The following is a 72,089-nucleotide window of genomic DNA, read 5'->3' on the forward strand; positions in this document are numbered from 1 at the left end:
TCCTTTTATGCTTTGTACAAACAAGGGTTTACCTTTTTGTTTAATAATGAAGTTGGTTCTATTGATGCTTTCTTTAATAATGTTCTTTATTTTAAAGCATTACCTTGTGATGGTGTGTATGAAGCTGTGTCTGTTGTAGATAACTCAGGAAATAATGTTTTGTGTATTGATTCTACTAATAATAATAACTTGGATAAAGCATCATTATGGCATTGTCGTCTTGGACATATAAGAAAGAAACGCATAGGCCAACTCCAAAAGGATGGAGTCTTGGAGTCGTTTGACCTAAAGTCAAATGATAGTTGTGAATCATGCTTACTTGGAAAAATGACAAAGTCACCCTTCACAGGCTCGTGTGAAAGGGGTGAAGGTTTGTTGGACCTTATACACACGGATGTGTGTGGACCATTCAAACATGCCACAAGGGATGCTAATCGTTATTATTTGACTTTTACTGATGATTACAGTAGATATGGATATGTCTACTTAATCAAGCATAAGTCAGAGACTTTCGAGAAGTTTAAGGAATTTAAACAGGAAGTCGAGAATCAATTGGGCAGGAACATTAAGATGCTTCGATCCGATCGGGGTGGTGAGTATCTTAATTCAGAGTTCCTCGACTATCTAAGGGAATGTGGGATTGTCTCACAATTGACACCTCCCAGGACACCGCAGTTGAATGGTGTGGCTGAGAGGCGTAATCGAACCTATTTGGACATGGTTCGTTCCATGATGAGTCGAGCTTCGCTACCAATCTCATTCTGGGGGTATGCCTTAGAGACTGCCGCCCATATCCTTAATCTAGTCCCTACAAAGAAAGTTGCCAAAACTCCTCACGAGATGTGGACTGGTAAAGTACCTAAACTAGACCACATCAAGATTTGGGGTTGCGAGGCTTTCGTGAGACTCGAGACTCATGATAAGCTCGAACCCCGAAGCGAGAGGTGTATTTTCATCGGCTACCCACAGCAATCCTTTGGTTACCTCTTCTACAGACCTAGTGACAATGTGGTCTTTGTAGCAAGAAGAGGAGTCTTTCGAGAAAGAGAGTTTATAAGCCAAGGAGATAGTGGGAGGCAAATTGATCTTGAAGAAATTCAAGAGTCAAGTGGTGACGGAACTTCAAACTCTAGCCCTCAACTTGAGGAGGAAACTCCTGTTGAGCCAATTGACGAATCTGTACCTCTGAGACGTTCCACGAGAGTTAGGAGTGCACCTGAGCATTACTATGGATTCCATATTACTGCAGAAGGTGAGACACTTATTAGTGATGGGACACTAGTAAGTCAAGATGACCCTAACAGCTACGAGGAAGCCATGGCAGGCCCCGAGTCTGCTAAATGGAAAGAGGCTATGGATAGCGAGATACAATCCATGTATGACAATCAAGTTTGGAACTTGGTTGAGAATGTACCAGGTAGAAAGACTGTAGGGTGCAAATGGGTCTTCAAGAAGAAGACCGACATGGATGGTAAAGTACACACTTATAAGTCTAGACTGGTTGCAAAGGGCTTCTCTCAAATTCCTGGAGTGGATTATGATGAGACCTTTTCTCCGGTAGCCAAGATTAAGTCTATTCGGGTTCTGTTAGCCATAGCCGCATTTCATGACTATGAAATTTGGCAAATGGATGTCAAAACCGCTTTCCTTAATGGAAAGTTGGCTGAAGATGTTTACATGAGTCAGCCAGAGGGTCTTGTCATCAACGAGTACCCTAATAGAGTGTGTAAGCTTGAGAAGTCCATTTATGGATTAAAGCAAGCACCTCGCAGATGGAATCTTTGCTTTGATGAAAAGTTCAAGGAATTTGGCTTTTCTAGGAGTGAAGATGAATCTTGTGTGTATGTCAAGGCTAGTGGGAGTATAGTTAGCTTTTTGGTATTGTATGTGGATGACATACTACTCATAGCAAACGACATTCCAACCCTGCAGGAAGTAAAGTCCTGGCTTGGAAAGTGTTTCGCTATGAAGGACCTTGGTGAAGCTGCCTATATTTTAAGGATAAGGATCTTGAGAGATCGGAGTAAAAGACTAATTGGACTTAGTCAAAGTACCTACTTGGATAAGGTGCTGAAGAGATTCAGCATGCAGGACTCCAAGAAAGGAGAATTGTCCATCCAGAGTAACGCCAAACTGAGTAAGACACAAAGCCCTAGTACTGAGGCTGAGATAGCACAAATGAGTCGAATACCTTATGCTTCGGCTGTAGGATCGATCATGTATGCTATGACGTGTACTCGACCTGATGTAGCTTTTGCCGTGAGCATGGTTAGCAGGTTTCAGGGGAACCCTGGCAAGGCACACTGGACTGCGGTAAAGAATATTCTCAAGTACCTACGAAGGACTAAGGACCGGGTCCTTACCCTCGGTGGGAGTGATGACTTGAGAGTTGTAGGGTATAGTGATGCTAGCTTCCAGACTGATAGGGATAATTTCCGCTCTCAGTCGGGCTGGGTCTTTACCCTAAATGGAGGAGCAATTTCTTGGAAGAGTTCCAAGCAAGAGACAGTGGCAGATTCTACTTGTGAATCAGAGTATATTGCAGCTAGCGAGGCGGCAAAGGAGGCGTTATGGCTGAGGAACTTCATTGGAAACCTTGGAGTTCTACCAGCTATTAAAGAGCCAATGGAAATTTTCTGTGATAGTGAAAGTGCTGTTGCCTTAGCCAAGGAACCAAGGGATCACGGGAGATCCAGACACATCGACAGAAAATACCATTTCATCAGACATCGGATCGAAGAAGGACTCCTCGTGGCAAAGAGGGTATCATCATATGAGAATCCGGCAGATCCCCTCACGAAGGGACTGACTCGGGTTAAGCATCTCCAGCATGCTCGGAGCATAGGGCTGAAGGATGATATTAGATTTAGTAGTTAGATAACCTCGAAATTTGTAAAGTGTAATTGACATCTGATGATGAATAAAAGTGTTTTATTTATGAGTAAAGTGTTGCTATCTCTTGTCGATCATTTACTATATTTCTTTTGCATGTTTTGACTTCCAGAATAGTTTTTGTTTGGTATAACATATTATTCAAACCTCCACAGTCGGTCATATGTCGGAAGTAGATATGAATCAAGACTGTCATGTTTGGTTGTAGAGGTCTTGGACAAGGCTACAACAATCATGAGTGCTCAAAAGTTCTGAGCATTGGACTCAACCCACGCTCACTGGAATCACTTCATGGAATTCTATCTCGAGTGATCGTGAGACGGTAATATCGTATAAGTCTTCAAACCTAGAGATATGATTTGTTACATACAAGTTGGTTATGCATTGATTGTACGAAAAACGCATTGGTAACTCGATGTTATAAATCGCGCTCTTGTGTATAATTCAATGAGTGGTTGAACAAACATATGAGTCGAAGTTTATCTGTTCCTTCTTGGATTAGAAGCTGATATCTGGGCCCCTCGATGACTTTGTTTTGACCTATGTACCGGGCCCGGTCATAACTAAATTGATGTGTTCAATGAAGTTCTTTGTCAAACAAATCGGAATTGGGAAACAAACTGTTGGACAATAAGTAAGACATTGTTCCGTGTATTTATCCAACTGATATCTAGAACAGAGGATTATATGATCACTTATCTTAAATGGCGTACCATCATCTTCTCAGTTCCGAGAAACCTTGTAAAGAGCTACGATTGCCGATCGGTTCCTGAAGTCATACTTGCAGTAATAGTTATTAGACTTATCCAAGTGGGAGACTGTTGGATAAGGTGTCTAAGTCCATAACTATTTCTGGTATGTACTTGACCCGACCCGGCATGGTCCATTTGGGTTGCATGGCACCGTGCAATTGGATAGACTAAATGAGAGAAATAACAATTGGAGATTATTAATATATTATAAGTTCTAATATATTAATAATATTATTTGATTAGTTTGATCAAGAATTAATTTAGAATTAATTATGTGATCAAAAGATAACTAATTAAATATATGGGTTGATTATGTAAATCATCCATATCTTGTATAGTGGGCTAAGAGGCTCCATGGACTATCAAGTTGGGTTCCACCCATAGGATGCTCCATGGATGCTCCATGGGAGTTACAAACCCATGGGTCATGGAAATGAAGAGTCATGACACATTAGGGTTTAACCCAGATGTGTCAACACTATATAAGAAACATGTTCTCCACCTAAAATCGGCTAGACTAAGAAACAAGAGGACTTGGCCGTTTTTGAGAAGTGTGTGTTCTCTCATAAGTTCTTCCAAGAGCATTTGGTGTTGTGTGAAGCATTTGAGGCATCACACTTGGGGTGCTAGGATCACAAGGTTTCAAGGAACACAAGCAACAACAAGGTAAGTTATTCTATCTATACTTTAAGTTAAAATTCTTCCCCATGTATGCTAGATAGGAATATAACCTTGGAATTCAACTTTGCATGATAATTAGACAAACATAGATCCAAGGTTATTAGGGTTGCATGTACACTTAGGAAGTGTTAGAATGCTCAAAACCCATCAAAAATATCATAACAACTATCAAATATATCAGAGTATAAACATCCCAGGCTGAACAAATGGTGTGTGCACTGCAATCTTCCCGAGCTCCTCTTTTAAAAACTGAGTACCTGAAACCAAAACTGAAACTGTAAGCACGAAGCTTAGTGAGCTCCCCCAAACTACCACATACCATACAATAACATATAAACACATATTGGGCCTTGCCTACTACATCGGAACGAAGTCCGGAACTGACTGGGACCCCGTCCCCTGCATCGGACCGAAGTCCGGAACTAACTGCATCAGACCAAAGTCTGGAACTAATTGCATTGGACCGAATTCTGGAACTGACTGGGACCCCGTCCCCTGCATCAGACCGAAGTCCGGAACTAACTGCATCGGACCGAAGTCCGACACTGACTGGGACCCTATCCCCTGCATCGCACTGAAGTCCGAAAACTGACTGAACATAGCATATCGTAAACATATCAACTAGCCTGATTACATATAGTGCATACTACATCGGAGCAGAGTCTGGAACACATAACACAAAACATGCCTGAATCACAAAGACATCAAGCACTCTAACTACTGCATCGGACTGAGGTCAGGAACTAATTGAACATAGCATAACATAATCATAGCATATAATATAAACACATATACTGCTTACTGCATCGGACCATAGTCCGGAACACATAACTCATCTGTATCACAAAGACACCAAGCATAATGAACTACTGCATCGGATTGGAGTTCGGAACTAGTGCTCACTAAACGGGCCAGCATTGTGGCCGTAGACCCGTTCCTACTGGAAGGAGACTCTCCTCACACTGCTAAAGTCCCGTAGACACAATCCCACATTGCTGAACTCCTGCAGACTCAACCTTAGCTGCTGGATGATAAATTCCCGAACTGTCAACACCAAAATAACACCCCATTAATAATTAGATTCTAACACATAACTATAAATACATGCTTTGGATGATTACTACATTACCCCTAGCTTGGCTTACCCATGCCCAAGGCCCAATTCCATAGGTCCAAAGTCAACTAGGGATCAAAGCCCAACATATGGCCCAATTTTCCAAATTGGGCCCGATCCTTCATATGGGCCATACCCTAGAGCCCAACTAATTACTCTAGTCCATCTGATTATTCTTGGATGGCCCACACCAAGCCCATGTAAATTTAGGGTTTCACATAAAATGATAATTAGGGTTAAGTGTTTCTCACTTAACCCATTAAGGGCTTAACCCACTAAGGACTTAATCCATTAAGGAATTAATCCATTAAGGACTTAAGCCATTAAGTCCATTATTACTTAGATTAATTTCTGCCAATGATTATTATTTAATATTTCACTTATTAAATAATTCTCGTGTGTGTGCTGATAATCTCTCAAATATTAGTATTTTCTCAATTTGCCCATTAAGGACTTAGTCCATTAAGTCCTTTAATCTACTAGATAAATGGCATGGAATAGTTTGGACTTAATTCACAATCCAATCCCAATAGCCCACATGTGGCCCAATTAGTCTAAGGCCTAATACTCATAATTAGGGGTTTCCACCCAAAAATGGCCCAATAGGCCCAAAACCAATCTCTAAGCCCATTAGGATTTGCTAGCCGGGCACCACCCACTACCACCTCGGGTAGTGGTGGTCGATGGCAGCTCACGGCGACAGCCACCACCTTACGGTGGTGGTTATTATTATTTTTATTATTCAATTTGATAATTACAATTATAGGGCTTTAATCCAAAATACACACACTCACTAACACACACACCCAACCACACCATGGTGGCCAGCAGTGGCGCTTGGCGGCAGCCACCACCTCACGGTGGTGGCGATGGCCCTTTCTCAATTTTCCGGCCAACGGAGCTACATACATCACACACTAAAACACAACATGATAGCACACACCTAAACACATAGAAGCACACGCACACAGCCACCTTCCACGGTGGCTGGTGGCGACAGGAAGGCGGTGAATAGAGGCTGCATTGGCTCATCGTCTTTAACAGCCCCCCAACATCAGGGGTGGTGGCAAGGGTTTGAAACCTTTGACTGGAGAACGACAACACTGCAACAGCGGTTGCCTGACCTCTACAACTGAATCACGAAGGAGCATCAACCCATTGTCTTCGTCGGTAGCTAGGCAGCGGTGGCAGCTCCATCGTCTACTTCCGGTCTCTCAAACAGATGCGTCACCCACACGACACACACACATCGCCGACTAAAGGAATACGGCCATGGTGGTGGCACTCCGATCGTGAGGTGGCGGCAACAAAGTCTCTAACGGCCGGAGATGGAGATTACTACCTGTTTTCCCTTCTTTACTGGTTGAATGGCGACATCAATTGATTCACGCTGGCAGCAAGAGTTGGGAGTGTTTCTTCACCGGCAGCAAGACCCCGATGGCATAACGATAGTGAGGTGGCAGGCGTCGGCGTTTTAGGCTTCATCTGGTCGGAGCGCAAGGGAGGAGTGGAGGGGTGGCGACCGACACTTCTCTAGGGTTATGGTTCACAAATGATTCATCAGATTATATATACCCGGTCCTTATTACAACTTTCCCATGATTACAATCCTGGTCCCTCCTTCCTTCTTTTCATTCAAAATAAGTTCATATTTTACTCTTTTAACCCTGCCTTGCGAAATCTTTACAAACTGAATCCAAAAAGTTACATTTAAGCCCTAATCCCATAAATTTCTTTCATAATAGATCCCTGCATTACCAATAAACCCTTCATCCCTCAAATCTTTTCAGTTTAATCTTGAACTTACTCTTTGAACCCCCGACTTCTAAAATTCTTCACAAATTAGTCTCGGACTCACATTTACTAATTTATTTAAATAAACGGGGCGTTACACCGACCCTACTCATCTCTGAGTCTTGCGACTCTATTGGCATATCACCAACAATCCCTCGGAGCTAACTCGATTTCCCTACTAAGGGATGCTCCACTAAAATTCGTTAATCCTGGCCTTTTGGCCCATATTCTATGTCAATTGATCATACATTAACCCAACACGACAAGATAATTGGAAAAAGCACAAACACTATCCGCTACGAAGCATGGTACTCAAACGATGACATCACATCTCGCTGCGCTGTCGGTCATGGTACCCAAACCATGACATCACCTCTCGATCTGCTGCTGATCATGGTACTCGAACCATGACATCACCTCTTAATCTGCTGCTGATCCTGATACTCGAACCATGAGATCACCTCTCGTTCTACTACTTAGAATGTTTGAAATACTCCCTGTATCGATTATAGGTCCTCTCCTTTTAATAGTACGGGCCCATACTACTTGCCACATCTACCCATACTCTCTAAACGAACCATCCCAAATTCCCTGGGTAGCTGCTCAACCCTCTCAATCACCAATCCCTATACGCGTACTCATTTCCCAGCAAAATGCTCTACTCTGCTAGCGTACTCATCTAACTGAGGCCACTTCCTAGGCTCTTCCTAGGTTCTCACACTTCTCCGCCATCAGTTGCTGAGAAACTCCCTATGATGCCAGTCATCTACCTCCTGAATATCATCACATTCACTTGGTATCTGACTCCCATCATCGGGAGTTCCACAAAGCACGAAGCAAGCAACATTCGAGTGTTGAATAAACACATATAATCGGGTCTAGGTGATAACTCCCTAGCTCTACTCATACTCAAATGATATCACTAAACTTTGCAACTCTACCCCCGCGGGTATCTAGCTACTCTCTCGATTGGCTTCACAATTGCTCATCTAGATATCTCTATTAGATTACTCCTCTACCCAAATCCCTCTCTACATAAGATTCCTACTGGATACTCTTACTCAACACATACTTGAAAGTGCATCACAGATGACAGCAACTTCTAGGCTAAGGCATCACAAATCAGGCCACTCTAGTCCTAAAATATGAAATACCTAGCCTATCTCTAGCATGCATAATATCTCACAACATATTTCATAACACAAAAGCAATGGTATTTTGGGAAATCACCGGTCGGGTCCTCGCTGATTGTACACACTGCTCCTTCCCGCTTTCTCTTAGAAACTCTTGCTAATTTTAGAAATATCATTTATTTTGAAAATTTTCTCATTTCCTCAGTTTGAGTCCAAATATACCCGACCGCACATCCGAATCCCTCAAACCAAGGCTCTGATACCAACTTGTAACACCGTAAATTTCAAAACAATTTTTCTTTTGAAAACATATAATTCTCAATACATATTTCACAAAACGTCATCTATTAAAATTACAAAACATAGCTCCAAGTTCAATAACACGGTAATCCAGGATCCTCCTAACTCTTTCTCTGGAGTGTACAATCAAGCCGGTGCTATCCCACGATCCTGAGAAGAAAACCTGAAACACATAACACATAACACGACAAGCACGAAGCTTAGTGAGTTCCCTAAAATACCACATACAATACATATTAGCCACTCGAGGCTATACCTCCGTTTAACCCTCTGGTCAATGTGTCTCAGTGGGACCCTCCACTCCCATAACTCTATGGACCCTCTGTTGCTAACTATGTGGACCTTCCGGTCCTAACTCTGTAAACTTTGAAACATACATAGCATAAATCACATAGAAATAATGCAGTGTATCAAATCATATAAATAGCATACAAAATACTCTATCACATAACTCTAATTACCACTCTAGGTAAAGTATAGTGAGAATACTCACCTCGGATGAAGAACAGCTCCTACAATCATTGTTGCTATGCACCGGACTCTAACTCTGTGCCAAACCCACAATAAATCTCAATTAGGAGCTAAATCCAACCTCTCACTTATTGGGTCTAAAGATAGACCACCTAACAACCCATTAATGCCCTAACCCTATTGGGCCCACCAAAGCCTAATAATAAATGGGCCCTCACACGGCCCAATTCCCAACCAAAAAGGCAAGTCCAAACCGAAGGCCCAAAGCACATACATACACTTCTATAGTCCAAGACTCTATTACATGATGTCCAAACTCCCGGCCCAACACTTAAGGCCCAACACAATGCTTAGCCCAAAAACCCCCAGAATAAGTTATGTGGGGCGTACCCCCTTGGTACGCTCAGCGTACCCAAACACTGAAGAAACTGATCGGGGACCTCAACCCAGTATGCGGGGCGTACTGGAATTACGCGGTGCGTACCTTCAAACTCGTTTAATCCTTTTTTTTGCCTTAACTCGTTAAGACCTTAGCTCAACTCTTGGATCTAGACTTCCTAACATCTTTTACTCCATAAAGTTAACAACCTTAAGCCTTTTCCTGGCTAATAAGGTCACAACACATAAAAACTCTTACTTTCTTAACCCAAAATTCTCATAACTCATGCATAAATAGATTCACACGATCAAGGCCTTATTTTTATGGTTCTCCACCACTAGAAACACTTAAAAGGTCACGTTATTAAGCTATGGAGTGAAATAAGTCATAAAGCCTCAAGCCTGGGACCAAAAACCCTATAATGGACCCTAATATGCACAAAACAAAAAGAGAGGGAAAGCTTGGAGCTTTATACCTTCAAATGGTACTCTAGCCCAAAGAAAGCTCAGATCCACAGCCTGTTCTTCAACTTCACTCCCTTCCATGCTCCTTCTTAACTCTCAAAATTCCACAAGAACACAAACAAGCTCATCATGGCCACAACAAGCTTCAAGAACAGATATTAGGGTTTGAGAGGGTTTAATAACTGAGGAAGGTGACCAGAAATGAGACCATCTCTTTATTTTTATAGGGACACTTCACTTAATTAGGGTTTCCTTATGTGCCTGGTACGCCCAGCGTACTTGGTGGCTCTTGCTTAAGAAACATGTGCATCTGTACGCTAAGCATACGCATACGTACGCCCAACATACTTCGCTGCCAAAATCCTCACTTAAGGACCTATCTTGCCAACTCTCCCAAACTTCCATAGCATCTTTGAAATGACTCGAATTCCAAAAATCCTCATACCTACGAAAAGGTAATGAGATGCCCTACGTTTCTAGCAACTCGCCTCAACCCGAGATCTCCTAGCCCCCGACTCGTGGCCCATGAACCTTAATTATGGATAATCCGAAACTAGATGTTACACAATGGCTTTCGAGTGCTATAAGGCCTCAGTGGCCCATTAGCATTGCTAGTAAGGTCCAAATTAATTAAATGTTAAATGGGCCAACATGTCCTTCGTATACCCATCAGCCATAAATAATACGTAGGATTAGCAGGACTTGTAATCCTCTTCTCCTCGTTTATTCGGCTTACCTTTAATTCAGTAAGCATATACAGGTCATTAATAAATGGTAATCAAATTCATGTTGGATTCAGTGAGTAATAACGGGCGGAACCTTTATGGGTCGTTTGTAGTCTGTAGTTATAATCAAAGTATCCTGGAGGGAGAGCGAGAGTTTGTGTATAGATCTATACGGGGGTGACTCCCCCACACCTCAGTTGTTCACTACAGTTAGACTCGGCCAGTCTAGTGTAAAAAAATCATAAGATCAATTCCGGCGTTCGTTAGAATGCCAATACAGACGAACTAGTCATTATCATGCATTGTTATAACGACTCACATAAACAAATCCAATACTATCCGAGTAATCAAGGAAAAATAATAATCATTCGTTGTGACGGTATAACAATTTGAAACAATTATATTTTCTGATCGGAAAACATCGGGTTTATCAAGGAAATCAACACCATTCATTTGTAATTTTTAATAACTATAATGCAAAACTTCTCATTTATACACGCTTTGAAATCATCCATGCATAAACCTATGGATCTTCACACTTTGGTATAAACAATTGTCTTTTTCAGAAAATATCGGATTTTCTGGGTTTTATAAACTACACAAAACATTTTCATAGCAACCATGCTTATGAACTCACCAACATTCCATATGTTGACGTTTTTCAAAATAACTTGTATTCTCAGGTAACAGGTAAGCTGAGGAGTAATACCAAGTATGTTAGGGTATTATGCTTTTGAAAACTATCAAACAATTTATGCTATGGATATGTAATGTGATATGTGTATTTTTATATATATTTTTATGCACTTTATCTTAATATTTTGGCCTTATTTATTATATTTTAGAACTAAAGAGTACTCATAATGCTTTGAATTATGTTTTGCAGCTATTTGTTGTCCATAAAGGACAAGAGAAAAGACTGAAGCGGAAACCGGGCTTAGAAGCTAAAAGAAAGAAAATGGGGGCTGAGGACGCGGTTACGCCCCGCGTACCTTAAGGTTACGCCCCGCGTACCTGCTTGCACCGGATATACATGATCGCGTAGTTATCTTGAGTACGCGCCGCGTAATCCCTAGTACGCCCAGCGTACTTAGGTCGGCCACAAAGATTATAAATGTCGATTTTTAGCCAACCAGGAGGGGGGATTCGACTTCTAACCTAATTTAGTCGACAATTAACTTCTGTTAAGCCGTTTTGAGGGTCTAGAAGGCGGCCGGAAGGCCGTTAAGCTAACGGGAGCAGAGATCTGAAGGATTAGAGAGCAGATACATGTCGGTAATCATATGGATTGCTAACATGACCATGTTTAGCACTTCCTTATGGTACTTTCTGTATTTAGTTTCTGATTAGGGTGTAAAAACCTTTTACTTTGTGTTTATGATTGAATGAAGTTTTGATTCTTAGACTAATTGTTTTGTTAAATAATTTATTTGTGTTTAATTTATCTTGCCAAGCTTGTTCAAAGATCCTCATGTGTTAATGATGATTATTTGCTGTTAATTGTTAAGTGAATTAAGTTGTATGAAAACCTGCTTGATTTGCTTGTCTCTTATGATTTTTGATGACCATTGAGATTATAAGACTAGAAATAACGAATGTGAAACTAGGATTAACATGGGAATAAATAAGTTAATGTGTGAGCCTTGTTTGATGACCATCAACAAGAGGTTAATTAAATGTTTAAATTAACTAAGTTTACAAGTCTTGCTTGATACGAACTGAACACTAGGAAGCATGTTAGTTTAACCAATTGATCACTGTTTGAATTAACTTGTTTGCTAAAGGATTAGTTATAGTGAACATGAATCTAATCAATTTAGGAATCGGTGAACATGAATAAATGAATTTGTGCATGCAATTGTTTATGTTTTCAAGGTGGAATTTGTCTAAACCAAAGTACCTAAAGAGATTTGTTTTTCCTGTTAGTTTATCGAGAATGGTTAATTAATTATTAGTTTGAGATTTACTAAATTATTTCTTTTATTCTTTTCGTGTGACCTGTAACCTATAATCAAATATATTAAATTAATCCACCGTTCCCTGTGATCGACACCCGACTTACCTAAGCTATACTGTAATCTGACTAGGTACACTGCCTATAAGTGCATAGTTAGTCTAAGTCTGTTAGGTTATAAATATTAAAATTAATGGGTACTTTCGTGCACATCAAGTTTTTGGCGCCATTGCCGGGGAACGGCTTGTCATTAATTTATTTTATTTGATTATTCGTTATTTGTTTTTAGTTAGTTCTCAATTTTTTTTTAGTTTGATTTTCGATGATATCTTTTCACTTGTTAGGAAGGTTCTTGTTTATTTTTGCAGGAATTTGGGATTGTACACATTGCTTGACTTTACTTTTTGCATGGGTTTCGAGAATGAAAGCGATTAGGGAATTCTTGACCTGCTTAGCCTACTACTTTATTGATTTGTCCAACTCAATCCATGAGGCGTAGTATAGCAAGGCGTATTATGGTGGTTAAGTGGAAGACCGAGCTCTTGCTGTTCTTGACTAGTAAGGTCACTTCTTGTTCCGCTTCTAGTTAATGGTGCAAGGAAAACAAGGGAAATATTCTAACGGGTCCCGAAAGTGGGTGTTTTCGCAAACCAATTCTTGCATGCAAAGGTTTTTGATCAACCATTGTTGTTTGATCTTGACAAAGATAAGTGATTATGGCATCTCAATTTTTTTTTTATCACTCATCGTGAAGTCATCATTAGCTTAAGAAATAAAAAAGGAAAAAAATTAAATAAGTTTTAAGTTCCTAGATGAAATGATTAAAAAAAGAAAAGGAAATTCAATTAAAAGAAGAAAGGGAAATTTTCATTTAAAATTACGCCCCGCGTAAGTTTAATTACGCAATGCGTAATATGCCCCGGATCGCGAATGAACATTTCAGGGGGTTGAGTTACGCCCCGCGTAACACGGCGACCAGGTATATCTTTTGACCTGTTGACTTCTTCTTTATTTTTTTCCCTCTTCTCCTTTCTCGCACGAACTGTAACGGCGACTCTCTCCAAAGACTCCCGATTCTGCTTCGTTCTTGTTAAATTCGACACACGGGTAAGTATTTCGGATACTCAATAGCTTGGATTTGTGTTTAATTCGAAGGAATAAGATGCATTCGGTTTTTGCTTGAAATCTAGGGTTTATACATTTTTCGAATTAGGGCCGATTTTGCAAATGTATGTGTTGATTAGGGCTGGAATGTACCGATTTCGGTTAATACATTAAACCCTCGAGCTTAATTTTGTCTAATTTCCATCCCAGCCCCACCGATTCGAGTTTGGGGTCGTACGCAATGCGTACCCCCGTGACCACGAGTTCTTGATTCTGGCTCGAATTTTTGACTATTATACATGTTTCCCTGTTAAATGTTTTCATAGAAATTGGTTCATATTTTTAGGGAGGTCCCGAGTTCTCTCCTACGATCTTGTTGACCAAGCAATGTTTAAAAAATTGACTGCAATGTTGCCCTTACTGCGTTATTTGGATATGGGAATAAGAAAACGAACAGGGGGCAGTTTCATGTGCCTGGATGTCCGCCCCATATAAATTCCATGTCCAAGTATCAATTTTTTTTTTGTTATTTTGGTTTAAAAAATATTAATGCTGCCATATTTTGTGGGTTTTGTGTTTTTGTGTTAATATGTGCAGATTATGGCTCGAAGGGCACAAAGAACCAATCCTCCCGAGGATGTGACTGATCATCGTTTTTTACAATTTCCGCAAACACTGAGCGATGCTACCCGGGCGCGTTATGTCACCAACTTGAGCCTGGTTCTCACAAAGGAGATTGATATTGCACCCTCATTCGACTGGGAGTTGGCTACCAGGACTGGACTTGCTGCATTAATCCAGGAATTTTTGCAATACACACACTCGGACGCGAGTGGTGTGGAATTGTTTGTGTGTCAGGGATGGGCGCGTTTGTTCAGGATCCAGGAGCCGGTGTATCGAGAGTTTTTGCTGGAGTTCTATGCTACAGTTTCCTATGATCCTAGGAAGCCACTCAATGACAGGACAACCTTTGCTTTCAGACTAGGAGGAGTGAGCCGGGAATGCAGCGTGATACAGCTTGCTACTCGGGTGGGTATTTACACAGCCGATGAGACAAGGAGTGTCCACTTCCCGACATTTCTTGCTGACTGTCTCACGGAGCGGCCGGAGGACTACAATGAGAACACTTTTTGGGCCGAGATTACGGGAGGAATTTATAACCCATCTATCGCTCGAGGGGGGATGATTCGGTCTACTACATACCGAATGTTGCACCGATTGATTTCTATGTCTCTCACGCATCACAAGAATAGTGAGAGAGTGCCTTTCGACGGACCTGTATTTCCTATGGGCACTAGTTACTCCAGGGAGGCACCTGAACCTTCCAGTTGCTTTAGCTGCATACTTAGGACGGAGGGCCAAGGGACTTCGGGGAGATAGCCCGATATGCGGAGGGCATTTTATCACACGTTTAGCTCGATCATATCAGTTGATGACACGTGAGATCACGAGATCGATGGTGTTTCACAACATGAGGCCGATGAGTCTTCAGCTATTGGAGTCGATGCGCGTATTAGAGCGGGGTGGAGATGGTGCTTTGAGGGTTCGAGCAGATGATGTGGCGGATGAGGAGGGTGCCGACGAGCCACAGCCGAGACGGGTCCCGCGGCGTAGACCTGCTCCTCGGGGAGCGCAGCAGGGACCTGAGCCGGAGATTGATATGCGCTACTTAGCTCAGGGCATTGATCGTCTTGACTTGAGGGTCCAGAACCTTAGCGAGTATGTTGCACATGTGGACGCGCAACAGCGATGGCAAGGGAATACGTTGAATGCATTCTTTGCCCATCAGGGATTTCAGTATTCGGTTTCCTTTCCACCACCATTCCAGTCACGATTTGACGGGGCCGGTACTTCTAGGACACAGCCACATGATGATGGAGATGACGAGTGATCCTTTTTATTTTATTTATTTGTTTGTTTTGTGTTAATTTTTAGTTTAAGTTTAGTTTTTAGTATTTGGTATGTAATTAAACTTTGATTTAGTTTGTTTTTGCTTTTGTTTTCCATGTTGATGCTCTATGGTTGTTTAGATTTATGCAGAATATTCGCCCTTAGGAAGCTGGCAGTAAGTTCAGCAGCTAGGTCCGACTGTTGCTAGAGAGCCATGTGAGAGTTCGAAGATTATAGTCAAGACCCACAATTTGTCATAAGTGTGGGGTGCATATTTATTAGAGTTATATTTCGTCGCGAGGAAGAAGTATCATCCCGGCGACATGGTTGACACTTTCCTATGGTGTGGGGGATTTTTCATCGCGAGAAGAGAATGTCATTCTTGACGAGAAGACGTGGTCGACACTTTCCCATGTCATGGTTACTATACATTGCATCTAATTGCAATATTTTGTTCCACATTTTCAAAGATGGCGGTCTTGATTTTATTTTTCGGCAAATTCAGAAGCAGCAGTTCCAGTTTTCAGTTTTTCAGCAGTATTTGAAGCAACATGTAGCAGCCCCATTCGATCTCGCCGCAACTACCCAGGGGAGTCTGTTCCTTTTTCTCCCTTTTTATGTTCTTAATTTGTTTTAGTATACAATGAGGGCATTGTATGAAATAAGAGTGGGGTAGGGGGTCGGTAAAAGTAAATTATAAAAATGAAATAATAGTTGGAAATTGCTAGATTTAGGGAAATTTAAAAAATTTAAACGAAAAACTTGAAATAATAGTTTAATTTAGAAAAATCTAGTGATAATTTAAAATTTTGCTAATATTGTATGAGATGATCCGATGAGAACTCAAATGTTTAGTTGAGCCAATATACGTTATAGTGCATTTGTGGCTTCCCTTATTTTAGTGAAATCATGGAACAAAAACATAACCCCGCTCGGTTTGAGGGATGCAATATGTTTAGCAGCCTAAACCTGAAATGTATCCAGGAAAATTATTATCTTTAACCAATAAAGGTTGAGGTTGAGCGCCTCTGCTTAAGCATGTAGGTTTTGAGTGAAAAAAGAGAGGTACATGTAAAAAAAAAAGAGAGAATTACGAAAAAGTTTGAAGAATTTTGGAGCAAATAAAGTGAAGATCAAAAGATCAAAATTCTGAAGAAATCCAAAAGTTGAAGATACCAAGAAATCAAATCAAATAAGGTGGTGAATTCAAAGAAATCAAAGATCAAATTGTTCAAGCAAGTGAAGAATTCAAAGAAAGCTCCATAGTGGTATCATAAATTGTAATTCTAGATTATGTATGCTTAGGTTGCTCAACTAAAAATACCTTGAGGTTAGGAGGTTTTCCGAGGATGGATTCGGAGGGTTGCATAAAATGAGCATTGTTCGGAAAAAGTGGGCAAGTGTTTATGAAGATTGTGAGTATTTAAAGTATGGGGGGTACTTAGGAAAATTTTAGACACAAATGCATGCGTTGAGGTCTTGGCATAATGGCTGAGTTTTAAATGGATTGTTTAGTGCGATATTGGTAAAATAAAAGTGAACTTGCTTGGGGGCAAGCAAAGGCTAAGTGTGGGGTATTTTGATATGTGTATTTTTATATATATTTTTATGCACTTTATCTTAATATTTTGGCCTTATTTATTATATTTTAGAACTAAAGAGTACTCATAATGCTTTGAATTATGTTTTGCAGCTATTTGTTGTCAATAAAGCACAAGAGAAAAGACTGAAGCGGAAACCAGGCTTAGAAGCTAAAAGAAAGAAAATGGGGGCTGAGGACGCGGTTACGCCCCGCGTACCTGCTTGCACCGGATATACATGATCGCGTAGTTATCTTGAGTACGCGCCGCGTAATCCCTAGTACGCCCAGCGTACTTAGGTCGGCCACAAAGATTATAAATGTCGATTTTTAGCCAACCAGGAGGGGGGATTCGACTTCTAACCTAATTTAGTCGACAATTAACTTCTGTTAAGCCGTTTTGAGGGTCTAGAAGGCGGCCGGAAGGCCGTTAAGCTAACGGGAGCAGAGATCTGAAGGATTAGAGAGCAGATACATGTCGGTAATCATATGGATTGCTAACGTGACCATGTTTAGCACTTCCTTATGGTACTTTCTGTATTTAGTTTCTGATTAGGGTGTAAAAACCTTTTACTTTGTGTTTATGATTGAATGAAGTTTTGATTCTTAGACTAATTGTTATGTTAAATAATTTATTTGTGTTTAATTTATCTTGCCAAGCTTGTTCAAAGATCCTCATGTGTTAATGATGATTATTTGTTGTTAATTGTTAAGTGAATTAAGTTGTATGAAAACCTGCTTGATTTGCTTGTCTCTTATGATTTTTGATGACCATTGAGATTATAAGACTAGAAATAACGAATGTGAAACTAGGATTAACATGGGAATAAATAAGTTAATGTGTGAGCCTTGTTTGATGACCATCAACAAGAGGTTAATTAAATGTTTGAATTAACTAAGTTTACAAGTCTTGCTTGATACGAACTGAACACTAGGAAGCATGTTAGTTTAACCAATTGATCACTGTTTGAATTAACTTGTTTGCTAAAGGATTAGTTATAGTGAACATGAATCTAATCAATTTAGGAATCGGTGAACATGAATAAATGAATTTGTGCATGCAATTGTTTATGTTTTCAAGGTGGAATTTGTCTAAACCAAAGTACCTAAAGAGATTTGTTTTTCCTGTTAGTTTATCGAGAATGGTTAATTAATTATTAGTTTGAGATTTACTAAATTATTTCTTTTATTCTTTTCGTGTGACCTGTAACCTATAATCCAATATATTAAATTAATCCACCGTTCCCTGTGATCGACACCCGACTTACCTAAGCTATACTGTAATCTGACTAGGTACACTGCCTATAAGTGCATAGTTAGTCTAAGTCTGTTAGGTTATAAATATTAAAATTAATGGGTACTTTCGTGCACATCATAATGTTTAAACAATGTACTTGATGTGAACAATGTTAGTTGTAATGTATTGATGCATGGTGATGTTTATGTTATGATTCATGTATATTCATTGTCATGATATTCAATTTAAGTCACGTGAGCCCTCAGATGTTTCTGCTGTCTGGTTCGGGTGTGTGACAATTATGGTCCTTACAATACTCATGATATTGACTATGATCAAACTTTTTTCCATAAGTGTCTATGATTAGATTAACAAGGATAATATTTGCTACAAATTCATAATCTTTATATGAGATATACCAAATAGATTTCAAGAAAGACCGGTTTTCTTAATAGATATCTACTTGAAGGTATGTATATAGATTAGCCTGGAGGTTTTTTTAATCCATATCATCATAAAAAAATGTGTAAACCTTGAGATCCATTTGTGGATATAAAGAAAACATCTCAAGGTTGTAATCATCATTTTAATATAAAACCAAAAGGTATGATTATATATCAAACTGAATAGAACATGTCTGTTTACTAACTACTAGTGGGAGAATAATGACATTCCTAATATTTTATGGATGAGACATACTTAATCATAAGATATTACATTCCAACCATACCTAGTTTTTCACCTTGACTCAGAATGATGTTATAGGATGAAAGAAATAGGAAGGACAAGATACATTCTTGGAATGTAAAATCTATAGAGATAGATAAAATTAATGTTAACAATTTTATATCTTAATGTATATATGGACAATATCTTGAATGGGATCAAGACACAAAATTCCTTTGGATGAATCTTGGCATTATCCCATGGCACTTAGTTTGAGATAGACTCAAAAGGACCTAGCTTAGAACTAGCTAAAATGATTTATATTTAATTTACTTGGAAAATGAATCCATTATTTATGCCAAATTATGCATAAGACCTGGTATATGATCATGTTGTGAGTATGTAGAGGAACATTCTAAGAACATTCTAAGAGTATGTAGAAGAACTAAGAGAATGTATATGAGATGATTAGTTTAGAATAGAATCTTCACGTAAAGAGCTACATAAGATTCTGATTTCTAAACAAATATAGACCACTAAAAGAATTTTGAGTACAACCACACTTTTTAAAAATAGCTTTGCCACATTCCAAATTTTTTTAACAATTTCGTTGTAAAGTGTAGCAAATTATCATTGGTAAAATCCTAGATTATTTTTGGCATATTTAAAAATCCTAATGGTTATCAATGCGACAATTTGTATTTACATTGTCACATATAGAAATCTAATGTAGCTAAAATCTAATACTTATGGTCACATGAATTGTTTGTATGAGCATATGTATCATTTAGTGACACATATAGAAATCTAATGTGGCTAAAAGTAATACCATGGTCACATAAATATTTTGTATAACCATATATATCATCTAGTGACATATAACAAAAGTAACAAACCATGTGACTGGAAGCGTATTATGGTGACATTTTTTAATAGTTTATGTGACCATATGTATCGTTTAGCCTCATTCAAATAATGTGGTCAAATACGACCATCTACCATGTATTTTTGTTTGCTTTATCGGAAATAATGTCTAATGGATTCTAACGTAGCTAAATGTAATACCTATCGTCACATCAATTGTTTGTATGACCATATGTAACATTTAGCAACATATAATAAACATAATAAACCATGTGACTTTAAGCATTTTATGGTGTCCTTTTTTAATAATTTGTGTGTCCATGTGTATCATTTAGCCTCAGTCGAATAATGTGGCCAAATATGATCATGTGTCATGTCTTTGTGTTTGGTTAATCAAAACTAGCGTGGCCATCCTGTTCTTCTCCATATCTCTTATTTGATACAGCCCCTAAAGGATCCGAGTCAAGTGCGACTGACAATAACCTACAAAAACAAAAAAAACAAAAAAAAAAAAAAAAAAACTTTTTAAGCCTCACGACTTAGTGAATAACAACTACAATAACATATAACACATTTATCACACATATATCAAGCAACATGTTACCACTAACATCCAACAATTAAATTACTTAGTTCTATTTTCATCCCTCCTTATGAGATCTAGTAAAATATCTCCAAAATGGTTACTTAGTTCTATTATAATCCCCCCTTGTGAGATCTAGTAAAATATCTCCAACATGTTACCACACACACAGACACACACACACACATATATATATATATATATATATATATATATATATATATATATATATATATATATATATATATATGCTCAATATCATAATATTCACCAATATCATACTCAACCTTTTAAATCACATTATATATCTTAAAAATTATACAATACATATTTCACGGCAACGGATGTTAGAGTAGTGTTACTCTCCTGGTTAGTTAGCAGACTATGTTCAGGTTTGGTTTCCAAGCTTCGTTTCCTTTCAGCTCATTATATACAAACACTTAATCAATAAATAACAAGTTTCTTAGAACCTATCACAAGTCATTTGTAATTACACCCCGTGACCATTTGTCACCAAACTCATTAAATTTCATATTACAACCATTACATGGTATATCCCTGTAATGTGTTAGCTAAATTTAACACATCGCGTAACTCCAGTAATTTAGGGTTTAAAACCCCCATCATCCAGACTAATTATTTAACTGTAACATTTATACACTAATCTTACCATAGCGTTGATAATAGAACCATATCATGAACTCTCATAACATATATTCAGGTTTATCAAACATCAATAAGTATCACATAATATACCATGCAATAATGGGTTAAACGATACCTCAACAAATCTCATAACTCAAACTCTATATATCCCATACACCGGTACATCTCTTTCTTTGTAAATATTCGAGAATGCTTCCCCAACGGTGTGTACCAAAATTCATCAAACAACACAAATGCCTTATATATACATATATATATATATATATATATATATATGTATGTATGTATGTATATATATATATATGTGTGTGTGTGTGTGTGTGTGTATGTAACTGACAATGTCGTACCACGACAAAAGAGTGGTTGTGTAGCGATGATGGGGAATCTCCGACTTTTCCATGTGTCGTACTCTTTCACCATGTGTCTTGCCCGATTATCATAAATCTTGGCGACTTGTTTCACTCTATGTTGTGGTGAGTGTACGACCACGCCATGGTGACCTAAAAGTTGACTGTTTGACTTGGACTTTTTGTTGAATCTCTCGAAATAGTGACATACTTTCATCTCAACTTTGAACGATCATGACTTTCTCATATGAACTCTGTTTTTTGACAAACTTATACCCACATAATCGTCTCAGAGTAAAATATCATTTTATTTTGCAATTCCATGGAAAGAGTATACTCATTTTCGAATACAACAAAACAAGTATCAGAACGTATGTATTTATTGCCAAAGTATCATCATTTCACAATTTGGAGTTCATCCTTAATGATGTTTATACCAATGACATACTACAATACATAGTGTGACGTTTTGCGGGGTCATATATGTCTTGTAATAGTTCATGTCATGAGAACAAGTGTCAGAAGTCCTCCCATCCTTATAAGGATTCCAAGCTCAAAATCTTTCTAAGTAAGGGTATGTCAACCTAAATTTCTTCTTGGACCCTCAGTTAACAATCTAATTTTACTTTTCTCTTTTCAATTCTAAATCTTTAAGTGTCTTTTACACTCTTATTCTTCTTTCATACCATAGAATACTCATATGTATTTTAACTCTGTCTTTTTTTCTTTTTTCATTTTATTCTCTATTATCATCAAACATTCTCCATCTATGTTATCTCTCTCACTCACACACACACACACACAAACTCTAATAATCCTTATTGATGTATTTTACTTACTAGTAACAACTCTTAAATCCTTTCAACTAGTATTATTCCTTTTATTACCATTCATAATCGACTATTTTATTTGGCTTTTCTCAACTAATAGTATTTCTGTTACTATTAGCCACAGCTTCAAGCTATGATTACTCACTTATCTCAAGTCATTATGTGATTCTCTATAAAGACATAATCCAAGCTTTTACTTTAAATGAACTCACTATACTATCTCTTTTATAACGCTCTTAGTAAACACAGAAGAATTTTGATATTTCCCATTTCATCATTTTAACTATTTAACTCTTAATTCTTAACCCAAATATGTATATAAGGAACAATGTGTCATATGACAATTGAATCTCTTTGATTTTTATAAATTATATCAATCCTATAATGAGATCACATTACTTGAAAATGAATCCATTATTTATGCCAAAATATGCATAAGACCTGATATATGATCATGCTATGAGTATGTAGAAGAACATTCTAAGAGTATGTAAAAGAACTACATAAGATTCTGATTTCTAAACAAATATAGACCTCTACAAGAATTTTGAGCTACAGCCACACTTTTTTAAAATAGCTTTGCCACATTCCAAATTTTTTTGACAATTTCATAGTAAAGTGTAGCAAATTATCATTGGTAAAATCCTAGATTATTTTTGCCATATTTAAAAATCGTAATGGTTATCAATACGAAGATTTGTATATACATTGTCACATATAGAAATCTAATGTTGCTAAAAGCTAATACTTATAGTCACATGAATTGTTTGTATGACCATATGTATCATTTAGTGACACATATAGAAATCTAATGTGGCTAAAAGTAATACCCATGGTCACATAAATAGTTTGTATGACCAAATATATCATCTAGTGACATATAATAAAAGTAACAAACCATGTGACTGGAAGCGTATTATGGTGACATTTTTTAATAGTTTATGTGTCCATATGTATTGTTTAGCCTCATTTGAATAATGTGGTCAAATATGACCATCTACCACGTATTTTTGTTTGCTTTATCGGAAATAATGTGTAATGGATTCTAATGTAGCTAAATGTAATACCTATCGTCACATCAATTGTTTATATGACCATATATATCATTTAGCAACATATTGTAAACATAAAAAAACCATGTGACTTTAAGCATTTTATGGTGTCCTTTTTTAGTAGTTTATGTGTCCATGTGTATCATTTAACCTTAGTCGAATAATGTGGCCGAATATGATCATGTGCCATGTCTTTGTGTTTTCTTTATCAAAACTAATGTGGCCAACCTCTTCTTCTTCATATCTCTTATTTTATACAGCCCCTAAAGGATCCAAGTCGAGTGCAACTACCAATAACCTACAAAACAAAAACAAAAAAAAACTTTGTAAGCCTCACAACTTAGTGAATAACAATTACAATAACATATAACACATTTATCACACATATATCAAGCAACATGTTACCACTAACATCCAACAATTAAATTACTTACTTCTATTATAATCCCCCCTTATGAGATCTAGTAAAAATCTCCAAAATGGTTACTTAGTTCTATTATAATCCCTCTTGTGAGATCCATTAAAATATCTACAAAACGGTTATTACCTAATAATACTTTTCACTATACACTCCTCTTAAGTATTTACATTCATAATCAATACACCACCACCCATCTCATATGTTTCACACACACGCACACTCACGCACAAACACACACACACACATACACACACACACACACACACACACACACATATATATATATATATATATATATATATATATATATATGTGCTCAATATCATAATATTCACTGATATCATACTGAACCTTTTAAATCACATTATATATCTTACAAATTATACAATACATATTCATGGAAACAGATGTTAGAGTAGTGTTACTCTCCTAGTTAGTTAGCAGACTAAGTTCAGGATTGGTTTCCAACCTTCGTTTCCTTTCAGCTCATTATATACCAACACCTAATCAATAAATAACAAGTTTCTTAGAACCTAGCAGAAGTCATTAGTAATACATCCCGTGACCATTTGTCACAAAACTCATTAAACTTCATATTACAACCGTTACAGGTATATCCCTGTAATGTGTTAGCTAAATTTAACACAACGCGTAACTCCAGTAATTTAGGGTTTAAAACCCCCATCATCCAGACTAATCATTTAACTGTAACATTTATACACTAATCTTACCACAGCATTGCTAATAGAACTATATCATGAACTCCCGTAACATATATTCAGGTTTATCAAATATCAATAAGTATCACATAATATACTATGCAATAATGGGTTAAACGAACAAATCTCATAACTCAAACTCTATATATCCCATACACTGGTACATCTCTCCCTTTGTAAATATTCGAGAGTGCTTCCCCAACGGTGTGTACCAAAATTCATCAAACAACACAAATGCCTTATATATATATATATATATATATATATATATATATATATATATATATATATATATATATATATATATATATATATATATAACTTACGATGTCGTGTCGTGACAAAAGAGTGGTTGTGTCGCGATGATGGGGAATCTCCAACTTTTCCATGTGTCGTACTCTTTCACCATGTGTCTTGCCCGATTTCCATAAATCTTGGTGACTCGTTTCACTCTATGTTGTGGTGAGTGTACGACCACGCCATGGTGACCTAAAAGTTGACATTTTGACTTGGACTTTTTGTTGAATCTCTCGAAATAGTGACATACTTTCATCTCAACTTTGAACGATCATGACTTTCTCATATGAACTCTATTTTTTGACAAAATTTATATCCACATAATCGTCTCAGAGTAAAATATCATTTTCTTTTGCAATTCCATGGAAAAAGTATACTCATTTTCTAATACGACACAACAAGTATCAAAACGTATGTATTGAATTGCCAAAGTATCATCATTTCACAATTTTGAGTTCCTCCTTAATGATGTTCATACCAATGACATAATACAACACATAGTGTGAGATTTTTGGGTCATATATGTCTTGTAATATTTCATGTCATGAGAACAAGGGTCACAAGTCCTCCCATCCTTATAAGGATTCCGACCGCGGAATCTTTCTCAGTAAGTAAGGGTATGTCAACCTAAATTTCTTCTTGGACCCTCAATTAACAATCTCATTTTACTTTTCTCTTTTTAATTCTAAATCTTTAAGTGTCTTTTACACTCTTATTCTTCTTTCATACCATATAATACTCATATGTATTTTAACTTTGTTTTTTTTTTCTTTTTTCATTTTATTCTCTATTATCATCAAACATTCTCCATCTATGTTATCTCTCTCACTCACACACACACACAAACTCTAATAATCCTTATTTATGTATTTTACTTACTACCAGTAACAACTCTTAACTCCTTTCAACTAGTAGTATTCCTTTTATTACCATTCATAATCGACTATTTTATTTGGCTTTTCTCAACTAATAGTATTTCTGTTCCTATTAGCCATAGCTTCAAGCTATGATTACTCACTTATCTCAAGTCATTATATGATTCTCTATAAAGACATAATCCAAGCTTTTACTTTAAAAGAACTCACTATATTATCTCTTTTATAACGCTCTTAGTAAACACAGAAGAATTTTGAGATTTCCCATTTCATCATTTTAACTATTTAACTTTTAATTCTTAACCCAAATATGTATATAAGGACCAATGTGTCATATGAAAATTGAATATCTCTTCGATTTTTAATAATTATATCAATCCTATAATGATATCACATTAACTCTTATTAACACTTTATCTCAAGTTTTCATGGTCCTTCTTCTTGATATACTCAATTAAAAGCTCCTTTTCTTTTTATAACTATTGCTCTTACTTCACACTTATTCTCTCATAATATTTCGTTCTTCTTATTTATTATTCTAGTTGCATCACTTACGAAATGTACAACTTACTCTTTTCAAACACTTCTTATTTTTTCTATAGGTTTAGACAACTCACATGTCTCTCTTATATTTAAACACCTCTTGTTTCTCAACTTACTATTCCCTTTATCTAACTCCTTGGTAGTGATTGACTTAATTGATAGGGAAAAAGGTCGCGAGAATTACAAATCGATATTCCTCTCCATGATCCTTATCTATGATGATATCTTAAAATTTCTTCTACCACGGTATTCTCACTCAATTGGTTTAATGGAACTGTTTTCTCAACTACTTTGTTCCATACTTACTTCTCTGTAGTTCTAACTTAATACTTATGTTTATTAATAACTCTAGCCCATGTTTCACAAACCGTGGTGCAGCCTCTCAAAAGCGTGTCGCGAGTTTTAATTAGTCTTTTCAATATAAAAACCTACCTCTTAATCGCTTTGCAAACCCAAAGTATATTGTCATATTTTTCTAAAAATATCACCCTGACCCTTTGGCGATGGTTGACTTTAATATATATGGAAAATAATCCTAAGGATTTCAATAAAACACATCATTCTCAATATACTTCTTGACAGTTCTAGTTTAACATCATTGTTCATTCGATAACTCTAACTCAATTACATTCATTTCTTCTCTTGGTAGCTTTAACTCTAGCAACCAAAAATTTATCATCTCACATCCACTTAAGTATAGCTAACATATGCTTCTCAACCTTATTAAGCACCATAATTTATCAATTACACTAACTCTAAACAGGTTGTCTCATATAAAAATCTTGGATATCGTAATTACACAACACATATAAATATTAGAAATAATAAGTTATTTCACTGTTTCACACATATCAGATGTGTCTTTTATGCCCTCCATATGTGTTACACTCTAATTTATTCTTTTATAGCACTCTAATTTAGACGAGTCGCATGCCAATTCTATTTCCATCACAAACTACTAAAGCATATTGCTACCTTTAACTCTATTATTAAAATTGCACTCTTTACGATTTAATCTCGTTATCCAAATAGTTCCTGATATCTATAACATATTCTCACTAATGCTAACTTTAAAGATATCCAACTTTATTCACATATTCACGGAAATGACTAAATAGCATTTTTTAGTCAAATTAATCTCTCAATATAATTAACACATAAAGTTCACATAATTATAAGGAATAACTCTATGAAGCTGAAAACCCTATTTATAATGATAATGGTTTTTGTGGCTACTCAAATTATCATTTTAGTTGACAGTTCTCAAAAATGGATTTACAGTCACTCCAACTACCATTACAATCGTCACAAGATACTTGTTTTATGACCTCAATTGTCTCATTACTCGATATCATAAGAAACTCGACATGCGATATATTTTATATAATAAATCTACACCATTATACACAATCTTCACTCTCTATTCTCAATATATACAAGATCTATACGCAAATCTTTACAACATAGAGCTATGATATAGTTATATCACACTTTCTCAAAATACTCATTATGTAGTTTACAACACTCATTCTCTTTACTCACCAGATGTTGTCACAAAAAAAAATCGTATTGTGACTCACCTACTATTGTTCACTTACTACATATTCAAAATCGGCTATTTCCTTAGCATTTCTCAATAATCACTGGATATTCAACTTACAACTCATCCCCAAGGAACTTTCATATTCACTACTTCCCTCCGGAAGCGTTACTCACGTTTGATCAACAAACTTTATATATCAGTTCCTTACAGCAACTCATTAAATTCATGGTTTAGCCCATTTACATAATCACAGTTCACTTCATACTATAAATATCATTGATTTGCAAAATCAACCCCTCCATATTTAATTAGTCTATTTTCAACACAAAATTAATTCCAAATTAATTCTTGGACAATACTAATTAGATAACCATATTAATATATTATGCTTATAATATATTAATAAATCGTATATAACCTTATTCTCTTAAAACCATCCTATCAAATTGCAGTAGTGAAGACAACCCAAAAGGACCATGCTACTATCGGGTCAAGTAAATACCAGTTATAGTTATGGGCTTAGACACTAAATCCAATAGTCTCCAACTTGGATAAGTCTAATAGCTATAGATGCCTATGTGACTTCAGGATCCGACTTTGCAATCGTAAGTTTCCAAAAGCCGCTGTCAACTCTGAACCAGTCAGTGATATACTCCTCTGTTCTCAAGATATCATCTGGACAAATACATGGAATAATGTCATACTTATTGTCCAGTAGTTTGTTTCCCGATTTCCGATTTGTCTGACATAGAACATAGCTGAACACTTCAACTTAGTTCTAACCGGGACCGGCACATAGGTCATAACAAAATCATCGAGGGGCCTAGATTATTGCTTTAATCCTTTTAGGATAAAAGGAATAGCTAAACTTCGAAATTATATGCTTGTACTAACTACTCATTAAATCATGGACAACGACACGTTTTATAACATCAAGTTATTGATGCTTTTTCGTGCCATCAATGCATGACTAACTCATACTCAACAACTCATATGGATGGTCCATGTAGGTTAAACCCATGGATAATAGGAATGTGGAAAGTCATGGATCATTAGGGTTTGCAAAGTGTAACCCTATCACTTGCCACAACTATAAATAGACCCCTCCATGCACCAAAATTGGTCGCATCAGCCATAAAGACAAGTAACTTGTTCTCTTAGAACCTCCTCTTGCATATTGGTGTTTGTGAACCATTAGAGGCATCACACTTGAGGTGCTCAATCTTTCAAATGTCAAGAACTTTACCCTACTCAAGAGGTATGTATCCTAACTATGTTTTGATTATATATAGCTTCAACTGTATGCTAGCTAGGGTGAATGATTTAGAAAAAGAAAATTCATGTATAATTAGAGAAAACATAGATCCAAAGAATTTAGGGTTGCATGTGCACTTAGGAAGTGTTATAGTGCTCAAAACCCAACATTGGGATGCTACGGTTGATCATTTAAAGGTTGGAAAATGTGATTTTTAGTACCAAGAGATATTTGGAGAGATTTGTGAAAGATTTGAGAGAGAGGGAGATAAAGTGAAAGAGGTTTAGAGACACCTTGTCGGTGGCCTTTGTTAGTGTTTTGCCCCATAGTGCAAGGATTGTAAACTCCATTACGCCTTGTTATGAGTGTTATACACCCCCGAAGGTGCTTAATAGTGTTTTATCAAGTCATTACATCACTCACCCTATTTATGGTTTAGATTTTCAGAACATTTGAACTCCCAAGTGATACTTTTGTTGGATTGGTGTCTAAGTCCATAACTATTTTGGTATGTACTTGACCCGATTGTGAGCATAGTCCTTTTGGGTTGCCTTCACACTGGTGACTAGACAGGATGATTGTTGAAGAGAGAGGCTGGTTTATTATTAAGAATAATAAATTGGGGTATAAATATGGTTTGTTAATATATTATATGAATAATATATTAATTTGGAGTCATATTATTAATTAGTGTTTAATAAGAGAGTAATTAGGAATTAATTTCAGGATTAAAGGAATTAATTAAAAGTACAGAGGCTGTTTTGTAATTATTTGATAGTTGAGACTTTGGGCTATTGGATCACCTTTATTAAGGCATGAACAAAATTCCTAGAAGGATCTAGGAGTTTTCGTCCAAGGGCTTAAGGAAAGGAGTCCATGGACTCGCTTAGGCCCTAAGCTAAGCGATTAGGGTTTCCACCTTGAAACCCTAGTTAGCCTTAAGTATAAATAGCACCCGAGGGCACTAAATTCAGCCAATCCTTGGACAAAACCCTATGAGGGTCGAATTTTAGACCCTCTTGCATCCCTTCCTCTCTCTCATATTCATCCTCTCACCCAAGGTGTGTTTGTGAGCCATTAGAGGTACTACACTTGTGGTACTTGCTTTCAAGACCTAAGGAAATTCAAGGAACTAGTTGTTATTGCTATATAACAACAAAATGTATGTATTGCATCCTACTTTGTGAATTTCGAAAATCATAGGAGTATCCCAGGTTTCTTTTTTGTGTTCATAAAGTTGTATGTCTAATAGTGAAAACATAGATCCAATTAGGATTGCATGCACACATAGGATTGTTTGTATAAAACCCATCAGTGGTATTAGAGCCTTAGGTTTTTGTTTTCAATTAGATTTGACACAAATGTATGAATATAACAATTAGGGTTTATGGCTAATAAACCCTGGAGACTTGATTTTCGAAATTAGGGTTTCTAAACCCTAAATTTCGAAAATTTTGGTAGGGTTTCCTAAACCTTTTACTTTGGCCCCAAGATTTCGATTTTAGGGTTCTCTAGCACTAGAATTTCGAAATTTGCCTTGTCCCCTATATAGGATTCCTAAATTTAAGGGATTTGGATTATGCCATATCTTCTAATTATCCTTGATTACTTAAATAGATAATTAAAGATCTAATGAAATATACAATTCCATAAATTTTCAAATCTTAGGGGATATGGGATTAGATTAAATTCATTGTTTAATTTAATAGATAATCCTACAAGATTTAATAATTTTAAATTAATTGTTTAATTATGGATAATTATTCAATCAATATTTTAATCTTTAAGAGTTTAAAATTAAAAAGTTTTAATTTTCGAAAAAGTTAAATATGATTAAAACCCTAGTATTTTAAAAGTATAAAATACACCCTTCTACTATATGTAACATTAAAGTTCTAATGTTATATATATATATATATATATATATATATATATATATATATATATATATATATATATATATATATATATATATATATATATATATATGTATGAGTAAAGAGTCAGTCTTACCGTTAGTAGGCCTCATTTACGAAGCTATTCTATAAGGGGTGTTTAAGGAAATTGCCTATAAAATGGCGATTGAATGGGATCCACTCTTACCCACCGCACTCTTGACTAATGGAGGGTCGTTAGCCGAACGGGTAGGATTGGACAAAAACCTTCCATTATAAGTATAATGAAGTACAAAGTAACTAAATGCTTTTACAAATTCCAAAAACATAGTTACTTTAGGAAAAATGTAAAATTGTATGCTAATCCATGGAATTACACTTCATACCCTTGTCACACGTTGGTGGAGCGTGCTTGGTTAACCGGCACACTAATTTGGGATTGACATTGGTGGCGAAGGGTGGCTCGATGTTTATCATAGATCAATGGAGCATGTGTGGCTAACCGGCACATTGATTAGGTGATAGTAGCGTTGATTGCACCACGTAGATTCGTATGGTTATTCACACCTTATATGTGATCCTCGGCATCCCAATCACAAATGGAATGGCATAATTGAGATTAAGCATGCCATTGAAAAGTTCAATGAATCTCAAAAGGATCTAGGAGTTTCAATTCATTTAAAACTTAAATTTCCTTTTTGTTTTTCATGGTGGAAATTGGTACATCATCATTTACCTACCTTCAAATATTATGCAAGTAGATTACGAAATCCCTCTAATAGGTTGCAGAGTATTGTGTTGGATCCTAGCCTCGATGTATCATTTGCGTGTTACATCAAGGATTCTAATCAACTTAACTTGAATTTTCTCCCGTTTTGTAGATGTCTAGTTATGACAATCATGGTCTTCCCAAATTCCATGAAACAAGCTTTCAAAATGAAGATGATGTTCCACGATATGATCGAGGAGCAAGAAATCATGCTTCACATCCTCCACCTCCTCCAATTATTCTCCCTAACCTACAAGTTCGAAGGCTTGAAAAGTTCAAGATCACTCAAGCCCTTTTGGCAAGTAAACACGAAAATGGGAAACATGTGTCTGCACACGTCTTAGAGATGAAGTCAGACATTGATAGGTTAAGGATGTTGGGTGTCAAGATTTCAGGTGAGTTGGCTGTTGACTGGGTTCTTCAGTCGCTTCTTGAATCATATAGTGAGTTCGTTAGAGAGTACTATATGATGGATCATGACGCGACGCTCATTGATCTCACATTTTTGCTTATAGTTGTTGAATCATCAATGATTTGGCGTGTTGGTCAAGCAAATTTATCTGGTGAATCAAACTCCCAGACTTCAATGGACATTGAAAATGGTGACATTGGAAATCTAGAAAAGGTAAACTCTAAGATAGTTCCTTGTGCCATTCCAAAAGAGTCAATTTGCCTTTATTGCCAAAAGAAGGGGCATTAGAGACGAAGCTACCCTATTTACCTGAGAGATCTAAGAGATGGGAGAGTCAAGACGTATGACTCTACGTTAGGTAAAATCCATTAACTAACTCTTTTAAGTTCCTATTCTAGATTCTTAATACATGATGTGATAAGATTACATTTTGATGTTTTGTAGGATTGAAGAAAAGAGAGGAAGCTTAAGGGAAGAAGTGAGATGAATCTAATCGTGAAGACATGGATTTCGATCGCATTTCTTGAAGATTAGATTCTTGAGCTACTACTTGGAGTTAGAATATATTGCTAATAAATATGAAATAACATAGTTTTTCAATTGAATTGCATTGTAAGGACGAATTTTTCCGCAATGAAATAAATGTTGGTTTTATCTTATTTATTTATCCTTACAATGGAGTGTATGAAAAAATGATGTTTGTGTACTTCTATTATTAGCAAAATGGATTTGATTCTTAATTAGGTTATTTGTGGAAGTGTCAAGATTTTACCAAATAGGGAGATTTTCCAATCGCCCAAGTTTCAAGTGGATAGAAACTTGGAATCATGCAACGAGTACTGTATGATGAATGAAAAACTTTCACATTTGGGAAATTTAGACTAATTCTTTGACAAAGTGTCAATTGAAGGACTAGGAGGTCGAGTACACTAGGTCGTACGTTGATCAAGTCTACCACAGGAGTGACAAAGATGTTCGTCATGATTTACTAAAGTTTAGTAAATATGGTTATACTTATAAGATTGAGTATAATTATGAGTTGATTGAAAGAGTTTCAATCAATAGCAGAATGAATAAGAAGAATCAAGTAGGCAAAAAGATAAAAGTTGCTCTATTCTAAGAAGAACGGAGAGTACCTTTTATTATGTTTATGATAAGTCTTAATGATTAAGAACCATGTCTGAATTGATCCTCTAAGCGAGTCTTAGTACAATTGCATGTCTAAGAAGATGAATCAAGAATTGTAGAAATGGTTAAATCAAGAAGTCAATCATAATTCATTCCAATATCAAGTCTTAGAGTCAAGATTGTGACTTGAGTGAAAAGTATTAAGTAGGTTTATAACACTCATCAAATGTGGGATTTGGAAAAGTTTTCTTATTCTTTCACATTTGAAACTGGTAAGTTGTGATGTCTTGGATAACACAAAGACCAACTAGGACCAATTTTGTAGAGTGTTTTATCTTCATAAAGCTACACTAACTCTTGAATATTTGTTTATCAAGAAAAGTTTCTTGACAAGAGAACCTTATATGTCAAGGAGTCAGTGGGAGTCTTAAATGTCTTGAAAAGTTTCAAGAACAAATCCAAGAATAAACCTAGTCAATCATCACTACCGCACGACTTGAGGTTTATAACCTATCGTGACTTACATACTCTAGTTTATGTGCCATTCCATTTGAGTTAACTATGTATGTGAGTTCTGTGAGTTCTCATTTGAACGCATAAAGGCAAGCACCTTGATCAATGAAAAGTACATTGATAGGTAAGGGTGAGCTGCTTAACAACCTGGAAGCAATGGTGGGCACATGTGCTGCCATGAGGTAGGAAGTTCAAATTGAACAAGTTCTGTCCATATGAGATGGATTAGTCACAAACATTGTCTTATGATTGTTGTTATGAAAAATTTACATGGATAGGAACGCATACATCATAAAATCTAAGTGTTATAAGGTTTACCTCCTTCATGAAAATGATTGTGAGGAAATGCTTTAACTAAGAGAGATTTTAAGGAGATAGCAGTTGTGTAAATTGTATTCTCAAATTCGATTATGATTACGACATCCCTCTTCATAGTTCGAATTGTGAGATTTGGAAATTAGTTTGAACATTTGGGACATAGTAACATAAGTTCTGAATTTGTTTAGACACACATGTAAGCTTTCTAGGAAAAGGTGTATGAGTTTAAGAAGCTTATATTAAGGATTATCAAAGCATCTAGTATTAGAAATATGAACTTAAGGAATTCAATGAGCATTGTTTTCTGGAAGTTCAGTTGTTTTGTGAATACATGCCAAAGCTAGTGGGAGCATAAGTGTTATGCCAAATAGGAAATAATCATCATGTTAGTGGGAGCATGATTATTATGGTAAGTATTTCAAGTTAGCAATATTAATTATAGAAAACAAGAGTTATACTTTGCAAAGTCGCAAGGGTTGAAAAGTTGTTTTGCTATAATTAAGGGAGAGAATATTATGCTTCATTTCAAATCTAAAGGATTAGATTGTGGAATGTTAATAAATTTAGTCAAGGATACATAATGCATTTTCAAAATTTGATTATGATTACGGCATCCCTCTTCATAGTTCGAATAGTGAGAACATGGCACATCAAATAAAATACTATGGCAGTAGACTAATAAAGTATCATGTCTTTATAAGAGACATTATGCATCATGTCCCATACGCTTCGGGTATAGGAACAATTGCATATGCTATAATATCTTACCGTTCTAAAATTTTCTAAATGCCAAGGGCATTAAAAGGGAAAAGGGACTAGAACCGATTTTGACTAAAATAATTAAACAACTATCAAAGGACGATCCAAAGTTCGTTAAGGATTGGTCACTTGTGAGTAGTTAAAAGTATAGTATTGGATAGACCATATCGACATTATTATGAATAGATAAGATTATATTTTGAATGAGTTGTCATATGACAAATATGGAAATGTTTCCATAATTGGGAGTTGGAAATTAAGAATTTATGTCTAGATTAGAAAATTTTATGCAAAAAGGATGTTCAAAGGAATGTACATTGAGTGAGAGACAACACATCTATAGAATTGTTTTGTAACAATTTCTGATAAAGTACCTTGTGATTTCATTGGCCGAGTCTTTGAGAATTTTGTGCCGTGAATTCACGAAAAGGTCATTGCATAAATTATTAGAATCTGACATATTCTAAAAGTGGCAAAAATTTGGTATTCTTACACTAATTATAAGGATTGGGGATTGTGAAATGAGTTTCATTGGAAAAGTTTTTCAATTGATCTATTTCACAAAGTATGGACCATAGGAAACCAAAGTGTGTATGCTTGGAGCATGGGAAAATTGTGGTTATAATTCGAGTTATAAAGTTGGTTATCTGAAACATTAAACAATGAATAATGAGTAATCAATATGCTGATTAAATAAAGGTGTTTTATTTATACTCACAAGTTTGGGGTCATATAGGATTAAGTATTATCATTATGTTTCTCTTTGCATGTTTTGACTTCCAGAATAACTGGGTTATTTGAACCTTCACAATCAGCCATACGTTGGAAGTAGGTATGAAGGAAGACTGTCATGAAGAGTCTGTAGATTGTCTGAAGAGTTTAGATATAGTATAAGTTTGTTGCAAAGTTCATGAGTGCTTTAATAAGATTAGAGTATTGGATTAAACCCACGGTCACAAAAAATCACTTCATGGATTTTATCACGAGTGATTGTGAGTCGATAATATTGTATATATTCTTATAACTGAGATGTGTGAGTTTTTATTTGCTGGTCGGTTTCACATTGATGATAAGTAAACGCACCAGTAACTAGGTGTGATAAAACTTATTGTTGTGTGTGATTCGATGAGTGAGTAGAAGCAAGCATTGAGTTGAAGTTTATCCATTCCTTTTTTCCAAAGTGGGATAAAAGCAATATTTGTGGGCCCCTCGATGATTTAGTGATGACACCCTAAGTGCTTGGCCAAGTCAGGACTAATTTGATGTATTCAGTTGTAGTCTGTTGTCAGTCCTCATAAATCGGAAATCGGGAAACAACACATAGACTGAGAGATTGATTTCAATCCATGACTCGCGTCTATGCCATATCAAGAATGGAGGAATATATGACCCCTTATCTAAAGGACACGCTTCTGAAACGATCAGAGTTCATAGCGGCTTTTGACAGCTACGATTTCTGATCAGGTTATGTAGTCATACGCATAATAGTTATTAGACTTATCCAAGTGGAAGACTATTGGATTAGTGTCTAAGTCCATAACTATTTTGGTATGTACTTGACCCGATTGTGCGCATGGTCCTTTTGGGTTGCCTTCACACTAGTGACTAGACAGGATGATTGTTGAAGAGAGAGGTTGGTTTATTATTAAGAATAATAAATTGGGGTATAAATATGATTTGTTAATATATTATATGAATAATATATTAATTTGGAATCATATTATTAATTAGTATTTAATCAGAAATTAATTAGGATTTAATTTCGGGATTAAAGGAATTAATTAAAAGTATAGGGTCTGTTTTGTAATTATTTGATAGTTGAGACTTTTGGCTATTAGATCAATTTTATTAAGTCTTGAACGAGAATCCTAGAAGGATCTAGGAGTTTTCATCCAAGGGCTTAAGGAAAGGAGTCCATGGACTTGCTTAGGCCCTAAGCTAAGGGATTAGGGTTTCCACCTTGAAACCCTAGTTAGCCTTAAGTATAAATAACACCCTAAGGCACTAAATTCGGCCATTCCTTGGAAAAACCCTATTAGGGTGGAATTTTAGACCCTCTTGCCTCCCTTCCTCTCTCTCATATTCATCCTCTCACCCAAGGTGTGTTTGTGAGCCATTAGAGGTACTACACTTGTGGTACTTGCTTTCAAGAGCTAAGGAAATTCAAGGAACTAGTTGTTATTGCTATATAACAACAAAAGGTATGTATTACATTCTCCTTTTTGAATTTCGAAAATCATAGGAGTATCCCAGGTTTCTTTTTTGTGTTCATAAAGTTGTATGTTTAATAGTGAAAACATAGATCTAATTAGGGTTGCATGCACACATAGGATTGTTTGTATAAAACCCATCAACTTTATATTAAGATAGAATTGTACATTAGTAAACATAGAGTAAGCCCTAACATAAAAGTACTAGTTAAGTTAACCAGTTTGACTTGTCGACTTTGTTTGACTTTGACTTGATCAGAAATTAACGGTTGTCACATTGACTTTGACTTTTGTTGAAGTTCTCAAACTAGAGACACACTTTCATTGTGACAACCCAAAATTTATTCCGTCATTTTAAACCCCTTCTTCCGTTAATAATCCTCATTTTATTTAACTGTTCGTTAACTTTTGGACTGGTTATTTAATGTGGGACTTTTATAATGACTTGGTAAGGGTTGAAATAAATTAGAAACACCCTCACTAATCCCTTGAAAAAATCTAGTTTCAACCAAGTCGAAATACGATACCAAATCGGGTGCAACCAAAAGCCCTGTTTAACAGCAGTATCGGGTGGATTTCCACTGAGCCCCAACTCAAACCCCTATATAAGGGTGAGTGGAGTCCATTTGAGACTTTTTCACTCTCTCTCCACTCTCTCTCTCTACAACTTGTTTTCGAGCCAAAAACGTCCGTTTCGAGCCCCAAACGAGTAAGCAATATACCCTAACTTGTTGTATAGCTTAACTAACATGAAAATTCGTGTTTAAAACATCAAATAGGGGTAAATTCATGTGTTTATAGCCCAAGAACACTCTTGGACTGTGAACACCATTAAATGGGGTTTTTAAACCCCAAAACCCCTCCAAATTGCCCCTAAGGCTTAGATATGACTTGTGGACTTACACCTTCGAGCTTAGAAAACCAAAACCTTATGATATGGAGAGTAAAAATGATTTTATGGCCCAAGAACACTCTTGGACCGTAAACCCCTCTTCAAGGCCCGTGAACACCTTTTAAGGTGTTAGAAATACCCTCAAACACCTCCTATGGCCTTGGAAAATGTCTAGAAACAACCCCCATTGTAGTAAGGACATTAAACATCAATTAAACCCAAGGAAATAGGAGTTTACGGCCGTAAACCCCCCTAGGAAAGGTCCATGGGCCGTAAACTCCTAAAAGGTGCCCAAATGATGCCCTAAACTCCCCATTTGACTTAGAAAATTGCATAGAACTTTATTCTCTCTCATTTAAGATCTCAAAACACAAAAGGAAAGGGTGAGTAGGAGTTTACGGCTATAAACTCCATGTTTACTGCCATAAACTCCCAAAAATGGGCCATGTGAGGCCTTAAACCCTTCATAAGCCCTAGATTTGAGTCTAGCCTAATTCCTTGAGTGATATAAGACATTTTGGCATCCTAGAACACCCTCACCATGAGTTTACAGCCGTAAACTCATGGGGAGTTAGTCCCAGGGCCTTGAACTCTAGGAAGAGTTTACTCTTGAAGAGTAAACTCCCTATCTAAGCCATACACACCCTTAAATGTTGCCTGGGACACTCCAAACACTTAAACATAGTGTTTTCCGCACTTTAGGATGTGTATACATGTTTAATTCGTATTATATTTACTAATTGTATGTAAACATATGTCATCATATGTTAATAGATCACTATGTGTGTTCAAGTCTTTACTTGATACCGAACGCCCAACCGGCACCTTCGTTCGATCCACTTACAACAGGTGAGTTCATACTGATGGGTTTTGAGCATTCTAACACTTCCTAAGTGTACATGCAACCCTAATAACCTTGGATCTATGTTTGTCTAATTATCATGCAAAGTTGAATTCCAAGGTTATATTCCTATCTAGCATACATGGGGAACAATTTTAACTTAAAGTATAGATAGAATAACTTACCTTGTTGTTGTTTGTGTTCCTTGAAACCTTGTGAGCCTAGCACCCCAAGTGTGATGCCTCAAATGCTTCACACAACACCAAATGCTCTTCGAAGAACTTATGAGAGAACACACACTTCTCAAAAATCGGCCAAGCCCCTCTTGTTTCTTAGTGTCACCGATTTTCGGTGGATAACATGTTTCTTATATAGTGTTGACACATCTAGAGTTAAACCCTAATGTGTCATGACTCTTCATTTCCATGACCCATGGGTTTGTAACTCCCATGGAGCATCCATGGAGCATCCAATGGGTGGAACCCAACTTGACAATCCATGGAGCCTCTTAGCCCACTATACAAGATATGGATGATTTACATAATCAACCCATATATTTAATTACTTATCTTTTGATCACATAATTAATTCTAAATTAATTGTTGATCAAACTAATCAAATAATATTATTAATATACTAGAACTTATAATATATTAATAATCTCCAAATGTTATTTCTCTCATTTAGTCTATCCAATTGCATGGTGCCATGCAACCCAAATGGACCATGCCAGGTCGGGTCAAGTACATACAAGAAATAGTTATGGACTTAGACACCTTATCCAACAGTCTCCCACTTGGATAAGTCTAATAACTATTACTGCAAGTATGACTTCAGGAACCGATCGGCAATCATAGCTCTTTACAAGGTTTCTCGGAACTGAGAAGATGATGGTATGCCATTTAAGATAAGTGATCATATAATCCTCTGTTCTAGATATCAGTCGGACAAATACACAGAACAACATCTTACTTATTGTCCAACAATTTGTTTCCCGATTTCCGATTTGTTTGACAAAGAACTTCATTGAACACATCAATTTAGTTCTGACCGGGCCCGGTACATAGGTCAAAACAAAATCATCGAGGGGCCCAGATATCAGCTTCTAATCCAAGAAGGAACAGATAAACTTCGACTCATATGTTTGTTCTACCACTCATTGAATTACACACAAGAGTACGTTTTATAACATCGAGTTACCAATGCGTTTTCGTACAATCAATGCATAACCAACTTGTAAGTAACAAATCATATCTCTAGGTTTGAAGACTTATATAATATTACCGTCTCACGATCACTCAAGATAGAATTCCATGAAGTGATTCCAGTGAGCGTGGGTTGAGTCCAAAGCTCAAAATTTATGAGCACTCATGATTGTTGTAGCCTTGTCCAAGACCTCTACAACCAACCATGACAGTCTTGATTCATACCTACTTCCGACATATGACCGACTGTGAAGGTTTGAATAATATGTTATACCAAACAAAATTATCCTGGAAGTCAAAACATGCAAAAGAAATATAGTAAACGATCGACATGAGATAGCAACATTTTACTCATAAATAAAAACATTTTTATTCATCATCAGATGTCAATTACACTTTACAAATTTCGAGGTTATCTAACTACTAAATCTAATATCATCCTTTAACCCGATGCTTCGAGCATGTTGGAGATGATTAACCCGATTCAGTCCCTTCATGAGGGGATCTGCCAGATTCTCATCTGATGATACCCTCTTTGCCACGAGGAGTCCTTCTTCGATCCGATGTCTGATGAAATGGTATTTTCTGTCGATGTGTCTGGATCTCCCGTGATCCCTTGGTTCTTTTGCTAAGGTAACAGCACTTTCACTATCACAGAAAATTTCCATTGGCTCTTTAATAGCTGGTACAACTCCAAGGTCTCCAATGAAGTTCCTCAGCCATAACGCCTCCTTTGTCGCCTCGCTAGCTGCAATATACTCTGATTCACAAGTAGAATCTGCCACTGTCTCTTGCTTGGAACTCTTCCAAGAAATTGCTCCTCCATTTAGGGTAAAGACCCAGCCCGACTGAGAGCGGAAATTATCCCTATCAGTCTGGAAGCTAGCATCATTATACCCTACAACTCTCAAGTCATCACTCCCACCGAGGGTAAGGACCCAGTCCTTAGTCCTTCGTAGGTACTTGAGAATATTCTTTACCGCAGTCCAGTGTGCCTTGCCAGGGTTCCCCTGAAACCTGCTAACCATGCTCAGGGCAAAAGCTACATCAGGTCGAGTACACGTCATAGCATACATGATCGATCCTACAACCGAAGCATAAGGTATTCGACTCATTTGTGCTATCTCAGCCTCAGTACTAGGGCTTTGTGTCTTACTCAGTTTGGCGTTACTCTGGATGGACAATTCTCCTTTCTTGGAGTCCTGCATGCTGAATCTCTTCAGCACCTTATCCAAGTAGGTACTTTGACTAAGTCCAATTAGTCTTTTATTCCGATCTCTCAAGATCCTTATCCCTAAAATATAGGCAGCTTCACCAAGGTCCTTCATAGCGAAACACTTTCCAAGCCAGGATTTTACTTCCTGCAGGGTTGGAATGTCGTTTCCTATGAGTAGTATGCCGTCCACATACAATACCAAGAAGATAACTATACTCCCACTAGCCTTGACATACACACAAGATTCATCTTCACTCCTAGAAAAGCCAAATTCCTTGATCTTTTCATCAATGCAAAGATTCCATCTGCGAGGTGCTTGCTTAAACCCATAAATGGATTTCTCAAGCTTACACACTCTATTGGGGTACTCGTTGCTGACAAAACCCTCTGGCTGACTCCTGTAAACATCTTCAGCCAACTTTCCATTAAGGAAAGCGGTTTTGACATCCATTTGCCAAATTTCATAGTCATGAAATGCGGCTATGGCTAATAGAACCCGAATAGACTTAATCTTGGCTACCGGAGAAAAGGTCTCATCATAATCCACTCCAGGAATTTGAGAGAAGCCCTTTGCAACCAGTCTAGCCTTATAAGTGTGTACTTTACCATCCATGTTGGTCTTCTTCTTGAAGACCCATTTGCACCCTACAGTCTTTCGACATGGTACATTCTCAACCAAGTTCCAAACTTGATTGTCATACATGGATTGTATCTCGCTATCTATAGCCTCTTTCCATTTAGCAGACTCGGGGCCTGCCATGGATTCGTCGTAGCTGTTAGGCTCATCTTGACTTACTAGTGTCCCATCACTAATAAGTGTCTCACCTTCTGCAGTAATATGGAATCCATAGTAATGCTCAGGTGCACTCCTAACTCTCGTGGAACGCCTCAGAGGTACAGATTCGTCAATTGGCTCAACAGGAGTTTCATCCTCAAGTTGAGGGCTAGAGTTTGAAGTTCCTTCACCACTTGACTCTTGAATTTCTTCAAGATCAATTTGCCTCCCACTGTCTCCTTGGCTTATAAACTCTCTTTCTTGAAAGACTCCTCTTCTTGCTACAAAGACCACATTGTCACTAGGTCTGTAGAAGAGGTAACCAAAGGATTGTTGTGGGTAGCCGATGAAAATACACCTCTCGCTTCGGGGTTCGAGCTTATCATGAGTCTCGCGTCTCACGAAAGCCTCGCAACCCCAAATCTTGATGTGGTCTAGTTTAGGTACTTTACCAGTCCACATCTCGTGAGGAGTTTTGGCAACTTTCTTTGTAGGGACTAGATTAAGGATATGGGCGGCAGTCTCTAAGGCATACCCCCAGAATGAGATTGGTAGCGAAGCTCGACTCATCATGGAACGAACCATGTCCAACAAGGTTCGATTACGCCTCTCAGCCACACCATTCAACTGTGGTGTCCTGGGAGGTGTCAATTGTGAGACAATCCCACATTCCCTTAGATAGTCGAGGAACTCTAAACTAAGATACTCACCACCTCGATCGGATCGAAGCATCTTAATGTTCCTGCCCAATTGATTCTCGACTTCCTGTTTAAATTCCTTAAACTTCTCGAAAGTCTCTGACTTATGCTTGATTAAGTAGACATATCCATATCTACTGTAATCAACAGTAAAAGTCAAATAATAACGATTAGCATCCCTTGTGGCATGTTTGAATGGTCCACACACATCCGTGTGTATAAGGTCCAACAAACCTTCACCTCTTTCACACGAGCCTGTGAAGGGTGACTTTGTTATTTTTCCAAGTAAGCATGATTCGCAACTATCATCTGACTTTAGGTCAAACGACTCCAAGACTCCATCCTTTTGGATTTGGCCTATGCGTTTCTTGCTTATATGTCCAAGACGACAATGCCATAATGATGCTTTATCCAAGTTATTATTATTAGTAGAATCAATACACAAAACATTATTTCCTGAGTTATCTACAACAGATACAGCTTCATACACACCATCACAAGGTAATGCTTTAAAATAAAGAACATTATTAAAGAAAGCATCAATAGAACCAACTTCATTATTAAACGAAAAGGTAAACCCTTGTTTGTACAAAGCATGAAAGGAAATAATATTTCTTGCCATTCCTGGCGAGTAACAACACTTATTCAAATCTAAACTAAACCCACTACTTAGCGATAAAGTATAAACTCCAATCTTGGTGACAGGTGAAGCTTTCCTGTTCCCCATGATCAAGTTTATTCTTCCTTGCTCCACATCCTCACTTCTTCTTAGTCCCTGCAAGTCACAACAAATATGAATACCACAACCGGTATCAAGGACCCAAGATTTCGAATGGGGTGAGTTATTAGAAATGATAGTGTAAATACCTGCATGGTTGGGTTTGACTTTCCCATCCTTCACATCCTGCTGGTACTTTGGGCAGTTTCGCTTCCAATGAGCTTTTTCATGGCAATAGAAGCATTCAGCCTCTTTTGGGTCAGAAGAAGGAGTAATGAAACCTTTCTTGGTTCCACTTGAAGAAGAGCCATCAAGGGTCCGAGCCTTGGTACTCTTCGAAGATCTCTTTCTCTTCCTCCCTCGACTTTTCCCGATTGCCAAGACAGGAGTTGATTTTGGAATAGAAGTGATAGCAACCGACTTCCCCTTAAGACCTGTTTCTGCAGTCTTGAGAAGTCCCTGAAGTTTGCTGAGAGTGACCTCTTCCTTATTCATGTGATATGTCATGCGGAATTGATCATAGCACGATGGTAAGGAGCGTAAAGTTATATCTATTGCAAGCTCCTCAGGGAGGTTCACATTAAGCTTCAGCAATCGATCCACATATCTTTGCATTTTCTGCATGTGGCTCGTGACGGAATCCCCGTCCTTCATCATGGTTGTAATTATCATGGAGCAGATGATTTTGTACCTCTCTTTTGGTGCACTTTGATGGTATCTTTCCATCAAATCTTGGTGCATTTCATAAGGGTAGAAATCCTCATAAGACTTTTGGAGTTCAGCTGTCATTGTGGCCATCATGATGCAAGCCACTTTGGTAGCATCTCTTTCATGAGTATGGAAGTCAGCGATCTCCTGGGGAGTTGCAGTGGACTCATCAATTTCCTTAAGCTCCTTGTCAAGGACATATTCTTTGTCCTCGTAGCGATTAATCATCCTGATGTTTCTGATCCATTCATTGAAGTTGGATCCATCGAAGGTGACTTTCCCACACAGACTCATAAGAGTAAAGGAGCCATTAGGATTCGAGCCAGAAGCATTATTTGAAGACATATGAAAGAGAAGAACAAGTTTAGTGTATATATAAGAGAGTCCTTAATAAAACACCCTAATGTAATATTAAGGCTAGGATCCAATCACAATATAATATAACTTAGAAGAGGCATGCCGTAATCTAAGCTATACCATATTTGAAAGGTAGGTGAATGACGATTCACCAATTTCCACCACGAAAACCGAAATATTAGATATTAGGTTTTATTGGTTTTTTAGAAATTCATAGATTCTTTGAGATTCAATGAACATTTCAAAGGCATGTTTCAATCTCGAGAGTGCCCTCCAAGTTTTGTGACTGGGATACCGAGGATCACAAAACGAGGTGTGAAGTAACCATGCAAATCACTTGGTACCCTTAAAGTTTATCACTCAATCGATGTGCCGGTAAACCACACACGCTCCACCGATACTATAATAAACCTTAATTCACCCTTTACCTACCTTTTTAAGTCCAAGTTAGTGTGTCGGTTAACCACACACGCTCCACCAACGACTTAGACAAAGTGTAAAGTGTAATTTCATGGATTAGCACCTTATTCACATTTTCCTAAAGTAACTAAGATTGGGAATTTAATAAAACATTTAGTTACTTTATAATATTCATCATACTTTGAATGAGAGTTTATAAGTCCTTGTCTTACCCGTTCGGCTAACGACCCTCCACCAGTCAAGCAAGCGGTGGGTGAGAGTAGACACCCATTAAGTCACCATTTTATAGGCAACAACCTTATACCCACCTTATAGACCGGCTTCGTGAATGGGGCGTACTAGCGGTAAGACGACTTTATTCTTATACATATATATAATTATTAAATCATCATAATATAAGTATAAGGGTTGAATTTTAACTTTTAAAATTCTAGGGGTTGGAACTTAAAGTTTTAACTTAACTTTACTTGTTCCAAAACTTGAGGGCAAGTTTTGTAACTTTCAAAACTTTTCATTTCTTGTAACTTATGAGTTTAATAGATTAATAAAATGAAGACTCTTCATTTTTCTAACTCTTGTGTTCTTTTAATGGTTTTAATTCAAGTGTGACTCTTGGTTTTCCATAACTTGAGGACAAGTTATGGACTCCATTAAAACACATTATGATCAAGAATTAATCTACCACATAGGTACAAATAATTCCTATGATCATCTAAAACATCATAAGAACAAGAACATGAACATGAACACATTCAAAAATTACACTTAAAACTTTGTAATTTTGATAACTAGTTGTTGTAAATGAATTAGCAAAGACATTACACCACCAAAAACAAGTTTTCTAGTACCAAAACAGTTTAGGGTAATGTTTCTAATTCATTTCCAGCAACTAAATCGAAATTCTACAATCAGTAGACCCTACTCACCGAGTGCATGAACTCACTCGCCGAGTTGGTTGAAGATACACATGAACTCGACGACTCCCCCCTATAGACTCGACGAGTCCACTCGCAGACAGCAAGATTTTCGACTTTTTTTTTTCAACTTTTAAGCACAAATAAAAAACAAACAAGCCTAGTCTCTGATACCACTGATGGGTTTTGAGCATTCTAACACTTCCTAAGTGTACATGCAACCCTAATAACCTTGGATCTATGTTTGTCTAATTATCATGCAAAGTTGAATTCCAAGGTTATATTCCTATCTAGCATACATGGGGAACAATTTTAACTTAAAGTATAGATAGAATAACTTACCTTGTTGTTTTTTGTGTTCCTTGAAACCTTGTGAGCCTAGCACCCCAAGTGTGATGCCTCAAATGCTTCACACAACACCAAATGCTCTTGGAAGAACTTATGAGAGAACATACACTTCTCAAAAATCGGCCAAGCCCTCTTGTTTCTTAGTGTCACCGATTTTCGGTGGGGAACATGTTTCTTATATAGTGTTGACACATCTAGGGTTAAACCCTAATGTGTCATGACTCTTCATTTCCATGACCCATGGGTTTGTAACTCCCATGGAGCATCCATGGAGTATCCAATGGGTGGAACCCAACTTGACAATCCATGGAGCCTCTTAGCCCACTATACAAGATATGGATGATTTACATAATCAACCCATATATTTAATTAGTTATCTTTTGATCACATAATTAATTCTAAATTAATTCTTGATCAAAATAATCAAATAATATTATTAATATATTAGAACTTATAATATATTAATAATCTCAAAGTGTTATTTCTCTCATTTAGTCTATCCAATTGCATGGTGCCATGCAACCCAAATGGACCATGTCGGGTCGGGTCAAGTACATACCAAAAATAGTTATGGACTTAGACACCTTATCCAACACATACCACTATATTAACCTTTTAAATGTTTTACATGCTTTTAGGGGGGGGGGGGGGGAATACAAGTTAAACATGCCAGTTATGATATCAATCGCATGTGATTGATAACCCGCATGCACAACGATTCATTACACTATCAACTGTTTTACCAAGTATGATACTATAAATGGTTTTCTAAAACGTCTCTATGTATTCAAAGCTTTTCTCAAATTGCCTCTCGTGATGTATGTTTTACTTCAAACTCTATTACAGCAGCATTTTAAACAAAGGTTTTCTATCCTATTTCAAGGTTATATTCAAAACATGTTTATGAACGATTTTCTTAAGTATAAAGGTTTTCCAAAGTTTTCATAAAAGTTTTCTTCCATGTTTTTATACTATTACTTTGTTAGATACTACTGCTTCATTATACTTCTACCTAGTTAATGCCCCTACTTAGTTAAATGCTACTATTTTGTTAACGCTTTTACTTCACGATACGCTTCTACTTGTTAACGCTTCTACTTCACAATACGCTTCTACTTGTTAACGCTTCTCCTTCACGATAAGCTCCCACTTATTTACACTCCTACTTTATTTATGCTACTACTTCACGAATCACTCCTACTTTACTTGTTCTAATACTTCACGAACCACTACTACTTTATTAATGCTACTACTTCACGAACCACTATTACTTTATTAATGCTACTACTTCACGAACCACTCCTACTTTATTAATGCTACTACTTCGTAAAAGCTTATACCTTATTAGCACTTCTACTTTGAGAAACGCTTCCACTTCTTAAAATACTTCTACTCTGTTAATGCTTCTACTTACTTAAATGTATGCCTGTGCTTGTATAGTTATATAAATAATGTTTAAAGGACTTAGGAAGGCTTGTTCGCCCTATTTCCTTTTCTTCTTTGAGATGTGGTCTGGTGGGATCGGATATTCTTCCAAAGGTCATTTGATCATTAGTTATATATTATGTATACAAGCATAGACATATAGGATTACATCGATCAGTTCACTTCCCTTGGGTAGCAAGGGCATCCTCCCGCTCGTCTCTCATAAATCAGAGACACTAGTAACTATTATAGGAATAGTTAGGAGACTTTATCTCTCACTCTATCTCTCTCTCTCTCTCTATTTATATATATATATATATCTTACTTTAGAATGTGACACACTATCTCCCACTACGGCGTTTCATTGCGCCAACGCCGTGTAACCAGAGTCTCCGGGAAGGAGAGCGAACATCATGTGTATAGATCTATACGGGACTAACACTCCCACACCCTGACTACTAGCTACAGTCTGCACCGGTAAGGCCCATGGGTGACATGAAGCCACTACTACTACTGCCACTACCTCTACGCGTGACCTGAAGGATCATCGGATACTCTATCATCAATCATCATGGTTACACACAAATTCACATTCACTCCTTGTTTTTAGACCTTGCTAGACTTATCATTCATTTGATAATGTCTGGGGTCCGTGTTCACCGTTTTTAGACCTTGCTAGACATATCATTCATTTGATATTGGCTAGGGTCTGTGTTTTCTCTCGTTAGACTGAGTCAGGCGCGTCGTTCATTCGATACTCTCCTGGAGTCTATGATTTCTGTTGTCTTAGTCAGCAGTCTTCACTGCTGAGGCATATGTTATTTTCCCTGATATTCTCCTACTTTCTTTAAAATCAATAACCTATTTTGATAATGATAGTGTTAAGGGAAAAATTACTTTTTACAACATAACTCCGTCCAGTCTTGGTAGAAGACTGCTTTTAAATTAGAAAATATAGAATTTTCTGGAAATGACTCCAATTCACTGTATACTCTAAAACTACTACTTATATAAAATTATTTGGATAAAATGACACTAAATACTTATGAACTCACCAGTATTTGTAAAAATGTTGATACTCGCTTTCAAATAACTTTTATTCTCAAGTCAGAAATAGACATGTATATCTCAGGCACTTTTGGTGAAGACCGCTTAGTACCAAGCTGCATCTACACTATTACTTGTATTACTTTGAAGTTTCTATGTAGTGTATACCATGTAAAAGTATTATTATTAATGCAATGGTTGTTGTACTTTGATTACTATACTGCATATGTTGTGATACTTGACATGACGTCATCCACCCTAGGACGTTTCCGTCGTTCCGGTTTTGGCGTGTGACATTCATCTCATCTTCAAGCAACCATAACTTTCTCATACAAACTCCGTTTTTGACAAACTTTATATCCATAGAATCGTCTTAGACTAAATATCATTTTCTTTCAGAATTATTTGGCTAAACCCTATGTAATTTTTGATGCAACACAACAAGTATAAGAACATACATATTGCATCATAAAAGTATAATCATTTCACTATTTTGAGTTCACCCTTAACCATGCTTATACCAAATATATACTATAACACACAGTATTAGGTTTTTGGGTCATTATATGTCTCATAATAGTACCATTCATGAAAGCAGGTGTCACACTTTCTCCGAACTCCTCTTCCACTGGCTCCATGATCGTCATCTCCACCTCCGACTCTCTTTTCTTCTACAAAGGAATTGCCTCCAGTTTCCACTTCATCCCCCTTCTTCGCTGATTAGCACCCACTATTACCAACATCATCAAAGCTCTACCACCGTCAATGATGCTCTCTTCATTTATGTTTTGTTATTTTGTTTATTTTTCCAATTTACTCGTCTCGTCCCGATTAAACTGTAAGGGGATGTTACTATTTTAGCTTCTACGATTCATACACAATTGCCTTAGGGTTTAGATTGGTTCAATAGCCCGTTATATATATATATATATATATATATATATATATATATATATATATATATATATATATATATATATATGTATATACACACACATATCAATCAAACAAATCAGTATCTATCAATAAACTACTTTGTATATTACAAACTATAATTATTTATGTATGTTTTTGTTTATAGATGTGATATGTTTTCTAAATATAAGACAATTATATATATATATATATATATATATATATATATATATATATATATATATATATATAAATTAAACAGGGGAATCTACAGAAAAACCTAATTATTTTGGAAAATTAACGATTAAGTCGCAAAAATTTATTTTTTGAACAGAAAAGCACAAACAATCGGCTAATTAGTCAATTTAGCCCTTTTAACCTGTTCAACAAGTTATAAAACCAAATCGTTAATTTTTCCAAAACAATAAAACTTTTATATAGATTTCTTCAAAATTTATATATAATGTATAAATGTATTTTTATATGATTATATGTATTTTTTTTAGGTATTTTTTTACGTATGTTTATATATATATATATATATATATATATATATATATATATATATATATATATATATATATATATATATATATATATATATACTTATTTATGTATTTTTTAAAAAGTTTTAAAAGTTTTTTATTTAACTTTTTTCATGTTTTTTATGTATTCTAAATGTACAAACGTATTTTTTATGTATCATAAGAAATTTTGAGTATATTTATGTACTTTTATGTATTTTGGTATATTTTTCATGTATTTATGTATATTTTTAAGTTTTATATAGTTTTTTTTTTACATATTTTTATGTATTTTAAATCTATAGACGAAATCTTTATGTATTTTTTAAGTATTTTTATGTACTTTGGTATATTTTTTTTACATTAAGTTTCATTGTAAACTAATTATTCACATTGTAAATGAACAAAAAAAAAATTATTGGAGTGATTCAAAACAAACATTTTTCAAACACATTCCTTAGAAATCAACATCATTTTTTATGGTAAATTATTCCCTTTACTCTTGAATTCAATTTGTAGATGATAAATAGTTTAAGAATATTTTTATTAATTTTACTTTGTTAAAATACTTTTGGTTTCTAATAAAATCCTTAATCATAATTAGTAAATTGTTCTATTTCACATTTTGTATGATTTTGCAACCACTTAATAATGATTTTTGCATAAAATGTTCATCTTTGTTGTGAATATAACTTATGTATAAATGGCAACAAGATTAGCATTGGGTTACATATGATTAATTGCATATTAATACTTAAAAATACACATAAATACGTAAAAAAAAGTGTTTATACATATAAAATACATAAAAATTCGTAAAAAAAACCATATAAAAACTTAACAAATACATAAATCCATGAAAATATACTAAATTACGTAAAAGTATGCAAAATACTTAACAAGTTATATAAATATGTAAAAAAAATATGTTTATACATTTCAAATACATAAAAAAAATGTAAAAAAAAAACTATATAAAAACTAAAAAACACATAAATAAGTAGAAAATCTTTAAGCAGCCGTAAAAGTATAATTAAATACATAAAATAAATAAAAATACTTATATTAATTATAGAGAAAACTGCAAAAAAAAAAAAATAAATAAAAATAAAAAAATAAAAAAATAAAAAATAAAAAATAAAACTTACATATTTGTTTTATAATCAATTTAGTTCTTATATATTTTTTTATTCAGTTAAGTCCAAAAAACCGGTAATTGTATTCATTTTTACCCTTTTACCAGTTCAACGAGTCATCCAACTTTCAAAAATTATAGTTTTGGCCTAAATTTCATATTTTATTACAATTTGATCCAAAATTTACACTTTTGGCTAAGATTGTAAATTTATTACAAATTTTGTCCAAAATTTATCATTTTGGCTCAAATTTCAAAATTTTGCTATGAATTCATTAGGGGTGGAATTGGTACGGTACCAATTCATTTTTCTCTAAACCTTGTACCGTACCGACTACAATTGGTATTGTTGAAAATATGCTTTAAGGAATCCACTAATGAGCAATAAAAGTATTTATGGTTTTGTCAGTTTTTATTTTTCAATTGAATAAGTTTAATTAGGAGTTAGTGGATAGTTATTCTCCAGTTAATTTTCAGTTATGAATAACAGCTATATAAGCTGATGTAGTACAATGATTTTGATATTCTAATTTCCAATTCCAGTCATTGCATAGCATATCTCCCATGTTCATTTTTCTCCTGTTTACAACCTATTGTCTTCTTTTCTATTTGTTTAAAACTAACAAATTGGTATCAGAGCTTATTTCTTGAGGGATCTGTGAGGACAAATGGCAGAAAGTAGTGTTTCACAATTCACTATTCCAGTGTTCAATGGTGATAATTACCAGCTATAGGCTGCAAGAATAACATCTTATCTTGAAGCCATGGATCTTTGGGAAGCTGTAGAAGAGGACTATGTTGTTCCTCAACTTCCAGAAAATCCTACCATGGCTCAAATCAAAGTTCAGAAAGAGAAGACATCAAGGAAGTCAAAGGCGAAAGCAACTCTGTTTTGTTGCAGTCTCTATAACCATTTTCACAAGAATTATGTGCCTCAAAACTGGAAAAGAAGTGTGGGATTATCTGAAGGAGGAATATGAAGAAGATGAAAGAATTCGAGGCATGCAGGCTCTCAACTTGATCAAAGAATTTGAGATGCAGAGAATGAAAGAATCGGAGACTATGAAGGAGTATTCAGACAGATTACTGGATATTGGAAACAAGGTACGGTTGCTTGGCTCTAAGTTTTCAGATTCAACAATCGTTGAAAAAATTCTCGTTACTGTTCCTGAGAGATATGAAGCTTCAATAACCACTTCAGAGAATACAAGGGACCTGTCAGAAATTACTTTGGCAGAATTGTTAAACTCATTACAGGCACAAGAGCAACATAGGCTTATGAGACATGAGCATGTTGTTGAAGGTGCTTGTCACACCCCAAAACCGGAACGGCGGAAACGTTCTGGGGTGGATGACGTCATGTCAAGTATTACAACACATGCATTATAGTAATCAAAGTACAACAAAACATTGCATTAATAGTAATAGTTTTACAAGGTTACATTACAACAATTTAAAGTAATACAAGTAATAGAATAAATACAGCGTGGTACTAAGCTATCTTCATCAACAGCTTCGGGGATGTACCTGTCTAATGCTAACCTGAGAATACAAGTTATTTGAAAAGCGAGTATCAGCATTTTTACAATGCTGGTGAGTTCATAAGTATTTAGTGTCATTTAGTCAAATAACTTTATAAAGCAGTAGTTTAAGTGATTTCAGTGTATTAGTGTTCTTTCCAGAAAATCCTATATTTTCTTTAATAAAAGCAGCCTTCTACCAAGACTGGTCAGTGTAATGTGGTAACAAGAAGTTTCCCTTAATTGCTAATAATATCAAAATACTGAATTTGATTATTAAAGAAAGCAGAGGCATCAGGGAATAAAATATGCCTCAGCAGTGAGGACTGCTAACTAAGGCAAAAGAGTCATAGACTCCAGGAAAGTATCGAACTAACGACACACCTGGTTCTATCTAACAAATGGAGAAACAGACCCCAGAAGGTACCAAATGAAAGGTACAACTGGTAAGGTCTAAAACAGTGAACGCAGACCGAAGACGATACCAAATGGAAGGTACATCTTGCAAGGTCATAACAATGAAAACAGACCGCAGACGATACCAAATGAAAGGTACATCTCGCAAGGTCAAAACAGTGAGGACAGACCACAGACGATACCAAATGAAAGGTACATCTTGAAAGGTTAAACAGAGATAACAGACCCCAGACGGTATCAAACGAAAGATACATCTTGTAAGGTCAAACAGAGATAACAGACCCTAGACGGTATCAAATGAAAGATACATCTAGCAAGGTCAAAACAGTGTGACTCTGAAAAACGTGACATCAGCATACAGTGTAAATCGCTGACGAAGTACTGTTACCTTAAAGCCATGAATTATAAGGCAACCCAGGATACTCGTAACCATACTGACTAGAGTACTAGACGCCCTACAGGCATCTATATAATGTGACATTTGTCACCCCTTGGCTTGGTAGGTCGTAGACTGTAGCTAGCATTCAGGGTGCGGGGTTGTCAATCCCGTATAGGCCTATACACACAATGTCCGCTCTCCCTACAGGAGACTCTGGTTACCAACTAGACGACGGAGAAGGCCGCGTCCCGAAGATGCATCCCAAATAGAGGATAGTGTGTTACTAGGAGAGAGTGGGTTTCTTATGTAAGTGTAGACTAGAGGTATAGACTCTTAACTGAATTGACTGAAGAAAACTCGTATGTCTATGCTCGTATACGTAATATATATAACTAATGAATCGAACGACCTTCAGATGGACATCCGATCCCACCAGACCACATCTCAACGAAGAAAAGGAAATAGGGCGGACAAGCCTTCCTAAGTCCTTCAATCATTATTTATATGTATCTATACAAGCATAAACATACATCTAACTACGCTTGAGTGTGTATCATACGGTGAAGTATAATTGTACAGTGGAACATCTGAGTCGTGAAGTATAAGTGTACAGTGGAACATCTGAATCGTGAAGTATAAGAGTACAGTGGAACATCTGAGTCGTGAAGTACAAGGGTACAGCGGAACATCTGATTCGTGAAGTATAAGAGTACAGTGGAACATCCGAGTCGTGAAGTATACGTGTACAGTGTGGGATAATCGAACCATGAAGTATAATCGTACCAAGTATAAGTGTATCACGAAGCAGAGACGACAATAAGTGATGTAAGAACGTCTATCAAGTATAAGTGGAGTAAAGTCGTTATCCAGTATAAGTGAAGGAGAAATCGTATCACTAAGTAAGAGCGTGAATAAGTATAAGCGACTATAGGTATAAGTGAAAGTGTTACCGAGTCAGAGTATAAAATAAGTATAAGTGAAGCAGCAGTATTTTATAAGTAAAAGTATACGTTGAAAAGGGAAATCTTTGATGAAAAATCTTTATGTACAGAGAAAATCACAAATTGTATTCCTTCGTAAAATACGTTTAAACCTTAGAGGATCTTTCATAAACCAGTTTAGAATGAATTTGAATAAATCAGTAAAGTAAAAGTTATGAAACAGGTAAAAGTCATTTTAGTGTCCCACTCGGTAAAACAGTGTAAAGTGGTAAAATCTTGTGCATGCGAGTTATCAATCATATGCGATTGACATGATAACTGGCATTTTTAACTTGTATTCCCCCCTATAAAACATTTAAAAGCATTTAAAAGGTTCATTCAGGGGTATGAACTCACCTGGTGTAAGTAGGTCCAACGAGAGTGCTGTTTGGGCGTTCGGTGTCACGTAAGGACTCGAACACACTCAATGACCTATATAACATATGATATCATATGTTCACATACAATTAGTATATTTAATACTAATTAAACAAATATACGCGCTCTAAGGAGCGGAAAACACTTTTGGTTAAGTGTTTGGGGTCCCGGGTAGCGTTTAAGGGTGCTACGGGTCTCCTATCAGTTGTGGAACTTTGCTAAACTCAAATATCAAGTGTGTGAATGGGTTTTAAAGCATTAATATGGACCATTTTGGAGTTTACAGCCTAACCCAAGGGAGTTTACGGTCGTAAACTCCCAAGGTCATATTCTTGGGTGTTTAATGCTTCTAGCTTGCTCATGGGATTTTTCTAAGGACTTTTCATAAAAGGCATGAGTGAATTTAAGGCTTCTAAGGGCATTATATTCGAGTTTACGGCCTATGAACACTCCCATGGGAGTTTACGGCCGTAAACTCTCATACCTTGGATTTTGTGAAGTTTAAAGCCCCTAATGCCTTTCTAGTAATTTATAATGAAGTATGATGCCATTTGGGGGATTAAAACTACCATTTGAGTGTGTTTTGGGGAGTTTATGGCCTAGACACTTGCTTGGGCCGTAAACTGCAAATCAAGCCTCATTTCATTGTGTTTAAGTCCTTAAATCCTTCCTAGCATTTTATAGAAATAGTCTAAGGCCATTTGGGGAACAAAAACCAACATTTTGGGCATGTTTGGGGAGTTTACGGCCTAAGCATGTGCTTGGGCCGTAAACTCATTTATATCCTTCATTTTGATGTGTTTTAGTGATCTAAATCCAAAATACCAAGTCCCTAAATTATGTATGAAGCCTAAGGGTGGTTTGGGAGTGTTTTTGGGGCCTTTTAACATGATTTTGAGGTGTTTACGGCCTAAGCTTGTGCTTGGGCCATAAACTCTCTTTTGTCCCCTAAATCATTGTGTTTTGATGTTTAAACACTCCTAGGCAATCCCCTTCATTTATTTCCAAGCGTATAGGGACAAGTTTAGGTCATTTTGGCCTCATTTTGGGTGTTTACGGCCTAAGGAGGTTCTTAGGCCGTAAACTCCTTTTTCATTGCTTCTAAGTCCGATTTTTGGGCTATAAAGTCAATTCAATATGTTTAGAATAAGCTAGGGTAAGCGGAATTACTATTTGGAAGCGTTTGGTTGCGGTTTCGGGGCGAAAACGGGTCTAGAGAGAGAGAGTGTAAAAAGTCTCCAATAGACTCCACTCACCCTTATATAGGGTTTTGAGTTGGGACACAGTGGAAGTCTACCCGATACTGCCGTTAAACGGGGCTTTTGGTCGCACCCGATTTAGTGGTCGTAATAATAAACTTATATTTTCCAAGTAAATGGAAATATGTGCTATGTATTTTATTTCCTTTTATCACGACTTAACGGCATATAAACATACACAATTGAAATGTTTATTAAATTTGACGGCTTCTTATTAACGGAAATTTTGAACAGTGGAAAATTCCGTTAACGGTAACGGAGAAATGTAACGGGACAACTTGGGTTGTCACATCATCCCCCCGTTAGAGGGAATTTCGTCCCGAAATTCAGATCTAGGCAAGGAAGTAGGTATGAATGGCCAAGTAGAGGTAAGAGAGTACTTCCTATGTGGTTGTCCTTGCATCCCCAAGTGATCTCTGGTCTGTGTTTGTCATTTCAACATACCCTCGCGTACGGGATGCGGATTCCGTCTCGTGTAGCTAGTGGGTTCCAACTGGTGTATCTACAAGGTTAGGGTTCTCAATGGATTCTATCAAGATTAGTGAGGTACGAAGAGTGTTATCGGGAATTCACGTATCAAGTCTAAGAAGTGAGTCGATCGAATGTGAACCTTGTGGTATATCCGAAAGTAGTAGCGGCCTGAAAAGGGTCGGACCATGTCTCCATGAGGATTCTCGGATGGTCCTAAGCTCTCGGAAAGGAGTAGAGCTTTTTAGTACTAAGAACTTAGTGTACTTCTGTGGCAAGATCAACACTGGCGTGATCGCCATTACGAAGTTCCTAACGTTCTCACTTGTACTAGATGTGTAGTCCTTCAGGTTAGTCCTTAGGAAGCTCAGGTGGTCTTCGATTTCGTGTTTTCTTTCAACTGGCTGATAGAGACTTTCTAGATTGTCGAGTGGGTTGCGTGACTATGGTTATCGGTTTGCTATAGAGTGTCTATCTCGCGCTTGTGCAAAATGAACCTGCACTAACGAAGCTTGAGATACAGAAACTTTGAGGGTCGAGGAGATAGGGTTTCACCTAACGAGTGTGGGACTATCTCGGGAGGTAGTTCTATTATCTCTGCGTGAGATCGTATTCGTGGAACACCTAACAGTCCAATGAATCTCTAAGATTGTGGTTTATTCTAGTGTGGAAAGTGTATGTTCCTGCATAACCCTTCGACTAACACCAGGGCTGGTGTCAAGTCTATAATCTCTTCGGGATCAGGGTCACGAGGCTTAACGCAACTACGTTCGCACTTTACCAAGTATTCTTGGCTGCGAAGGGTTATCCTGTGGTTCTCGGCATTCTAGTGTCCTCTTCGGAGAAAGTATTTCATCGTTTACAGGGCGACGATGATTTCCTCCATGCAATAGGGTGGAGGATGATAGGTACTACTTGTCTATAACGAGGTGGACGAAGTGCCTGAGTAGTGCGGGCATATACTGCAACTACTCATCCAAAGGTTCTAGGTTTTCTTGGTCTAGGTCGAATCTAGTGAGTATAGAATCTTCTCACTCGGAACTCTTAAGAGTTCAACCCGTAGTGATTTTCTTGACTCGGGTTCCTATTTTATGGAATAGGGTGAAAGTGTTTTGCGAAGAGGTCTGTGGTAGAGCTCATGCTTAGTCTAACCACAAATATCGGGTGTATGCGAGCAGTATACGATTGAGGTCAGCAGGATATTCAGCTGTGCGACTCTACCCCAAACCCACAACTCAACGAGGAACAGGGAATAGGGAGGAAACACACACCTTAAATCTTTTTGATCTCGATTATATACCACCTTTATGCATATACCTATTTATAGTGATCAGTCTCATGAGTTCTGTTCTCTAGGTTCACGAACCTAATGTGCGAGGTGCGAAGGGTTTTCCGAGGGAATCTACGGAGTATGCTTCGGTTGGTTGTTGTCTTCTAGAGTATCTTGTAGTGTGTTTCGCTTCGGTGTTCATCTGACTACGAGGGGTCGGTCATCAGTGTATGGTATCTTCCCTTGGGTGCTTCGGAAAGTTTGAGATAAGAGGGACGATTGACGGATCATATTAAGTTGGTTTATTTGTGTTAGGTTCAGGTTCGGAAGAACCTTTATTTTCCGATAAGGCTATGGAGAAAGTTCTTTTTACACAGCACTTAAGGATTTACACACGGTTGCACGAAATCAAACCATGATCAATAGAGTCGTCGAAGTTGGCACACTCCGACATGATATAAAGTGAAAATCGATAGAGTCATGTGCCGAAGAGGCACACCAGTTCGAGGCATCTCGGGTTTCGTCCTACGTATCACTACCGCGAATACTTGGACCGGTAGAGCCGACGCGGAACTATAGAGAGTTCTAAGTGTTTCCGAATAGAGTATCTTTTCATGAACGGATTCTCACGAGGCATTTTTATAATCGCCTCACATATACTAGTCATGTATATTTAAGGTGGGGAGGACTGTTGACTGAGCGACCCCGCCCTAAATCCACAACCAAACGAGGAACAGGAGATGAGGCGGCATTCGCTCACTCTAGGTCTGTCCATCTTAAATATACATGGCCGTAACGTATATGTTTAGCCACTATAGTTTTACCTAATAAATTTTAAATTTTATAACAGTGCTGCGACTTTCGCCTTACTGGAAAGAATTTACATTTGAATTAGTCTTTTATTGTTCTTAGTTTAGTTATCTGAGATCGAGAGACGTACCAAAAATCTAATGAGTTCCTTGTCGCTTCTCCCTAAGCAGTAGTGTCAAGTTTCTTCTGTGTCTTTGTCTTTTCCTTCGGTTGGGCAGTCCTTCTTGAAGTGTCCAAACTCGCCACATAGGCGGCAAACCTGTGTGGCCGCCGCATGGCGATTGCTGTTATACGTTCCACCGGAGTTCTGCATACACGAGCAGTATGCCCCTTCATGTAGCACCTAGCACAATAGAGTTCCCGGCAGGCACCATGATGATGGTAGCTGCACTTGTTGCAATGGGGAAGGTCTCCTAGATACGGTCTTCTTGGAGTCGGGAGGGAAGGGTTGACAGGGGTACAGACTGCCTCAGCTCATTGCCCCTCGGAAGGTCCTTGAGCCGAGGTACTTCCCTCCTCTATCTTGAGTTTTCTCTTTAGTGGGTTCGGTTGAGGTTCTTGGGTGACTGAGTATGGAAGTGTGGGTTGATGTTGTCCATCGCCAGGATGGGAAATCCTGACAGGGCCCTTGCTAACATCGGTGGTGTTAGCATTCAGGTGAGCCATGACAGCTGCTACGGCTGCTGAAACTGCAGCTTGGAACGTAGCTTCATCAAATAGGAGAGTAGGTTTCTTGCTTGTGGATTGGTTACGCTTCTTCGGTGGCATGGTTTTTCCTACACGGAAAGGAATACAAGGTAATGAGAGACGATGGTTAACCCTGGACGTTTCTGTCCTGAACGTATTAGGCATAATATTTTTCCCGTGCCTCGGGCATTGGTTGTCTGAGTGTCGACCTACATCCCTATGATGTAGTCCTAGTAATCGAAGTGGGTGTATGAATATCAGAAAAAGGCCATAAGATGCGGGTCGTTCCTACTAAGTTACCTTTATACTGAGAAAGGTTTCACTCTCCGTTCTGGAGAGATTTGAGAATAGTTCGGAACGAAGCTGCGGAAAGAGAGGCTCATGAGGGCTTATGGCTAAATAACCTTACAGAGGTGTGAGGATCCGCTCTAAGCGCATTACTGGCAACGGGAACAAGGCGATTTACCTAACACATAGCGTGAGCAGTGTAACCACTAACTCACTAAATTGTATTATTTTATGGGTGTATTAGCGTGACAACGCGAGGAAAAGACAATTCCCGGGTTCCATGTACTGGCTCCCTCGGTCCGCCTTGTGTCTTTGACTGGAATTGGCGTTGGTTTCCTTTGGGTAGTTTCCTAGGATTCTCCTCTCGTATGGACATATTGAATTTCTACTCCGCCTTCCTTCTGATTCCAACTCTGGGTGTCATCACTTCGCGATGGATGACTGGGAATCTCCGAAGTTTAAGCGAATTCCTCACCGATGTCCATAAAAGAATATGGGCACTTGGTTCTTTCAATAGTCTCGACCCAGTTCATTTATTTCCGAACAGGAAGTCTTCTAAATGAACCTCTTCGGGGTCGGAATCAACTCTTCTGTTATGCACTGAAGTGGGTAGGGTTTTCTACAGGGTTCGCGCGAGAATGGAAATGTCTAAAGAATCCTAACAGATTATTAACATTTCGCTGGATGATCCACATCGAGTCTTGCTACGATTACACAGGGTATACAAATCATATATAGCTTAGATCCGATAGGCCTTCGAATATGTGATACTACTCTAGGACCACATCCCAACGAGGAAAAGGAAATAGAGCGAAACCACACGTTCTTAGCCTATGGGATCCTTATTATATATAACCTTGGAAGTATATCCTCTGTAGTTGTAGGTATATCAACAAGGATCTTTTTAGTTATTCACGCAAGGTTGTCTATGTATTCCAAATACCCCTATGGTATTTTGATTCTTGTTTGTTTTCTCATCTTATGAATGTCATACTGGGATTAGTGTGAATCTTTTAGCGCTCTAAAATACTCCTATAGTATTTTAACTTTATGTTTGGCTCTAGCAAATCCTAGTTGGTAAGTTTCAGACCTGTTGCACACCACAATCACTCCCGAGCACACGTTCATCGCATCTCGAATAAAGGTAGTTGATCAGGTCACATTTATTCCAGTGTAATATTACATAACTGCCCAGATTTGTCTGTAGTGCTCAACATCCGAAGACTTTTATTCTTCTTCTTCTTGTGATACTTGTGTTCGAGTGCTTAGATTCCGGATGTTATTATACTTTGGTAAAATATGGTTATATTTTAAAGTATAATTTATTGTTCAGAGTGTTTTATCCCATTGCATTTATAGGCTGTATATCTTTTATGAATTGATATACTTAGCTCACTATAAACAATGCTCTGATACCAATCTGTCACACCCCAAAACCGGAACGGCGGAAACGTTCTGGGGTGGATGACGTCATGTCAAGTATCACAACACATGCATTATAGTAATCAAAGTACAACAAAACATTGCATTAATAGTAATAGTTTTACAAGGTTACATTACAACAATTTAAAGTAATACAAGTAATAGAATAAATACAACGTGGTACTAAGCTATCTTCATCAACAGCTCCGGGGATGTACCTGTCTAATGCTAACCTGAGAATACAAGTTATTTGAAAAGCGAGTATCAGCATTTTTACAATGCTGGTGAGTTCATAAGTATTTAGTGTCATTTAGTCAAATAACTTTATAAAGCAGTAGTTTAAGTGATTTCAGTGTATTAGTGTTCTTTCCAGAAAATCCTATATTTTCTTTAATAAAAGCAGCCTTCTACCAAGACTGGTCAGTGTAATGTGGTAAGAAGAAGTTTCCCTTAATTGCTAATAATATCAAAATACTGAATTTGATTATTAAAGAAAGCAGAGGCATCAGGGAATAACATATGCCTCAGAAGTGAGGACTGCTGACTAAGGCAAAAGAGTCATAGACTCCAGGAAAGTATCGAACTAACGACACACCCGGTTCAGTCTAACAAATGGAGAAACAGACCCCAGAAGGTACCAAATGAAAGGTACAACTGGTAAGGTCTAAAACAGTGAACGCAGACCGAAGACGATACCAAATGGAAGGTACATCTTGCAAAGTCATAACAATGAAAACAGACCGCAGACGATACCAAATGAAAGGTACATCTCGCAAGGTCAAAACAGTGAGGACAGACCACAGACGATACCAAATGAAAGGTACATCTTGAAAGGTCAAACAGAGATAACAGACCCCAGATGGTATCAAACGAAAGATACATCTTGTAAGGTCAAACAAAGATAACAGACCCCAGACGGTATCAAATGAAAGATACATCTAGCAAGGTCAAAACAGTGTGACTCTGAAAAAGGTGACATCAGCATACAGTGTAAATTGCTGACGAAGTACTGTTACCTTAAAGCCATGAATTATAAGGCAACCAAGGATACTCGTAACCATACTGACTAGAGTACTAGACGCCCTACAGGCATCTATATAATGTGACATTTATCACCCCTTGGCTTGGTAGGCCGTGGACTGTAGCTAGCAGTCAGGGTGCGGGGTTGTCAATCCCGTATAGGCCTATATACACAATGTCCGCTCTCCCTACAGGAGACTCTGGTTACCAACTAGACGACGGAGAAGGCCGCGTCCCGAAGATGCATCCCAAATAGAGGATAGTGTGTTACTAGGAGGGAGTGGGTTTCTTATGTAAGTGTAGACTAGAGGTATAGACTCTTAACTGAATTGACTGAAGAAAACTCGTATGTCTATGCTCGTATACGTAATATATATAACTAATGAATCGAACGACCTTCAGATGGACATCCGATCCCACCAGACCATATCTCAACGAAGAAAAGGAAATAGGGCGGACAAGCCTTCCTAAGTCCTTCAATCATTATTTATATGCATCTATACAAGCATAAACATACATCTAACTACGCTTGAGTGTGTATCATACGGTGAAGTATAAGTGTACAGTGGAACATCTGATTCGTGAAGTATAAGTGTACAATGGAACATCTGAGTCGTGAAGTATAAGAGTACAGTGGAACATCTGAGTCGTGAAGTATAAGAGTACAGTGGAACATCTTAGTCGTGAAGTATAAGAGTACAGTGGAACATCTGAGTCGTGAAGTATAAGAGTACAGTGGAACATCCGAGTCGTGAAGTATACGTGTACAGTGTGGGATAATCGAACCATGAAGTATAAGCGTACCAAGTATAAGTGTATCACGAAGCAGAGACGACAATAAGTGATGAAAGAACGTCTATCAAGTATAAGTGGAGTAAAGTCGTTATCCAGTATAAGTGAAGAAGAAATCATATCACTAAGTAAGAGCGTGAATAAGTATAAGCGTCATCAAGTATAAGCGACTATAGGTATAAGTGAAAGTGTTACCGAGTCAGAGTATAAAATAAGTGTAAGTGAAGCAGCAGTATTTTATAAGTAAAAGTATACGTTGAAAAGGGAAATCTTTGATGAAAAATCTTTATGTATACAGAAAATCACAAATTGTATTCCTTCGTAAAATACGTTTAAACCTTAGAGGATCTTTCATAAACCAGTTTAGAATGAATTTGAATAAATCAGTAAAGTAAAAGTTATGAAACAGGTAAAAGTCATTTTAGTGTCCCACTCGGTAAACAGTGTAAAGTGGTAAAATCTTGTGCATGCGGGTTATCAATCATATGCGATTGACATGATAACTGGCATGTTTAACTTGTATTCCCCCCTATAAAACATTTAAAAGCATTTAAAAGGTTCATTCAGGGGTATGAACTCACCTGGTGTAAGTAGGTCCAACGAGAGTGTTGTTTGGGCGTTCGGTGTCACGTAAGGACTCGAACACACTCAATGACCTATATATAATATGATATCATATGTTCACATACAATTGGTATATTTAATACTAATTAAACAAATATACGAGCTCTAAGGAGCGGAAAACACTTTTGGTTAAGTGTTTAGGGTCCCGGGTAGCGTTTAAGGGTGCTACGGGTCTCCTATCAGTTGTGGAACTTTGCTAAACTCAAATATCAAGTGTGTGAATGGGTTTTAAAGCATTAATATGGACCATTTTGGAGTTTACGGCCTAACCCAAGGGAGTTTACGGCCGTAAACTCCCATGGTCATATTCTTGGGTGTTTAATGCTTCTAGCTTGCTCATGGGATTTTTCTAAGGACTTTTCATAAAAGGCATGAGTGAATTTAAGGCTTCTAAGGGCATTATATTGGAGTTTACGGCCTATGAACACTCCCATGGGAGTTTATGGCCGTAAACTCTCATACCTTGGATTTTGTGAAGTTTAAAGCCCCTAATGCCTTTCTAGTAATTTATAATGAAGTGTGATGCCATTTTGGGGGATTAAAACTACCATTTGAGTGTGTTTTGGGGAGTTTACGGCCTAGACACTTGCTTGGGCCGTAAACTCCAAATCAAGCCTCATTTCACTGTGTTTAAGTCCTTAAATCCTTCCTAGCATTTTATAGAAATAGTCTAAGGCCATTTGGGGGACAAAAACCAACATTTTGGGCATGTTTGGGGAGTTTACAGCCTAAGCATGTGCTTGGGCCGTAAACTCATTTTTATCCTTCATTTTGATGTGTTTTAGTGATCTAAACCCAAAATACCAAGTCCCTAAATTATGTATGAAGCCTAAGGGTGGTTTGGGAGTGTTTTTGGGGCCTTTTAACATGATTTTGAGGTGTTTACGGCCTAAGCTTGTGCTTGGGCCGTAAACTCTCTTTTATCCCCTAAATCATTGTGTTTTGATGTTTAAACACTCCTAGGCAATCCCCTTAATTTATTTCCAAGCCTATAGGGACAAGTTTAGGTCATTTTGGCCTCATTTTGGGTGTTTACGGCCTAAGGAGGTTCTTAGGCCGTAAACTCCTTTTTCATTGCTTCTAAGTCCAATTTTTGGGCTATAAACTCAATTCAATATGTTTAGAATAAGCTAGGGTAAGCGGACTTACTATTTGGAAGTGTTTGGTTGCGGTTTCGGGGCGAAAACGGGTCTAGAGAGAGAGTGTGTAAAAAGTCTCCAATAGACTCCACTCACCCTTATATAGGGTTTTGAGTTGGGACACAGTGGAAGTCTACCCGATACTGCCGTTAAACGGGGTTTTTGGTCGCACCCGATTTAGTGGTCGTAATAATAAACTAATATTTTCCATGTAAATGGAAATATGTGCTATGTATTTTATTTCCTTTTATCACAACATAACGGCATATAAACATACACAATTGAAATGTTTATTAAATTTGACGGCTTCTTATTAACGGAACTTTTGAACAGTGGAAAATTCCGTTAACGGTAACGGAGAAATGTAACGGGACAACTTGGGTTGTCACAGTGCTCTACCGGCCAAGCATCGAGATGAACGAAAGCAAAAGAAGAAGAGTGACAAAAAGGCCTCATCAACTTCTATTGTTGAAGATTCTTTCAACAATCAGAATCAAACCAAAGTTCATACTCCAAAAAAGAATTATCCACCTTGTAAGCATTGTGGTAAAATGGGTCATCCTCCATTCAGATGTTGGAAAAGGCCAGATGCAAAGTGCAACAAATGTAATCAGGTCGGCCACGAAGCTGTTATATGTAGAAGCAATACTCAAAAGCATGAAGAAGTCCATAAAGCTACTCAAGATGAAGAAGACCATATGTTTGTTGCATCTTGTTATTCAACAAAAATTTCTTCTGAAAGTTGGCTAATTGACAGCGGGTGTACAAACCACATGTGTAACGACATCAGTCTCTTTAAAGAGGTATTGCCTTCGAAGTCCAGGAGAGTGAAAGTAGGCATGGTGAATACGTTCCAGTCAAAGGAATTGGAACAGTTGCAATTATAACCACTTCAGGTACAAAAACAATCTCAGATGTCATGTATGTACCAGAAATTGATCAGAATTTAATAAGTGTTCCCCAGCTGCTAGAAAAAGGATTTAAGACATACTTTGAAGGTTTTTGTTGTCGTGTGTATTATCTAAATGGAAAAGAATTGATGAAGGTCAAAATGAAAGGAAGAAGCATGGCTTATGATCCAAAAGAAGAAGAGCAAATGGCCTTTTACAATAAAGTTAGCAACACTGACATATGGCACAAGAAGCTTGGGCACTGTCATCTTCAAAGAATGCTACAAATGCAAAAGGATGAAATGGTGAGAGGTCTTCCAAAGTTAGATGATCAACTTTCAAATTGTTCAGCGTGTCAATACGGAAAACAAAGGAGGATTCCATTCCATAAATCATCTTGGCGGGCATCAAAAAAACTTCAACTCATACATACTGATGTTGCAGGACCTCAAAGAACACCATCACTACAAGCTAATGTTTACTACATTATTTTCATTGATGATTTTACAAGAATGTGTTGGATTTACTTCATGAAGTTCAAGTCAGAAGTGACTAATGTTTTCTGGAAATTCAAAAAAATGGTTGAAAACCAAAGTGATTGCAAAATTCAAGTGTTGAGGTCTGATAATGGAAAGGAGTATACATCAGAAAAATTCAATATGTTCTGCGAGGAAGCCGGCATTGAACATCAGCTCACAGTTCCATATTCTCCACAGCAAAATGGAGTTATCGAAAGAAGAAACAGATCCATATTGGACATGGCCAGAAGTATGTTGCACGATAAGAAGCTGCCAAAATATTTTTGGGCTGAGGCTGCTAACACAGCCGTGTTCCTACAAAACCGGTTACCAACACTTGCTTTGGAAAGTAAAACTCCTTTTGAAGCATGGTTTGGTTATAAGCCTTCACTAAGCTTTCTTAAAGTTTTTGGGTGTGTATGTTATGTTCACATTCCTCAGGTTAAGCGTGACAAGCTGGATAAAAAGGCCATCCCGGGCATCTTTGTAGGTTATGGTTCAGTTTCTAAAGGTTACAAAGTGTACCATCCTCAAACAAAAAAGATGACAATAAGCAGAGATGTACATTTCAATGAAGACGAGCAATGGGACTGGAACAAGAAAAAGGAACAAAAAGGTGTTTCTTTTGGTGACAATGCAACAGAAGAATCAGAGGATGAACCGATAGATGATGCCTTGGAAAACGAGTCAATTGATGATCCTCTCGTAAGAGGTACAAGGTTACTTACAGATGTCTATGCAAGGTGTAATGTTGCAATTAATGAACCATCTAATCCTGAAGAAGCCCTGAATGATCCAAAATGGAAGAAAGCAATGTTGGAGGAGTTGTCTGTGATAGAAAAAAATAAAACGTGGGAGTTGATTGAGAGACCAGAAGGAAGAAAAGTCATTGGTGTTAAATGGGTGTTTAAAACAAAGCTCAATGCTGATAACACCATCAACAAATTCAAGGCTCGACTCGTTGTTAAAGGGTATGCTTAAATTTATGGTGTTGACTATTCTGATACTTTTGCTCATGTTGCAAGGTTAGATACAATCAGATTGTTACTAGCCATATCTGCACAAAAATGTTGGAAAGTGTTTCTACTAGATGTGAAGTCAGCCTTCCTAAATGGTGTACTACAGGAGGAGATATTCGTAGAGCAACCAGAAGGTTTCACGATTCAAGGCAAAGAAGATAAAGTCTATCTACTAAAAAAGGCTCTCTATGGTTTGAAACAAGCTCCGAGAGCTTGGTATAGCTGGATAGATACTTACTTGATGGATCTCGGTTTTGTTAAAAGCTTATCTGAAGCTACTCTTTATGTGAAACATAAAGAGAATGATATTCTTATTGTCTCTCTTTATGTTGATGATTTGCTCGTGACAGGAAATAACAAGAGGCTCATAGATGAGTTTAAAAAAGAGATGATGCAGGTTTTTGAAATGACAGATTTGGGTCTCATGTCATATTTTCTTGGCATGGAGATCAAACAAGACAAAAATATGGTGTTCATCTGTCAAAAGAAATACGCAAATGAAATTTTGAAAAAATTTCAAAGGGAAGATTGCAAAGCTGTGAGCACCCCAATGAATGAGAAAGAAAAGTTTAGCAAAGAAGATGGTGCATATAAAGTTGATGAAATTTATTTCAGGAGCCTAATTGGTTGTTTGATGTATCTCACAGCGACAAGGCCTGACATTCTCTTTGCTGTTAGTCTTTTATCGCGATTTATGCACTGTGCAAGTGTGATACATTTTAGGGCAGCAAAACGAATATTAAGGTACATCAAAGGTACCATCAATTTTGGAGTCAAGTTTGAGAAAAATCAAAGATTCAAGTTGCATGGTTTCTCAGATAGTGATTGGGGAAGATCAATTGATGATATGAGAAGCACATCGGGCTACTGTTTCAGTTTGGGCTCAAGTATTTTCTCATGGTGTTCAAAGAAGCAGCAAATTGTAGCACAATCTACTGCAGAAGCAGAATTCATAGCAACTACAGCAGCCACAAATCAAGTTTTATGGTTGAAAAAGATTATGTGTGATTTGAAAGAAGAACAAAAATTTAGCATTGATGTTTTTGTTGACAATCAAGCAGCTATTGCGATCTCTAATAATCCGGTATTTCACGGGAAGACAAAGCATTTCAACATTAAGCTCTATTTTTTGAGAGAAGTGCAGAAAAAGGTTGAAGTCTTTCTAGTCTACTGCAAGTCTGAAGACCAACTAGCAGACATCTTCACCAAACCACTTCCGGTCAGCAAGTTTGAAGTTTTAAGGCAAATGATTGGAGTGTGTAGTCCTTAAAGCAAGGAGGAGTGTTGAAAATATGCTTTAAGGAATCCACTAATGAGCAATAAAAGTAGTTATGGTTTTTTCAGTTTTTATTTTTGAATTGAATAAGTTTAATTAGAAGTTAGTGGATAGTTATTCTCTAGTTAATTTTCAGTTATGAATAACAGCTATATAAGCTGATGTAGTACAATGATTTTGATATTCTAATTTCCAATTCCAGTCATTGCATAGCATATCTCCCCTGTTCATTTTTCTCCTGTTCACAACCTATTGTCTTCTTTTCTATTTGTTTAAAACTAACAGGTATAAAAAAATTGCTACCGGTATCGTACCAAGTATACTTGGTACCAATTTATTTAGCTACCAACAAGATTGGTTGGTACAAATTGGTAATGGTATATACCAACTTCTTTTAATTTTCTATTATAAGATTTTAAAACAAGCAAAGACATCAGGATTTTGATGTGTAGTATAAAAATTATTTATGTAGTTCTTTTAGTTTACAAAAGAATTCTACTGAAGTAACGCTAAAATAACGTTTTAATATTGTGCTTTAACATAGTAATAACTATTGATTAATACGACCAAATTACTAATATAATATTAGTGAAACTGTAAACACTAAATACGATTAACAGTTGAATATATATATATATATATATATATATATATATATATATATATATATATATATATATATATATATATCAAATGAATTGGTTGGTACGGTATTACAATGGTATTCCAATTTTTATACCATTATCGTACCAATATTGATCAATTGGTATGGTACTACCAACCAAACATGTTGACTACCAAATATATTGGCTACCAAGTTTCTTGGTTCAGTTAGTAGCATGTTGGTTGGTTTTCCATGGTACAATTTAGCCAGTCCTAGAATTCATCCTAACTTTAGTTTATTTTTTATTTTACATTTTTTTTCTTAAAATTTAGTTTCGAATATGTTTTTCCTTTGTAAAATCATATTTATACAAAAGAAACATATTTTCTCTTAAACAAATCTTATATTTTCTATATAAAAACTTTTTATTATTTTTATTGTATATGAAATACCTATTTATAAAAATAGCTACTTATTAAGGACTTAAATATATACAAATCTATTTTCATAAAAACATAAATATACAAACATGTATTTCACAAAAAACAAAATGTATAAAAACACACATTTTATTATAAATGTATTTGTGTACAAACATATCTTTATATATTATACATTCATTTAGTTGTTTTATGACTACGTATATAATAAAAAAAAAAAATTTTTTGGCTTCATCCTATACTATCTTTATGAAAAAATGTTCATGTTGATGTTAATGGACGCATTGATGTTTTTTACCTGCTGTCAAAGTCATGTGTTATTATCATTACTAAGTCAACCATCTAAAATTCAATAAAAATTGAATTTATAAAAAATTTCAAGTTAAACTAAAACTTATTTAAAAAAAAAAAAATGATGTCTAATATTTCAAGATTGGTCTTTTACATAAAAACATTTCATAACTAACTAAAATCTTCGTCATTATCCTTACCAAGTCTACTTGTCATTTCAAATAGATTACCATGCTAAAAGCATGAAAAATATGTTTTTTTAAAACAAAATGAGATATGTTATTTTTGACATCATTAACATGGTATAATTGATATTATAATTAGAAAAACATGATACCTTAAGATTGAAAAACTTGTTTGAATATTTTTTTATAAAATCGGATATATATATATATATATATATATATATATATATATATATATATATATATATATATATATATATATATATATATATATATATATAATAAATACTTATTTTTAAAAATTAGTATTTTGTATTTTTTTTTTTAAGTTTTTATATAGAAAATATAAAATTTCTTATGTGAAAATATATTTTTTTTGTATAAATATGATTTTATAAAATAAAAAAAACATATTCGAAACAAAATTTTGAGAAAAAAAAAGTTGTAAAAAAAACTAAAGTTATGATAAAATCATAACAAAATTCTGAAATTTGTTTCAAAAAGTTAAATTTTGGATCAGATTTATAATAAAATTTAAAATCTTAGTCAAAAGTGTAAATTTTGAATTGAATTTATAATAAAATTTGAAATCTTTGCCAAAAATGTAATTTTTAAAAACTTGATAACCTGTTGACTGGGTAAGATTGTCAAATTAAATACAATTATCAGTTTTTGGATTTTAATTGAACAAAAAAATATAAATCATAAATCGATTATGAGATCAATATGTAAAGATTTTTTTTTAGTTTTCTCTTAAGTATATATAAATTTTGAGAAAAATCTATAGAAAAGTTTTATTTTTTCAGAAAAATTAATAATTTGGTTTCATGACCTATTAAAAATGTCAAAAAGAACTAAAATAAATAAATTATTCAATTTTTTGGGCTATTCTATTCAATTTTTTTTTACTAAAGCATTAACTTTTCCAAAATGATAAGATTTTTCTCCATATTTTTGTATTAAACAAACATATTTGTCTGGAAAATGTTCTTAATATTTATATATATATATATATATATATATATATATATATATATATATATATATATATATATATATATATAGAGAGAGAGAGAGAGAGAGAGAGAGAGGTTCAAATATTTTTAACAACTATTGTGTGCATAAATGCACCAATAGGAATTTAGGAAAAAATTAATTCTTAAATAATCAAGATAAGGCTAGATATGTAATTTTGCATATAAAGTAAATAATAACCAAAATTAAATCCCTTGATTCATGGATCAAATCCCTTAAATTAGACCACCAATTCCCCATTTTCTCTAAAAATCATCATCTACACCCACCGGATCGCTACCAACTTCTCCTCTATCGTCGTCTCTGTATACAAACATCTACACGTCTCACACGCACAAGCAAGAGCCTCTATGATGGAATCCCTCTCCTCCGTATCTGCCTCAATCGTCTTACATCCAGGAAACCCCTTCCACCAACACAACCACCACCGCCGGAGAATCCATCTGCGTTACTCCTCCTTTTACACCTCATGCCTTCATCCCGATCACCGCCATCCTTCCTAAAATCCCTCAACCTTCATGACCCCTTCAAACCCTAAACTAAAACCGTATGGAAGCAGAGTCGATGGTATGGCATGTAAATTGAACGTTGTAGGAAATCGAGGAGAAAGTAAATGGGAAGATGAAGGTATAATTTATCTCCGATCATTATTTTTTCGATTATAAATCTGAATTTTTCCGTTAAATATTCTGATTAGTTTTTTTTTGTTTTTTTGTTTTTATCTTTTCTGTACGAATCGGTCATATTTGCTTGTTTTCATTGATTTGTCAAGTAATTGAAACTCACTCCTCCACAGATTCAGATTAGATTAAAAACTAGGATCTTCAAGGTGTCTTTTATGCATCTGACTAACTCGTTATTTTGATGTATTGATTCAGTGCTGGAAGCCAATCCAGTTGGTGGTCTTGCTTATTATGTTACTGCACCTTCTCAAGGTAATGACTGACTCCATTCCATATTTTCATTCCATTCACATTCCTTGATTTGTGATGATTTATTGTTATTCTGATGTATTGATTTGGAATACAATTCTAGGTTGTTTGTGCCTTTTTATTTTTCATCAACACAAATTAATTTACTCTTTAAACCTTGTGGTATGCATTCTA

The sequence above is a fragment of the Lactuca saligna genome, chromosome 1, assembly GCF_052625555.1.
Source record: "Lactuca saligna cultivar CGN05327 chromosome 1, ASM5262555v1, whole genome shotgun sequence".
In the NCBI taxonomy this organism is placed as follows: domain Eukaryota; kingdom Viridiplantae; phylum Streptophyta; class Magnoliopsida; order Asterales; family Asteraceae; genus Lactuca; species Lactuca saligna.